Here is a 72089-nt window from a genome sequence, read left to right as displayed (position 1 = left end):
CACCTCAGAAGCTGAAACAAGACTGTCTTTGGTGATTTGTGTTGATAAATGGCTACACAGATTAATCAAAGACCAGAATTGATTATGTTTTAGCTCATTACAACAACCCATTAGAAAGCATCCTGCTTTGATTTATTTTCCTGCCAAATCAGGCAGTATATAAATAGAGCAAAGGTTATAAATTTTGGATATTTCCCTCCACTTAGATTCTCGGGTACTCGAGACACTCAGATGCACACAAACCCCATTCATAGCAGCGTCTGCATGGATGCTCACGCCAATATGGTTTGGGCACCCGGTTACACAGAGGGCTCTCAGTCTGATTGCTGATGGAGAGGCTGACACAGACCCCTCTGGAGATGGTCCACTCTGTCATGCAGGAGAGGTCAGCATCACACGGCTCCACTTATTTCCCAGCAATCCCCTAGCTCGCCTCCCATTCCTCGCATCACATCTATTAGATAGGAACTGGCAATTTATTGTCAAGTGGCCCCCATTTGAAATCAATTTGATGCACAGCTATAGGGATGGATTAGTTTGTATGAAAGTGGACATTTAAATGATCTGCTGCTTGTGAGTCAGGCAAGGCAGCAGATCCTGGACATCGACTCTATGCGGGACTACAGTGGTTATATAGTAACAAAAACAAAAGCTGAAGGCTAAAGCATGAGTTAAAAAGCTTCTGAGCGTCTGGAGTGGAAATTTGATCAAAGTTGCGTGTATCTATGTGTGTATGTCAACATGCCCACAGCGTCTTCACTGTTTGTCTTCGATCTCGCCCAAGCAGCATGTTTGTCTTTGTGTGTGAGACCATCAACCCTGGAAACAGGGAAGGCGAGCTTCACTTTTATACGAGCACGGACAGGATTGATGGGGTCAGATCATGTAGTGTAACAGCAGTCGGCATAGAGGGATCAGGACTGATCTAAATGCAAATGCTAAAGTGAATGTGAATATATTATATTATATATCTTCTTTCTGTTTGTCTTTGACTTGCTGAATTTGTTTTCAAGCTTACTTTTCGGCTCTTGTTACATATATTCACTCTCAGAAAAATTTATACATTTTTTGAAACTGATTAAGTCTATCACTTAATTCCATTGTGACTTTGTAAAACGTTGGGTTGCTGACGATGTGTTGCTTGCTGACCGACAGAATCTAACAGGTTTGGCATGGTATGTCTATGAACTATTACTCAGCTTTAACCAGTTACTTTTGTCAGGCTCCATAATGCTCAACGTTAGATATTTATATGGATATAGACAGAGCCTTTAATCTATACCATGGCTGTACTTTCATGTTGTGGAATAAAATAAATGATATTTGAGATTTACAGTATTTGTGACATTTTTTTGTGTAAACTGTCCAGCCTGCAGAAGTGGAGCCATCACATATCTCTTGGGGTGCTCAGGTGGACTGGATAAAGGCTTGGTTATTTTAATAATAATTGTATTAGTACAATTACAAGCAACAACGGGCTTAGAAACAACATATTTCTATCCTGTATTACTGACAATTTCGCCTTAATGCCCGAGTAGGCGTAGGTTATTTGCTGTTATGGAGTCTGCTAATATCAAGCAATGAGCAGTTGCCAGCGCAACTCAGACTCCAATAGAAACTCCACACCAGTCAAACTACAGTCTCACATATTCAGGCTTATCTCCACACTATTGTTTCAATGCATGTGCCAGACTGATGAGTTGAATAGCCTCTCGTCTCAGGTACAGATTAAAGTCAAGCTAATGTACTGTATATGTGTAAAAACAGTGTAATTTTAGTTACCTAATCCATCAACATGATGCAGGTCAATCTCATTTTGGCTGATGCACAGGATGCTTGCTTGCTCATATAGTGCAAGTAACACTATCACCAGGATGACTGGAGTTCAACTTACGTCCACCAGTGGCATTAAAGACAAGGTTTTTCTGTATTATATTTCCATTCTGTAGAACCGTTGAAACAAAGTTTCAACCATGAAACAGCCTTTTGAAGGTCCATTCCACAGTAAGGTTAAATACAAAAATTGCTCCACACTAAGATGGCCACACAAATACCAACCCAGTCTCATCAGAAAACGGGGATGCTCTGCTTTTCACTGTGTTTTTAAAGTTTCAGGACTTGACATGGATAACCTCACTTGCAACTCTTGCTGGTGGGTGGGTGGGTGGTGACATAGTGCCGAGCTGGGGGCATTTGATTAATGACCAACTGAATGGACTCTGATCAATGGCACTCCATCTTGGTGAACAGGCAGAAATCGTTCACATGTTCTTGCCTCCAGAGAGCAGAGGTGAGGTTGGTCAATACTGTCTTCTGTCAGTGGAGGCTGTCTGTTTGTTTAGACATGAAGGCCAGGGAGCACTCTGTCACATGGGAGTTTGCAGCCTTCCTTTCCTTTTAACCCGATGCAAGTAAAGCTCCACGGTCCACATTAACCCTTGTTTACTCAAGGGAGGTTGGAAGTGGAAGCTTTGCCATGGAGCTGGATGTGCTATGTGCCGGGCCGCCCTATCAGCTTGGATTAGGCAGAGTGGAAAGCGATGTCTTTTGAATCACGATTCACTTGTGAACGTGACTCGGATCATAAACACAATCCTCTCGCTGTGTTGAAAGGCGAGCTTTAGGTGCTCAATCAATGGCTTCAAACAGATTGAGATACAAAACTGAACAAGAACAGTCTTTGTTCTGCGTATGAGGCTATAAAGCAGCTTTGATATTGTCTGATGCCATTTAATGTCCAAGACTTTCTGAGCAAACCCTATTTTTTTATGTTTTCCAGGGGTTCCAAGCTTTGCATTAATATAGTACCTTACATAACGATCAAAAGCTCAGTTCTGTCTTTTGTTGTAAGTGGAACCCTAATACAGGCGTCGGATCAGGATGATCAAACATGCAAGGGAATGTTCAGAAGCATCTGTCTGCTGCTGACTTTACTGTTTTACTGATTCTTCTTGTCTTCAAAATAGAGCTGACTACATCCTCCACCATTGAGGTGTATTCTAAATCTACATAAAATACCGCTTACTCAGTACATCATAACATCAGACGTCCGTTCTGAATAAACATCCTTAACTCTGCTTAGAAATTGTAGAGAAATTATTCTCCAGAACTTTTCTGAGAATCATGAGACCATTGATGAGCAGTTAATATCCTGTTGGCTTAATTAGTTTTGTCATCATAGTGGCTCTAAAAATAAATATTAACCATTTAACCCAAGTTTTTGATGTGTTAAATCACATGTTAAAGGTAGGGGTGGTAAGTTGTTCCTGAAACGCATCTTATCTTACTTGTTGAAATCCTGTTTACATCCCAATGGCCATCAATAAATAAAGAGACTAATTATTCAACAGACACCCTACCCATGTTCCCACTGCAATGACCTGAGTGCTAAGCCGGAGAGACATACCCTTATAAAGAAGCGATGATAGAATCATTAAAGTAAATTAGCGTGCTCTTTTAAAATGCAGCCTACTTTTGATAGCTTTTCCAGGCTCATCAACTCTAGCTTTAAGAGGAAAAACAGGAAGGATGCCACAATAGTGTCATGAAGTGCTGAGTCAGTTTCCCTGAGAGACTACAGTGTGTGACACCATCAGTCCCTTGAAATGATTGTGTTTTCATGAAAAGCTTATGTTGAAATTGTGACACAGTGCAATGAAAACAGTTTCAGCAAAGAAATAATGGCCTACATAAAACATGTTGCTCCACTGACGAGATTTGTCCTATTATAACTGTTACAATTTGCATGGAGTGACAACAAGACTGTAACTCTTACTGGGAGGAATGAAGCTAACATAATTATCCCACTGAGGTCATGTCTTCACTCTGTTATGTTTGACTGATACCATCTCATTACACACTCACCAGTGATACCTAGTCTGATAATGCTGTATATTCAACATTTTCTTGAGCAGAATTTCTGTAAATCTTGTGAAATCAGTGACAGAGAGACACGTAAATACACCTGCCAAAGAACTCAAAAGTGCCTGTTGTTCTTGCTATGGTGTCTACACCTTCACATATAGCCATGATAAAACACATTGTGTGTCATGTCCCTATCTGTGCCTGTATTTCAGGGTGTTCATGAGAGCAAGCTACATGCATAATCTTTGACTGAGCCCCCTGACATATGTGACCCCTTCTTCCCATCCTCTAGCTGCCTGGTTCGATTGATCACTGTTGATGTGGTCGATCGTTGGGTAATTTATTATTATAAGTGTCTGAGTTTAACATACTGTGTTGACTCAACCGAAATACAGCAGATCTGGTCTCATTTTTACTGTGTGAAAGGATGAGTTAAATGATTACAAGTGACTCCGTGGAGTCTGCGTTTTCAGTGTTTGGTTAAAACTGAAGCCCCCTGCTTCCAAAAAATGCTGCCCCTTCCCATTACTATTACAACCTACGACCTCATCTCATTTCCTATAGAGCCCCCGTCTTTTTCTCTTTTTTCCATTAAAATGTCAGATGCATTAATAATTGTAGAATGTGCTGTCCTTTTTAATTCAACCCATTATCTATCATTGATTTACAATGTAGATGGAAATAATAAGTATTTGCAATTCTATATGGTATAATATACAGTGTGTATGATGCACTGTAAAATGCAGTGTACAATATATGGTATATTATAGCTTCTGGTCCCTCATGTTTGCCCTTTGTGCCTCTGGCGGTGTTCAGGGAATGTGAATTGGATTGGATTTGGATGTCCCAATTTATCCCCCAGAAAATCAGCTGAGATTTATATACTGGATAGAAAAAGCCGACATGGTTTTTGATGATGGATTCCAGATTGAAAATAAGCCTCACACTCCAGAGGAGAATTTCCTACCCCAAAAATAGATATATACCAAATAATACAGGTGTGCTGTGACCATAAGTTAATTCTCTTTCTTTCAATTTAAAAAAAAAATCTCTCAATTTCTCACACAAAAAAACAAATGCACTGCTGTCCCATAATGAATGCAACAATCCAGCACATACAATATATATGAATTTGATAGCAGTAGTATTTTCTTTTCACAGCTCTCTGGTTCTTTCCCTGTAAATAAGCTGCTTGCTCAGAGGCCAACCAATTGTAACCATTATCTCAAATCACTAATTTTCCAAAAATCTAAGCTGTGATGAATTAGCATATTACTGTGCATTCACAACTCTGCACTACACATTTATAGCACAAGGGACATAACTCTTCATCTTAGCCCTACTTTCAAATCCCCACATCCCATAACAGAGACTTTCATACCCAGCTGCTCTCATTACCACAGCTCCTTATTGTTAATGCTTTTTTCCTCTGCTCTGCGATCACAATTAGGTACACCAAGATGAAGACGGCCACAAACATCTACATCTTCAACCTGGCTCTCGCCGATGCCTTGGCCACCAGCACGCTGCCTTTCCAAAGTGCCAAATACCTCATGAACAATTGGCCGTTTGGGGAAGTCCTGTGCAAGGTTATAATTGCCATTGATTATTACAACATGTTCACAAGTATCTTCACCCTCACCATGATGAGCGTGGACCGCTACATTGCTGTGTGCCACCCCGTCAGGGCGCTGGAGTTTCGTACGGCAGTCAAGGCCAAGCTGATCAACGTGCTCATCTGGGTGCTGTCATCGGCGATTGGGGTTCCCATTATGATCATGGCTGTGACCAAAGTGGCAGACAATGGTGAGACTGTATTTTCTTAGACTGTCTTTTTAAAAATCTTGTATTTCTTTTATTCAGCCGTGAGTGAGAGCTGATTCTATATGGCTCAAACATGTGCTGGAAAAAGGATGTAATTAACAGTTGAGAAGATCCTTAAGACATCTATGAAACGGTATATGGCACACAAAGGAAAAGCAAGAACAACCATGATTATGAATCCACTCTCACTCATGGTCCCAAAATTATCTATTGTGGATAATTTGGTCCATAGCTCAGAATCAAAATCTGGATGTTAAACTAATACAAGTGTCCATCTGCCAGAGGCTGATCAACTGAAAAAACAAATTTAAATACTATTTTGTTCCTGCTCCTGAGATCCATCGTCCGTCCCTAATCAATGGTCCTTCACTAGACAAATACCATATAATTATATTATATGAATGAATTGAAGCTAGGTGCTTCCAGCAAGGAGGTTATGCTTTTGTCTGTGTTCCTTAGTTTGTCTGTAAGTTAGCAGGATTGTCAGTAATGCTTGGGTGACTGATATGTTTGAGTTTGTACAATGTCGTGCTGAACCAAATCAAAATCCAGTTCTAGTGAATTTAAGTGTTGTTTCCTGAGGCGACTGTTGGTCCTTGGCGGAGGTATTTACTGTCTCAATGCCCCTCTTGTAATTTTTCATTTCGCCGGTCTCCAGTGCTTTACTCAACAATGTAGCAACAGCCTGACTGCACTAGCGTAAATGTGACTCAGTTTAATGTAGCTTTTGTTGTTCGAAGTGTGTCTCAGCTGGTGTTAGAGATAAGTACCAACAAATCATGCTGCAGCCTTAAAGAAGTGGATTTATCTTTAGAGGTAGTCATGTGACTTTACTCAGCCGTAGATCAGTTTGTAGTATAATAGTTACAGATAAGGAAGACAGGTGGGATAAGAGCTACACAAATCCCAGACCTGAGAGAGCAAGATTGTCCCCAACCTAACTAAATGTCTTCTCAGGTTGGTCACCAATTCGTTGGATAAGATGATTGATTGGTCAGATGGATATTCAGAAATTATGACAATGTGCTACCACTTCTTCAGACTCTCTTAGGGGTTAATGCTTAATGCCAAATTCAGCTGGACAGTGTCCCTGGCACCAAAACCAGTATCATCACATCTCTTGTGTAGCGCTACAGTGTATGTAGTGGACGTTGAGAGAAAGTCAAAGAGTTGTGAAAAGTAGTAAATACATTCAACCAGGAGGTGTACTAGTGATGCAACGTGAGGAGAGGTAGACCTAATTCACCAATGTGTATGTTCAGTCACATTTGGCGAGTGCACTTACATGGGACTCTGTTTGTCACAAAATGAATCTTGAGAGGAGGGAAACCTTGTGCAAGGAACTGATCCAAAAGCCTGAACAATATTCCTGGATATTGTGTTCATATAGGATAAACTACACAATTTACATCCAGTGCCATTGTTCAGAGCCAGTAGAAGACAGTGTGCCGTTTATGGAGCAAAGTGATATATAACTCTTAGATCACACAAGTGGGCACTCCTGACCAAACAGAGAACTTGAGAAAAACCATTCCTTCCAAATGGCTTGATTAATGAAACTGACATCAGGCGGTGATTTGCCAGGCAAAATTAAAGTTAGGGACATTACTTGCTTTGGAGTTTTATCCCTTATACACTGCTTTTCCACTTAGTATATAATTATCTTAGTTACTTTGGCATACCATGAATACCTCCCATGCAGGAAAGACCATGGTTCCCTAAAAACATTATCTTGTCTCCAGTTATTGCCAACTTCTCAGTTGAAGATTTTCAAATTAGACAATGTAAAGAGTCATTCTTTTCTAGCATTCCACAACTATGCCTTTCCCATAGTTTCTTGGCATTAATAGTGTAACCCTACATCAACTAATTCTGCCATCTTTTCCAGGTAAAACCATGTGCATGCTGAAGTTCCCTGACCCGGATTGGTATTGGGACACAGTGACTAAGATCTGCGTCTTCATCTTTGCTTTTGTGGTACCTGTAATGGTCATCACCATATGCTATGGCCTGATGATCCTTCGTCTGAAGAGCGTTCGCCTGCTTTCAGGCTCAAAAGAGAAAGACCGCAGCATGCGCCGCATCACCCGCATGGTGCTGGTGATTGTGGCTGCTTTTATTATCTGCTGGACCCCCATACACATCTTCATCATCGTGAAGACCATGGTGGAGATAGAAACGAGGAACCCCCTTGTGATAGCCAGTTGGCACCTGTGCATCGCTTTGGGCTACACCAACAGCAGCCTCAACCCTGTCCTCTATGCATTTTTGGATGAAAATTTCAAGCGATGCTTCAGAGATTTCTGTCTCCCCTGTCGCACCCATGTGGAGCAGAACAGTGTGAATAGAGGCCGCAACACCACCAGGGAGCCTGTGTCTGTCTGTGCTCCAACAGAAGCAGTGAAAAAGCCAGCATGACTAGGCATGGACTGGGTCCCTCATGGCTCTCGCTCAAGGAGGATCCAACAAGATCTGCAATCGGAGGAAACTCAGATCTCCACCACAGAGTTTTGAAATATCTCCACAAGAATAATACAAAGCTGTAAAAATACAGTCAAACTACGTATCGTTTCCAGTTTGGCTGACACACTGGAGAGTCAGAGGAACAGCTAAAGTTATTGGAAAATTAGTTTCACTCTGATCTTACACCTGCAGGTTTCTGCCTTGTCAAGCAACAAATGCATCAGCAGACACCACCCATCAAAGAGCATTGTACTGAATCAGACAGGCTCTGTCAAGATGAATCTTGTGCAACAGTATAAAACATTGGCCTTTTGAAGTCAGACTTTGTTATTCCTTTTAAGAAACACTTGCCTGTACATTCAAAGAAACAAATGAGATAGTTGTGATGGAGTACTTTGAAGGAAACTACACATCAGAACAAAAATATTATAGAGGTTAGTATTACTTTAGTTTTTTCTCTTTAGCCAAGGGATGGGGAACCTTTCTGATCAAGAGCCATTTAACTTTTATAAAATTCCTAAGGCCATACTAAATTATTGAACACATATCACACTAACCTCTGTAATATAATGGCCGAAGCTGCTTCTCTTTGTCAATCATCTGATTTCAAATGGTATTGATGATGCTTTCGCCTGCTGGATTTAGGCAAAACAACTTGCTCAAAGGCCACAGAGAAAGACTGTCGTGTGCTGCCCTTCTGTTTCTTTCAATATCCTAGGCCATATCAGTAATTCACCCTTTAGAAAAATGTGACTTTGCCAGGTTGAGCAGTAACATTAGCTAAACTTGCCTGTGTAGCATTGTCTCTATCAAAATGTGGTCTTGTGAAAGCTGTTCTTCGGACACACAATCTTTGCTGAAGACCGTTATCTTCATCCAAGAGCAGCTGTCGTCAAAGATGAGCTACACATGTTACCAGCTGTAAAGTTGCTTGAGATTTGCCTTCTTCGCAAGTTTGCATCATCTTATCTCTTCTTGACATTTGCCATGCTGTTTGTCAGTGATGACACATACTAGAACATGTGTGTTTTGTTACTCTGACAGTGAGCTGACAGGCATACAGCCAGAAGGGACCACCCTGAAGGACATGAAGAAATTGCTGTCATGAATTGTTTTTGTATTTCGGAGTTCCTATTTCGTACTGATGAGATGCCTTGCTGGCCGGATCAAACTGTCTTGCAGACTGTATATAACCTGTTGGCTGAAGGTTCCCCATTCCTGCGTTAGACTGATGTAAATGTCTGCAACCATCAACTGTGTTGAAAGTGAGATTAGGAGCTTTCATGGAGGGTGTCGGTCCCAAAGAGAGCCTCCAAGCAGAATCACTGCAGAATGATAAAAACCTGCCACTGAAGAATCCTGTCGGCGCCAGCAACAGTTGACTTCTTATTGGATTCGGTGTTACATCAAATATAGTCATAGAGCCTCGACTGAGAGCAGCTCCATCAAAGTGCTGATAAAGATGACTGTCCTAATGTCAGCAAAAAAACTGTTTCAAGAAGATTATTGCTCTGCAATTTAAATGGATAAAAAGGGCAGTCATCTGTGTCACTGACAATCTTTAGCAGATTGAAGTGATACTGAGTGGCATTAATCAGAGGGGTAAATTATTCTGGGTAATGTATTTACTCCAATGGATCTTCACACCAATCCCTTTATAGGCATCAATCAATAGGTGCTGTGAAGTTAATGAACATTTCATCTTTGCATAACCGATGAGTCAGCAGTATTAGTGCAGAGTTGATTGCTGTTGCTCTCATGTGCAACTATTTTAAAGGCTTAATACAGTTGTGTTGACATGTTAACACATTATGTTAAATATATGTTGACTATAAAGTTGGCATTCTGAAGCATGCTGGAGCAGAAGAAGCACATTCAAACAGAAAATAATCCAAACCAAGGTAAATAATAAAGAAGAATGTGAATTTGTAGATAATATAAAGCTTTTACATTTTAACAATGTGTCTTCAGCCAAAAATAAGTAAAAGATCAACCTGTGATTTTGTGTGCTTTCTTCACACTAGTCTTCATTAATTCAGTGCAGTGCATTTAGCTTATGGAAAAAACAGAGATCTAAAAGGAGGAAGATACAGATTCAACAGTTGCTTGTGGGTTAACTCCAGAGTTACCAAGGACAGGAACACTAAACATTTGATTTTATGTGTACAGCAGGAGATTGGCAATTTTGTAGTGTGATAAATTCCTAAATATTTTTTTTACAATGAAAGTGGTTATTTTAAGAGAACTGTACTGTATATACCCGCTCTCTGCTTAGCTTTAAAAAAAGTGCTGCCTCTTTCAGGTGTAATATCTCTCATTATTTGAATGCTTTCAGAGTAGGATTAAAGGGCAGGAGTGAGTTAAATGGATTTTCTTTAAAATTATCACATGGGGAAGAACAATTTAAAATGTTTTCATCAAATTGTAGGAGCAAAATTAGCCTCGCTGTTGATAATTTGTCATTCTTAAATGTTCAAATTGTTACTGGATACTGAATTTGCTCTGTGTGGTCGATTTCAAAAGGAATATTCAGTAAAATGTCACCATCTTGTTGCATAAAGCGACAATAACTGCGTAGCGGAGGCATCCGAGTGTTACGATCAATGCCGGACGTCCAACTTTGGCTTAATGGCTGCGCAGATTTGCAATCACTCTCTTTCACACCTCATGCCATTCAGTAATGAAACTCTTCTCCTGCAGCTGCCATACCCTCTGACCTTCACTATCATGAAATATGGAGGAGAAAACAGCAGCCAATTAAAATGCAATGTCAAAACATTTCCCAAATTACCCCCTAAAACACATAAATTAGAGTCATTAAGCAGGCGGCAGCAGCACTCCATCAGAAATGATTACTAAAATATTCTGTATAATGAGATTTAATTCATTTAATCAGTCACCAGAACCTTCACCAGAGCTTATTTGTGTGCAGAATATTAATGAGAATTTGACAAGCATTGTACATTTTTAAAAACTGAAAATAACTGATCAAAGAAAAAAACCTGAATTACTTTCCAAGAGAGATATTTTTGTTTATTCTTTAAATTCTCACCTGGTCACTATAGGGTTAAGGTTGTGGCGACTCTAACAGAGGATCTGTCTTTACAAGGCAAACATTGATATGTGAATATGGATAATGTGTATTACATGTAAAACTTGGAAACAGGGTCTGGTTTTTGTCAATTACCCCATGAATGTTTGTGGACACCAGTGTGATTTTTCTGTAGTAACTCATTAAAGCCTTGTTTTATCATGTTCCCTTTAATTAACTTAGCTATTGATGAATGACACTGTGTGGATAAGGTGTGTGGGAGAGATGGGAGGAAAGCGCGTGGGAGGTGAGGTAGTGGAGCGGAGGCTGTTGCTCAGAAATGTTAGAGGAGCTATTGAAGTGTTAATGAAGACTTCATATTACTGATTGCACCTGTAATCTGTCTCCTCTGCTCTCCATATTTTCAGTACTTTGATATTTACCTTGTAATATTGTCATCAAATGTTTTGCCATTTGGTGTATTTGCTAAAAAACTGCTCTACATTGTAAACTCAATACCGAAATCTTGTGTGAATATAAAAATTCGACATTTGTGTAAGAAAAAACACTACAGTGCAGTGTGTAAGGCAATTGTCTGCTGAGGATACTTTACATTATAGTCTGTCTTTTGCTGTGTTAGCTTCTTCATGTGCATTTGTTGTAGAAAGCATTTTAATGTTTAAAGCCTAACTCGGATTGTTGGCAAAAATTCAATAAAATGAAGCAGATAGAAAAATTGCATGAGTTCTCTTTTTAAAAGCTTCTGGTTTGGTCTCCTGGAAACTAGTGCGATCAGGAAAGCATAACATTTTCTTGACAATGATTGGATCATAATGGAGTAATCTATCTTGCAACACCATGATTCAATTGAAAAGTACAGAGTGCTTCAGAGTCCGACGTCGTCGTTGTTCCATGGGATTGCTATGTAAGGGAGATAAACACACCGATGGACCAAGACTGCTTTGAGTGCCTGGGTGTGCTTTCCATCGCTCTCAGAAAATTAAGCATCCAACTCTGCATCTACTCTGCAAATTCAGACCACCATTGTCGCCATGGAGACAGGCAGCACTAGAGAGTGCTCTAGTTTGAAGAGATGAAGAATTTCGATTTTATTACGGAAGTTTACTTCACTACCAGCCACTTATAAATTACCCTGATGCTCTATCAACAACAGCAGAGAAGCCTCCCTGCAGACTAACTGTGACTGAACATTTTACCAACTGAGGGGAAGGCTCATATCCCCAGTGTGATATTCAACCGTTGTTTTATGTATGTATTATAATATGCAGGTTACTGGGCTGCTGCTAGAGTTATTTTATATTCCAAGATCTTGGTAAAAAACCTTGTCTCATTGAAGTCACATGTCATTTATCAGGTCACAAATGGTACATATAGAAAACACATGATAAGCATTCAAGTAACAAAGTCTATTTAAGTTGGCAAATAAAGCCTGATCAATGTCTTTTGTTGGTTTTATGCACACATAACTAGTATAATTGCTTTAGTTTCAGACCAATGAAGTTGTTTTTTTCCTGTCCATTGAACAGCAGTTTGCATCCACACTTGCATCCCCTGTGAGGCTTGTTGTGGCAATTTCTACAATCCCACTCTAACAACGAGGAACGAGACACAAATCTCTTACAGTCGCACATTAATGCTCATAGCATGGTGCATACGACAAAGGTTAGTTTTTAATATGCAAACCGATGGGAAACAGTTCTTTGTCTTTATACATCGGGCTCACCCCTCCCACTCTGGTTGGGGTTGTTACAAAGTCAAAGGTTGGGATCTTCTGATGACATGAAAACAACATACCTAGTTAAAGCAATCAGGCCAAAATTCATTCAGTAGTACAGGATACAGCATGATCAAGGTTACATTGTATGAGATTCAATCATGATCAATCAAAGGGGAAATAAACATGATTATATTGTGGTCAAATGTTACATTTCCCTTACAGGCTCCATGGGCGTTTTGGTCTCAAAATGAAGTGTTGTTAGGTGCACTGTCTTTACATTCCTTCATGATCTGCAGCAGATGGCGATTGCCTAGTTGACTTACGTTTACCTCGTCTGATTCAGTGGTTCTGTAATTCGCAGTATTTATGGAAATGTTACCAAAACAGTAATATACACCTAAAAAGAATAGCAGGAATGTTTCAAGGGACTTTTGGGGACCCATGTAAAAGGGAACTAGGGGGACCTACATTGAACCAAACCGAACCCCTCATTCTAGTCTTCAACCTAACCTCTAAATTAGATACTGTGGTTTAGTTGCAGACTCCTGTATATAAATGGTTTTGGTAAATGGTTTTGTATTTATATAGCGCTTTTCTAGTCTTGATGACCACTGAAAGCTTTTTACAGTACAGTTTTACATTCACCTGTTCACACACACATTTAATGTGTACACATATAGTGGATCTATAATCAACACTTTGTTGTTCTATGGGGGCAATTCAGAGTTCAGCATCAAGGACACTTCGGCATGCAGATGGAGAAGACTGGGGATTGAACCGCGACCTTCAGGTTGGAGGACGACCGCTCTACCTCTCAGCAACAGCCGCTCTCTATAGATGATTCTATAGATTATTATAGGATTTTAGGGTTGTTCTCACAGATTTGCTGTAGCTGTGGACAGCAGAACCCTTGTGCGATGACCCTGAAGACATGCACGAGTGCAAAACACTCGAGCTTGCTTCACATATAGTCTATAAATAACAATCTGCCAAGGATTTTAAAGGGGATGGAAGGCCAACCGCTGTGAACAATGCACCTAGCATAAGAGAACAAACACTTTTCATGCTGATAAATCAATAAGGGTGGATTTGGACACGTCTTAAATGGACCTCAAGTATTACATAGCCATGCAGTGGCTCTGAGGGGGTATTTAGGCACATCAGGGATTTGAGCTGAATTCAAAAGAATGTTAGCATGTTGACGTACAATGCTAACGTAATGTTTAGTGTATTCAGCATCTTAGGTTAGAATGTTGGCATATTAACATGCTTGCATCCATTTATCTGGACAAACTAAGAATAAGACCCAGTAATGGAGCTAAATGAAAATTCAGAGGATCACTAACATTATTACATCTGAACCTAATGTCATGGCAATCCATGTGACCAGTGTTGAGACATTTCAGTCAAAACCACAAATGTGGTGAAAAGCCAGGGGATTGCAAAACTTGAACTTGAGAAAACTAGTTGTATTTAAGTGCAATTTTTTGAAAAATAAATTTTGGTGATTATAAATCAGCCAGCTCAATATTTAATGCATAAATATGCACAGCCTTACATTTTTAAATGTAACATTTTCAAGTTAATTGCATTACTCTGCAGGCATAGTCTACTTCAGTACTAAAATCCATCTCCTCATCTGTTGGTTTGAGTCACCTATTCCCCAACAGCAATTGTGTTTTTTGGGCTGAGCTTGTGCTAGGACAGCACAGATGTTATCATTGAGAGCAGCTATTCAGTTCAAAGATGTGTAAGGCACGTTAATGGTTAATGGATAACGAGAGAGGGACCTTGAGTCTCATCCCCTTTCAGAGACATTTGTAAGCTACAGGTATGTGTGTGGGATCTTCAGAGAAAAATACTGCGGATCACAGCATGTGAACAAGCAATCGATAACATGCTGTCATGCTCTTTTTACCGTGGCGAGATTAAAAGACTGGTGGCGGAGAGAAGAACGAGAAACAGAGCAGTATTAACAATAGAAGAGTAGTGATTTAGGGTTAGAGACAGCAAGAGGTGATGAATAATGCATGTTGAATGTATGTGTGTGAAATGAAAGTACAGTCGAACACATACAAAGGGATTAAGGCAGCCTCTTCTCTTCACTCCGCTTCCTCCCAATGTATTTTAAAGCTTCTGCATGTGCATTTAACTGGATGTAAAAATTAGTAATTGCAACACAACAGCAACATAAAGTAATAAAGATGGTGAGGACGTTTACACTGGGATGAAGGAGTTGAGTGTGTGAGAATACATGTCGAGGTTAGTAAAGGTTGTCATTTATCACAAACATTGACATGGCCTATTAATCACAACTTCACTTCCAAGGTTACTGGCCCACTCACACATTTACTCTATAACTCCTGCTTCATCTCCTGGATATAGGGGGGGAAGTAACCATATACATGAAATATTGCCATTGTCTTTTTGGACTATTTATTAATAAAACAGTAATTTCACTGTAAGGCCTCTATGTAAGTATTTTAACTGTATTGCTTCGCTGCATTTAAAGCAGAAATTGTCAGTTAAACAAAGGATGATGAAATTATGATTTATTGGTGAAAAGAGCTAAATCAAACGCTGCAGCAGAGAGGAATCTGCAGCATCATGGAGGTCTGAGCTGTGTGTTCAGAGAGCAGACGCATATATAAAACAAATTCATGAATTAAAAGTTTACATTCACTGCAGGGTCAAGGTGTGTGAGGGGATCAGGTCTAATAAAAAATGATTAAAGATTTTATTAGAAAAGGTTACCATTGAGCTTAAAGCAACAATAGATAGATTTTAAACCTTAAAATTACAGCTTTAAAATCATTTTGATGGTATGCAAACTTATGATAGGGATAAAAGCATTTGTCATTGTCACCGCACCCCCTGGATAGATGGAACTGCACTATGCAACTCTAGTGTTCCGTGCTGGAACATTACCACCTGCTTTCCAGCATACGGCACACACCAACTACCAGAGCCAGAGCTAGCAGGTAGCTACAGGAGACAACTACCGTGCCATTCTCAGTGTCAACATCATGGCAGAGCCACCAAAGAAACTGAAGAGGACATTGTCCAAACAAAAGAAGAAGAGGAAAAGAAAAACTTGCAGAGTATGAAACCGAACAAGAGTGACTATCTGAGCATATTTCCCTCGTTGGCTCAGTGTTTAATGCAGTGAGACCAGGCAGGCTGAGATAACTGCTTAGGTTTTACAGTTAGATAAAAGGAGCAACATAGTGTTTGTCTGTTTGTTGCAGCTGCAGTTTATGTTGTTAATATACCACCCACCTTACATCAGTGAAGGTTGGTTGAACAACAGAGTCCCCTCTCTGTGTAATGCGATACAGCATCACACTCCACAGCCTCCAAAAAGTTCACACAGTTGAATCAATAGACGCTGATTATTATAACCTTCATGAGGAAAGATTTATTGCAGGACTGTGATATTGTATTACGCTGATGTAGGTGTACCAAATACATTTATAACTGGGTTTATATTGTATTTAACAGGCTGCAAAGTGCCTTACTGGAATTTGTTTGCTTTGTAAATGTAACGCTGAAACATTTATTCTTATTTCATTTGACCTGACCCACTATGTCATTTTACAACGCTGAGTCCATTACTCAGTGTAGTGGTCAAATGTTTAGGGTGACAGTTGAATGCCAATCGGTTTCACCACATATATCCAGAAACTAGGGACGGGAGGCTGATGATTCCAGAAATAGACAATTTATTCAAGTCGGACAAATGATTTACAAAGACTGATCAAACAGCACAGGATCATGTGCAAAGTATTGTTCACTGCACGGGATATAAATAACAGATTAAAAAGAGAGAAGTTAAAGGCTCCAGACACAATTTAACAAAGCTAAATTATCATGCATAAAACAAGCACAGCACACTTTAAGAATCCCAACACTGGTGTGATTGCACCAGTGGATTATCACTGCAAGCGATATTATACAATGAAATAACAGAAGAGGGCCACTAGTTTATGGAGCCAATAACTCACCAATATTCAAGCCACTACACCAGGACTGCACAGTACCCGTCAACCATATTATACATTGCCCATAGAACAAAGAACAAAATAAAATACAACAAAGAAACCAGAAATGAAACCAATTAATCAGAAATAAACTAATTCTAAACAAGGCCAAATAATCTAAATGAAATCTAAATGTGGGAAAAAGCAGTGACTGTAAATACCCTGCCTTTAGGCCGCCCTATGTAACAAACATGTCATATTAGTCAAGTTCCAAAGTTTTTCTTCAACTCTTGCCCAACTTGCAATGACCTGGTAAAAGAACCCCAAAGGACTAACGGGACATTCTGTATGTGATTGTGGTTTTGGTCTCAACTTAAGTGTTGACTGTATTGGAGCCTAGCTGTGTTTACTTCGGTGACAGTTTTGTGAGAGGGAGAGCAACAAAGGATTAATTAATTGTAATCCACAGGGAGCATTGTTCTTCACTATGATTATTTTAATCAGAAATGTATTATACTTTTAATATGAATGCTACTCTGGAGCACTGTGATGAGAAGATTCTCATTGATCTCACAAAGGAAGCGATTCCCTTTATTATTATTATTATTAAGATTCTTGACGCACACACCAGAAATGCTCCTTTAGTTGGCCGGTGCATGTATCTGATTGACAACTGATTTGATTGACATTCATTTTGATGTATTGAGCTATAGCTGCTGTCATAGACTGTAAATAAAGATGGACACACTAACAGCTCCTCCAAAGTAAAGCCAAGGCATCTTTGTCGCTTGGTGTCTGGCTTCAGTATAGGTCATCAACCCTGCTTGCTCCATGTTAGTGACTAGGAAATGGGCCAAAAAAAGGTGTAAGTAAATAACTAATACATGCTTCTGTAATTCCAGGTAGTTCTTTGGCTTTAATTCATGATTTGATGCAACAGGAATACAGTGAAATGTCATAACTTACTGACCCATAATTGGTTGAGCGCAGATATCGGTGGGGATTGTCTAAGACAATTGCTCCAACCTTATTCATGGAGTTTAACCAATGAACATCTAGGGCTCTTTTTTCTATTTGGGGGAATTCTGAAACATTAACTATTATTCAAAAATAACTACAGTAGTAATCTTAATTTATTATCAGAGCCACATGACATATTGTTGAGAGGGGCTCTGTCCCAATAAGGCTGCCTTCAACCTTAAATGGCCAATGGAATTTTGATTTAAATTTTACTTTACACCATAAAGACTGTAATATATAAAGATTTAGTTTGGTTTATGGAAATGTTGTCTCAGTTTAAACAGAAAAATCCACCTTTTTTGTCAGTACTCACAAAACTGAAACATACAAATACATTTCAATTTTCTGGTTGTTTTCTAAAACGAGGGCAAAGGAAATATAAATTGCATAGCAGATTTGTGTGCAGAGGTCTGAACACTGCAGCTGAAAAAAAAAGCATTCAATTCAATTTCAGTCGGATTGGATTAATCCAACACTTGTGGATTATGCAAAGATGTCCCAAATACTGTATGTATGTAAATCTACTCTGGATACTCATAGGCAGTGTAGGTTCAGGTTCGGAAAATGCTGTCAAGCACTTACACTTTATCTAAACTTTTAAATTGCTGCAAGTGATTATCCATGTTTCAGCCCTTTCATGGGCTCAATTTAAGTTGTCATGGCTACAGAAAGCTCTGCCGGTTCCTAACCAGCACTCGCTTCTGCCAGCACAACGTAACTGCTGGACTGAATATTGCTCTAATCCACGGAGCTCACCTCTGCAAGGGTTTGAAATCTAAAGCAGATAGGCCTCATCGTTTACAGTAGACTGCATATGGACAGAATGACGAGGCTTACCCCGCAGCTTACATTTAGCCGCCCACCTTATCAGAGCTGCACAGCGTTTGACTCTGGCCTGTGTGTTGCTGTTGGTGCTGCTGATAGCAGCGGCTTTGATGGACAGAATGAGTGGTCCTGTGGGTGCTGAGACAATAGAGGAGCTCACCACTGGCCTGCCTGTCAGCCATCCAGCCATCCAGCCCTCCAACCCTCCATTGTAAGAGACAAAACTGAAACTCATTTGACTACAGTAATGTGACTGTGCCTTAGCGCCCGTGGATGCAGGGCCACAGCTGTGGCCGCACCATGGATTATGATTGTGGATCGCGCGTCAGAGGTCGCAATGGTGGATTCTGTATCGTGCCAGCTGATCGTCGTTGTAATGGAGGATCCTTTGTCGCGTTGGCATCGGATGATGAGGGACCACGACCGAGGCGGCAGCTGATAATGGATTCTAACTGGCGGCGGTGGACAATGACTGTGGATTATAGTGGATCCCATCCTGATGCTGGATCGTGGTCTTGCTGGCTGCTGGCCAGAGACTGTGATTGCAGCGGGACTGCCTGACACATAGTATTGAAAAATGTTTACCCTCATCGATGCTGCTAATTCTGTCCGTCCTGAGAGAGGGATCCCTCACATGTGGCTCTCTCATGTACATGTATAAAAACATAACTATCCCACAGAGCTTGAATTGATCGCTAATCATAATTTCAGTTTATGCATTCATTGTTGCATGTAGACAGTGTCATTTTAAGATTATGAGTTATGTTCCATGTTTTGATTGTTGGCTTGCAAAGACTTTAGTCCAATTCTTCTCTGTAGAAGCTATGCCTTAGGCACGTTCATATAGTTCTGGTCCACGTATTTACAAATTCTCTGGCGTCTCCGTTTACTTCAGACAATGGTGAGTGTTACTAAGAGGATAGTGTCGGAGTTGGAGCTGGTAGATGTGGAGGAGCAATTACTTTTTCTCAAATAACTGCAATCAAGAAAAGAAAGAAGTCATCTGTGTTCATCATAAAATGGTGGCGAGACTGCCGGAAGTTCGTTTTTGGGGAGGTTCACGTCAAGGTACGGCTTAGGGCTCTGCGTAGGGTACATGTCAACCCCTAGGCTCCGGAGTAGCTTCGACGCAGAAGCATGAATTGGGCTCTACCAGTATTTTGGGCACTGTGATGATTGTTTTTTGGTAAATTTTGAGAAAATGAGCACTCATCAGATATATTCTATGAATGTTTCCAGCAGATAGATGATAATGTGACTTAAATCTGTTCCAGTGTTTACGGCTATTGGCAGTGATCAGGCAGATATAGAAGTACATTTCTTTTACTTTTCTGGAATGTTCTTTCCTAAAGCTTTTTTATCCTCTGTGGGTGTGTATGAGTTTATCTGTCCTTTTTTATGATCTCAACTGGATAACTGTCACACCATCTGCATGAGTAGTCCAAAGGAGACCTCAGAAACCTGACATACCAGATGTTTATTTATGTAGCATGAAGAGAGGGAGCACTGTTGAGGGAAACCACAGATGGTGTAAAGCGAAGATGATGCATAAAATCTGCTCTACCATGTCTCTAAAACCCACCGTCCTTCACATGTAGCAGTCTCTTGTGCAGGTTGCCGAGGTCTTAAAAAGCAGTGGTGATGACGTCAACCGATTCAGTTTTTTTTGTTAAGCGTCAAATGACGAGAAAATGATATCAAGACACCTCACATCATAAAGTTTGTTTTCTATGTGACTTTGGGGTTTCTAAGCTCTATACCTTAGAGAAATGCACCAAATAATAGCATACATTCTCTCAAGGCACTTCACACAGTAAAGTCGAGAACACAACAGTTCCCTCAATGAGTCAGTGAATGTGAAGAGAACAAACTCACTTTATACAGGAAGAACCAGACTCAATGTAGGCTGTGTAGGATGTGAAATGTATATAAGCTCTGTCAGACTGGTTGTTATAATGAAGATGATAAGAGTGATATTTATAGATGTAATGATGTTATTAATGATAACAGGAGCAGGTAATAATAATGATAATAATCATCATCATTATAATCTGGAACATGAAGAGAGAGAGAGAGAGAGAGAGAGAGAGAGAGAGAGAGAGAGAGAGAGAGAGAGAGAGAGAGAGAGAGAGAGAGAGAGAGAGAGAGAGAGAGAGAGAGAGAGAGAGAGAGAGAGAGAGAGAGAGAGAATCTGTACAGGAACAACAACAATTAGCTCTTAGCAGCAAAGGGGATTAGATAAAAGAGCAAAACATTATTGAGTTTATGGATTCAAAGTGTGTTTGAGTATGAAAACAAAAGGAGCTATAGATGGTGGAGCATGGGGATGCTCCATGTATGGAGAGTCTATTTTAGCTGGAAGGAGCAGACGAGACAGAATCAAGTGTGAAGTGAGCTGCTGTGTTTTGAGCAGTGGCATCTTTTTTAATGGATCAGAACTCAATGCATAAATGACTCCCTCCTACTCAGCCTGATTTATATTCAATTAACAAATTATACAGTACAAGCGCTACATTAAAGACTTAATACATGCTGGTTTACTTTAAAGCTGTGGAACTGAAAAGCTCCTCCTCTGCTGACATCGGTTCAGCATCACTCGCCTGCTGTGATTATTCAGTTATATTCCCCAAAAGACAACTTAATGGATCCCTTCAAAGATATGCACCAATCATACTAAAGACCCTGCTGAATTAAAGTCAGAATCAAATTTGCATTATTATGTTGCTGTTCCGAATAAATTATTTCTTCTTTTTTTTCCTGCAACTTTCATTACCTGAGAAATCAGTATTACTATACTACAGTGAAAGGCTGAATTCTATCCTGGCAGGCTGGCTTTATGTTGACTCATAAAGGAAAAAAGAAAGATATTCAGTAGAGCACCACACAGTCCTCAGGGAAAACTATCCATCATTTAACAGGTTACAAAAAGAATAGACCAGAATACAAAAATTTTTATAAAAGCTAGAAGAACAGTGTTGCTTATCACTTATTATTTAAACACATTTAACAAATTAGTTTCATGTGTAACTAAAGACTATTACAACTTTGTTTTTATTTAATTTTTTTTTAATGGTCTACGTAGAAAAGGATGTACTTTTTTTCTGGAATGTCCTTGTTTACCAATTTAAATTTAAATGGGATTCTTATTGTCTAAAGACAAGCTGCATCATTATCTATTCATGACAAAAACAATCAATGAAGAGAAATCCTAGGTGCGAGAAGAAAACAATATAATTGGGAAAACTAAAACTAAACAAGCAACAGTAATTTCAAGACCGTCAATAGTCATTTTAAAAATGTTTTTTAAGATGCTGCACTGGAATATTATTTGAGTGTCTCTTAATAACCACACCTGTTAGGCTTATAAAGGAATTATTCATTCATATCAATTTGATGGTATGTGCTCTCCGGATAAAATCTGGATCCTCTCCAGGGATTTCTTATGAACAGTTGTAGAATATAAATGAAAAACCGACCATCCCTCTGGCTCTGCAGTGCTCAGATGCAATGCATCAATGCATCTCCATGAGCAGAGTCTAAAACAAAATTACCTGAACACATAGGCGAGTGCTGCTGGTGCTCATGTGTCGACAAAGAGAAATCACAGAGCGCGTGCATCTGTAACTCAGCCACTGCTGCGGAGAAGTTGTGATTTGGTTCACATGCTTTTTTCGTTGGATTATTTATTTGCTTTTTGACAGTCATGACATTGAAGTAATGTTTTTTGCTGGAAAAAGCTCCTCAGAGAAAGGTGACTCTGTGAGGGTGGGGGGACGGAGAGCAGGGGCGAGGCCACATAGTGATAAATCCCAGTCACAAGATCAGATATGAAGATTGTATGTGGAGTAAAATGTTAAGGCCTTACAGACAAAGGAACGAAGACGAGTTTTAGAATGTGTCATAAGCTGCTGGAGAGGGGCCTAAGATATAAAAATTTCCAAATCTTATAAAAAGCAGAAAAGTTGAAACAGTTTGGTATCAATTAGCAATAAGCTAATAAGTAGCAAGCATGATGCACAGGTGAGAGGATAGGCACAAACACGTTCAAAATGATGTAGTGTCAAAATAATTATTCTTATTTCTAATTATATTCTTATTTTTATTATGGACGACCTATACAGCAGCCAGGCACTAGGTAGCGAGCAAGAGGCCATCGCTTCACTAGGACCTGTTCTGTCGTCCATCTTCCTGTACATCATGGTCTCAACCAACTAACTGCCAGACCATCATTATCATTTCATATAGAATATTGCAAATCAATGTTCTGTTGCCAGATTTGGCAAGTTTTTTTGCCATCTTCTTTACTTAATTGGAGTGTCAAAATTGTAATTTTAGTGTGGGCTTTATTCCAGAGCTTTCCAACTGTAAGAGATTATGCATAAACTATTTCTTGACAAACAACAGCAAGACTCTGCATGCTTGTTCCTTGCAAATGTATTTCTCAAGCTGAGTCTAAACCTTCCTCACCCACACATTGTCATGTTTCCTTTGCTCTTTGCATATGGATAAAACATACATTATACATCATGCTAATTAGAGAGCTTTAATGATCTTTGGTGCAGACTGGAAGTCGGTTCACTAATGAACCTACAGACTCAGGATATCCTGCCCCCCCCTTTCCACCCATACAAACACGTTATGTATGTACCCAGCCATTTTCAAACGCCTATGGGCATTACCCAGCATTACCCAGCAAGCAGTCGTATGCTGAAATTCAACCTGTCTCCATGTTTGTCCTCTGTCAAATTAGTTTGCAGCAATTTGATTAAAAGTAATTTAATTAGGAACAGAAGACCATGAGAGCCCAGAGCATGATGGGGGAAACCCACTCCCCTAAGCCCCAACAAATCACCACAAACCAGCTGATGATACAATTTGTGAGGTCTGAGACCGAGGAGCCTTACCCACTTTGTCCACTTAGGAATCCCACTCACATAGTTCTCACATAGACCAGATCCTCGGCTACTGCATCATGATTCAGTTGTTCACCACCTCCAAACTCTATCCAATCATATTACTATGCTGCTCATGGCAGCATGACTACCCCCATCAAAAATAACAGTTTACAGATGAGGCCATGTCTGAGGGCTCTTTCTATCTGTTCAGTGTTTCTAGTATTGTGCAGCCTCTATGCCAATTATATTCATTCCATGAATAACTCTCAAAGACTCTTTTTCAATTAGTTTGTCCTGATTGAAAAATGTAGTGTAAACCTTAAACTTCTGATGGCTGCTGCTTTGTGCAAACATGTAAATTGTCCTTTTTTCTTTTCTTCATTTTTCTTTGGATTTATTTCTTTATTTAATCATTGTTGTTAGTACTAAATCTACTAAAACTATGTAGAATTTATTCTGGCAATGAAGCTCAACCTGCTCGGCTTTAACCACAATGCAATGCAATACAATGGCAGATGATTTTTTAACATTGAGGGCATATTGTAACTCTTTACCGGGTGACAGGTCAAGGTTAAAATTATTGGTCCTCTGATATCTTTAAAGAATCTGTTCATAATAATAATAATAATGCTGTGTAGTGCTCGGGCATCTTATGAGCTTTCGATATTAGTCAAATTGAACCAAGGAAAGTACGTTCAACAACAATGTAGAACCACGTCTGTGTCCACCTGGAAAAACAGTGATATGATGTGTGAATCTTATTTGTACAGATTAAAATACCGCAAAATCTATAAAGGGAGTGCATTGCTTGCCACTTGCAGGTATGCGCACAACTACTGCGGCTGAATCGATGAGGTCTGACTGTCTGCATAGGAGGTAACAACTCAATACAACAATGGGGATAATTTCCAACATAATGTGTTGTATAAAGAAATGTATAAAAAAAATGTGATTCATTATTTAGTTACTGTAGCAGGACAATATTTTATATTGTTGGCCTCCACAGTCTAGATCATCATCAGAAGGGGAACACTGCTTTGACATGGAGAGATAGAGCTTTAGTCTTGCTGGAGGTGTTCTCAGAGTGAAGAGTTCATCTCATAGTGTTGGACATTAATGATCTACTGTCACCACCTGCACTCCATGACCCTCTATCAGGTGTTGGAAACTGGCTATTCACACACATGAGCACTAGACACTGTCTGACACTGAAGTTGGTTTATGAAGACTGACACACAGTGTGAGATCCAGTTCATCTCAAAGGTGATGGAAGTGGCCCTGTGCAGGTGAGACGAGTACTTTCTAACTAAATGGAAAAACCATTTCCCAGCAGCACTAACTGGAACTTTGAGGACTAATGGAGTCTGATTCAGTTTTAACATATAAAGGAACTTCTGGATAGTGAAACAGCCCGCAGCTATATAACTTTATGACAACATTAGATCCTGGTCGAAGTATAATGGTGTACTAATATACTCAAGTATTGAAATTGTTTCAACACAACACTTTAAAGTGCTTAATTACGAGTGTGTTCAACCTTCGGGATTAATGCAAAATCTTAATCTGAAAAGTCACAAAGTGATGAAGCTAAAGATATGGTAAAAGGAGTAAAAAGTACAATATGTTTTCCTCTGAAATGTATCCTTTGTATAATTTTGAGGTACGTGAGTAAGATGTTTTCCATCACTACACTAGAGAAGGTTTTTTCATAACTTGACCCTTAACTTCTTCCCAAGCTGCAATGGCTACACACCAGACCAACAAGGATGACATAGTTTAAAGCTCTTTCACTTTTGAATGTAAAAAACCTTTATTTATATTAAAGTAGTCCTTGATTATCAATTCATACGATAGATTTAAACTATGATTATTAATATTTAATGACTGTTGTTGAATTAAGAAGAATGCATAATAAGAACCGTTTAAGACCCTTCAAATGTCTCCACCTTAACTTATCTAAGTCCACACTCACTGAGAGAACGATAGAAAATAGACTAGACATAAAAAGGATTAACAAAGCAGCTTCAGTAGAGTTAAACAAAGACTATACAGTGAATGTGGATCTCTGAGGGTTTTCATATTTAGGAGCTCAGTAGAATTCCATTAATCACTGGATTGCAAGATGTCGGCATTTTTCTGGGGAGCTTTTCTAAAAGGTAATTGGTAAATCTGCAAGCCTCTCTCTCTTAATGCCTGAGTGCTCTTAAATTGTTATTTTTTTCTGTCTCTCTAGCCAGCATTTTACATATAACAAAATTTAGCTTTTATTATTATCATTATATTATGCAACCTAATTTAGTGAAATCTGCTACCTCACCCTTCCCTTCCAAACATGAAAGGGAACCTGTGGTAGCTTTCAGTTGTCATTAAAATTCAAAATGTATTTAGTTTGTCCAGTTTGGGCTACTGTAAATAATCATGGCAGCCTCCGTAGAGAGGACACATGTAAATATTAATTCAATATCTGGCAATAGATCCCTTTCATCTAAATCTTACACACTGAACCTTTAAAGCATTTACTTTAAGAGCTGTTATAATGAAATGTAAAACTCTTTCATCTAAAAGCATTGTAAAGTATAAATAAGATAAGTACGAAATTCCTGAAGCTTAACATTTGAAATGTCCCTCAAATCAGGGTTCAGCTTAAGTCTGAAGGAGTCGTTTTCTATATATAAAATACAAATATTACACAACTACTTAGCAAAGCAATTAAAAACGCAACAGCCGTGTTTTTTTGTACAGTAGCCCAGACTAGACAAACTAAATACATTTTGAGTTTGAGATATTAGAGATTTTAAAAAATGAAGTCATAATATCACGAGAAAAAAGTTACTGTTGGTTGCATCTGTGTAATATTCAAAGGGGTTTTGTAAATTCTCTAGAAACAATGAGTTTGGTTCAAGATTCTGAATCCTGAAGGAGTGGACCCCCAGCGAGCACAGGTTTACCTTAACGCTTATTTGCTAAACAATGATATATTTATATATGATATACAAATATGACTTATTTCTCATTAAGGTATGGCTTTAATCTTGTAATAAGACTTTTTTCTTGTTCAATTGCTATAAATTTCAACAATCTTGAAATGGCAATTTTTTGAGTATAGATTGTTTTGTAATTTTAGAAAAAACACTCCCCTGTAGGACAGGTAGTGGCACTAAGACGTTTTAAGTTTCAGGTAAATATCATCATATAACCAGTCAGGTTTTTTCAGGCTTTTTCTTTTTTTTCCCACACAAACTGAACGAACAAAAAAAACATTAGGCTGATATATTCCACCATGTCACAGCACATCCAGCGTTGTATTACGCTGCTGTGGTAGATTGAGCCTCACTTATATTGATTTATTTGACATAATGTCGCAGTATATATTTGCAGATACAGAGCTGAGCCTCTCCTGCTGTGCAGTGCAGTGTTACCTCAGACTCCAGGTCTCCAGAGTAAATCTTAAATCTCTGTCACACAACATGTGAATCAACAATATTTCTACATCTGTTTGCCCCTCGGTGAGTTCAGCATAATTTTTTTGTTAGCTTCACGTGGGTCCCCTGTGGGCTGAGAACTCAGTAAAGCTTCTCTAATTAGTCGAGATTACAAAGCATGCAGTAGCATCCTTCTAATTACGCCACAGTTACCATCACGCCTGCTGGAGTAGAGCTCAGATACTTGATGCAGCTCCCGGGCAATTTAAAGCAGCGACACTCGGGGGTGCAGAGAGGGGCATCAACAATTCTAAAATGCAGGTGGTTAACACACAGAAGAGTCCACGTAAAAACATTTTTAAAGAGACAAAGGTAATCAAAAAAATTAATGGAGCGGAGCAGGTGAAATTAATCGCTTTTTGCACGTCTGTGAAATGAACTCAATTTGTGCTGCAGGCCAACAAAGTGCTCCCTGCCTAATAGCAGAGCAGATAGGTTGTCACTGGACACAATGGCTTTGGATGTAACAGTCCAATGGAGAGAGGGTCTATATAAACATATAAGATTTCAGTGCCTCAGCACACATTTCATCACTTCATTTCTATTTCCCCTGCTGTACTGTGTATATCCCCTCTTGCTGACCCCCATTGCTTTTTCTGTCCTGCTGCAGCTTTCATTCCTCTAGTAAAACAGTCATTTTTCACCAGCGCTCTTGGTGCAAAGGGCTCTGATTCAGCCTGATGCGGAATGAACTTCATTTTCCAGCAGCCACGTAAAAGCTGAGGCTGAGGCTCCTCGAGCTGCTGCATAGGACACAATAATTATTGCTTCATGGTTGTATGTCTGAACCTGTCACATTCAAGTAAATATGGTCCCAGTCTCCCCCTCTGAGGTATGATCTTGAATAAAGCCAGAAAAGTGTTTTTCCATAACATTATGGTCTCATTGTGAAGTTGACCTTTGGCCTTTTCACTCAATATGCATGATCCACAATGTTACTTACGTCAAAGTTTAATTAATAATGATCGTATCGTGTCCAAATCGCACAAAATTTGACTCTGCTCTTTTTTTTAAATTAGTAGATAGACATTTGTTTGACACCTTTAGGATTTTGAGTTATGTTCAAAAACCTGTTTTGCTGTCACCGACACAGAGGCTTAATAAAAAGATCCAGCACTCACATGTCTAAGTGTCCCACCGGGCCCCATATTGTCACTGATGGTTGATCCATTCATGTGAGAAGGGGTGAGGGGCAGGTAACGTAAAGTCTTATAATACAGTCCAATCGAGCAAATTATATTTTTAGGGATTGGATGAGCCACAATTACTTTGGGTTGAATGTGTGATGCAAGCGTGAGTAGAACTAGACAATTCGTTATGACTGAGATAGACAAATTAGAGTGAATCATTTTTCACCACAGTTTAACTGATCTTAAATGTTCAGTATGTAAGATTTGGATTTGATATATTTGCAGAAGGTGATTATAAAATATTCCTAGTGATGTTTTCCCTAGTGTGTAATTATCTAAATTGTACAAATTGTTATTTTCTTTACCTTGAATGGGCCCTTTATATTTAAATACTTTATAATGACATAGGGAGCAGGTCCTTTCTACGGAGGCTGCAATGTTTTTTACAGTGGCCCAGACTGGACAAACTAAACACCTTTTGAGTTTTTATGACAACTGAAGGCTACCACAGGTTGTCTTTCATGTTTGGGAGGAGGGGTTGAGGTGAGGGGTATTCAGCTGCTACATGCAACTCCACCAGTAGATGTCACGAAATCTTACACACTGAACCTAAACTGGGTTAAGGAACCAGCTTAAGGATGACAGTGTCAGTCAGTCGGTTAGTCAGCCAACTACACGAACACTTCAAACTCTTGTCAGGTCCAGTCTGACCTCTTCTAAGCTTCTCTATCTCAGAGTACATTGAATATCATTTGTTAATCAATCAGCCTCAATCAACCAATATTTTGGGGCTTCGGATGTAGTCATTGGATATCCAGGCCAAGACTTCATTTTTCATTCAAGAACACAGTTTACAGTCATGACACGAGTCGAACAGTGATACAGTGATACCTTGGAAGGCATTTAAGGTTTCATTGGGGCTTTGGAACATTAATAATTGAAGTAAAATCCTAGTTGTGAGATCACACAGTTTTAAAGGTGCCATGAAGGATCCAGTGAGATTTTTTTCATCCCTCGCTTCCTAAAAATTATATTCCAGGCAGATCCACACTCTACCTGGGAAACACTGAAGCCCTGCCGGAAGAGAATTGATGTGTTTGAAGTTTCCCTCCCTATTTGTCCACTCCCCTGTTTTTACATCATCTACCTTTGTTATATTCACGAAATGTAATTACAGCCTTGCATCACTGACAAACGCCCCCATCCCCAAATGTCTTCCACTGAGGAGCCACCGTTTAGAGACTCCCAGGCTTCTCTATTGATTCAGTGCTGCTCCTACCCCCTCCAACCCCCCCCCGTCCCATGATGTTTTACGGTGTTGAGATTTTGAAATGTCACTAATAGAGGTATGCTATCTAATTGTGGCCACCTACCACAACAACTCAATGCATTGATTAGTCTCCAGGAAGACGAATTGGGCATACAGATTTCATCGCTTCATTGGAGTCATAAATATTAAATGCTCATATCCAGGATGAAGTCGGGTGCTGCTAATTTTTTTCTCAACAACAACATAATAACTCACCACCCTTTTTAACACAGTTGCTGTCAACGTTAGAGATTCATGGCTAATTATACATTCATGCCTTTCTAAGAGCAGAGGTTCTTGCTGATTGTGTGTTTCTCACTTTGTAATTTCTGTGGTTTCTATGGTAAAGATAGAAGTAAATTATTCTGTATTTCAGCACATAATCTTTATGTGCTTTTCTGAAAATAATGAACATTTAAATGTTGATTTGTCTTTCTGGAGGCAGGACTTCAATCAATTTCCACTAAAAAATATTGTAAATTTTAATTGATAATATTTATGATTCCTGTGTATTAGAGGGAAAAATGTTTCTCTGCATGCTGGTATAATCCCAATAGTTTGCTACACTGACAACAGACAGAATTTAATAAGATAAGAGATCAGAGTCTTGCTTGCTTATGTTTGTCAATTGGTACTAAACTGAAATTTCAGCAGAGCTGGGGTGTCATTAGTTTTACAAATATTTGTTCATGAATCAAAGCACCAGACAAATAACATTTTTGCCCCAATTACGGTGTTGGATGAAAAGATCAAACACCAAGGTCAGTAATGTTTATCATCAGGGAACCACGACTGTCTGTACAAAATACTTTGCCAATCTATGTCATAAGGGTTTGAGATATTAAAGTCAGGAACAAGCTTAAGCAGAATAATTCTAGCCACATATTAGTGCTTGTTTTGAGCCTGAATCCTTTCTCTGCACTGGTTTGTATAATACTAGCTATCCTGTTAGCATGCTAACAATTGCCACTGGAGAGGACAAAAATGGTGATTGATGAAAAGTAAAGGGGTCGATATGTTATAAATGTCATGGCATCAATCTGATATGAGATATTTCTGTGAAAAACACAAAAGTAAACTTCATGGTGGCGATGGAAGGAAAGTCAGAAGCTCATTAGGATATATCCTCCCGGGATCCTGAATATCTATGACAAACTTTCACAGTAATTCATCCGCTGGTTTGTTGAGGAATTCCAGTCTTAACTAAAGTCACGGCATCAACAAACCAGCTGACGTCACCAGCCCAAGCAGCTGACCAAAGACTTTAAATAAAGATGGATCACAAGGCTCCACTTCCTCTCAAGAAATGATGCCATCATATCCAGGATATGAGAGCTGATATCTTGCGCATCGAGGTCCTGCACTCGACCAATCACAATTTAGTCCCAGCTGTCTATCATGATCATGATTCTCCCCGTTTTTTAAGCTTCAAACAATAAAATAACCAAACTTAGGAGGGAAACTCATGGACATACATCGGTGTGATAAGAACTGACAGAAACAGTCTTTAAAAAAAATTGGTTTGAGGTGAACTGCACGTCCCATCCACTGCCATTGAGGTGTCAGGATTTATGACCTGTACTGCAGACTTCCACCAGGTGGCTGTCAAGACACTTTGGCATTAATTTTATTGGACAATCATGCCACCCATCTTTATGCATAGTCTATGCTAACATGCATAAAAACCAGAGAGAGAAATATAAAAGTGTCCTGCTGTTCTCCCTCTCCAGCTACATTTAGACTACTGGCCAAGATGTCAGCTACTCTTTTTAGTGTCACACATGTTCCTCTGTGCAAACAGCTCGACAATGTGTTAACTAGCTAACCAATTTAGGGAGGAAGTCTTCTGACAATCTGTTGATAAGGACCCACATGTTCAGAGTTAATGAAATTATAGGATTAATTTAAAGCAGCATATGAAGGGCCAGAGACCAAATCACAACCACAGGTTGATCTGCTGTGGCTCAAAATCAGGGGACTAGAGGATAATCCTCAATTTAGTCCAACAGTCTTCTTAGTTTCTTAGTTACTCGAGATATTAGCTGAATTTGCCTCATTCATCTTGTCCTTTGGTCTTAAATGTTTTCACTGATATCCTAAAGTGAACAAAATATTTTTTTGATGTTAGTTTGCTGTAACAGAGACATGATGATGCTAATGTAATGTGTATATTTTTCGATGCTTCTCTATCCATATTCTTGAATTAACTTCATGCAAAGTACAATCAAATTACAGACATTTTATTTATCAGTATTTTTTGTGTTATCCTGTCTCCTCACGTGATCAGAGACCGGCTCCTTCATGTTTAGATCAGAGCTCTGTGGGGTCCATACCATCTGCTGCCGGACATTTTAATCTTCTCGTCTCTGAACACAGTTCTGTTTGTTTTTTGTTTTGTTTTATGGCAACTCTGGCTGTGTTTGGCCTCGTTATCTTGTAGCTGAATGAACTGAGGAGCAATGTGACTCCTCCCTGATGTTACAAATGATGGATAACACTCTTAACATGTTTGGTGAATCAAGATAATATTTCTTCTTAATGTTGGGTGATATTGGAATTTTGGCATTAACACATAATTATCGATTACAGATTGATTAAACCCAACATGCTATGGTTAAGTGGGAAAAGGGATGCTGACAAAATGACAGCATTTAAATCATTCGATATTCAGTATCTATGTGCAGACTCAGAGGAGGAGAGCTCCATCTCTGTTGACTCTCTCCAATATGCAGCTAATTAGCAGCATGGGGGAGGTTAAAGGACAAACACCAGTGTGTTTGTTGAAAGAAATGTCAGGTGCACTTAACTGATGTAAATTACTCTCCAATAAGGACAGTGAATCACACAGGCCGAGAACTCAGAAAAGGAGGAAATTATACTAATCATGAGTTTCCCTGTCTTATTACCAAAGGTTTGGATTCAGGCTGCGATTCCGGTGACGGGTGTGTGGATTTATAGAACACTGCCCTCATCTGGTCATTTTAAGAGGCCATTCAAATTATCAGTCACTCCAAATCACCGTTCCAGTAGAGAGAAGTATTTAAAGTGGAATAATAATAATAATAATAATAATAATAATAATCACACCACATTGAAATGAAAATCACTGTTTTTTTAATTTGAGTGGATTTTTAATTTATACAGTGTGGTTGCAAAAAGTTTAAAGATCTCTGTATCAAAAAAAAGAAGTTTTGTACCATTACTACTTGGAAATAACATTTGAAAAATACTTTACAATTAAAACATGTCAGCATTAGTGTAGGTATACAGTATAAAGTTAATCAAATCTACATGTTTGAGCTATACAATTGCAGCCATCTATTGACTTAAATATATAAAGTACCATAAAACTAGGAAAATCAAAATATGTACATTTTCCTGCTTGAATAATTCAGTGATAAACAAAACAACTGAGGCGCAAAACTTTTAAATGCTCAATTAGGGAACTCAAGGTGCCTTAGATAAATTTGTTGATATGTGCTCTATTACAATCTTTAAAATGATCTACAGAATACAGTAAAATGTACACTTTAGGTCAGTAGGTTGGAATCACTGTTCTGAGGGTCTACACACAGAGAGCACAGCTGTCGGTTCAAAAGCGGGTATGACCAAGGTTTTAATTAAACACACTGTCAGACCAGCTTCTTTCACATTTTGTCTAAATTTTACATTACAAGAGTGCATTGGATCATGTGAGGATTAAGGCTGATGCCATGTGGCACCTCTGGGTGGACATTTGTAGAACAAACACGTATAGATATATACATTAACAGTGTTTGAACAGACACCAGATTCATTCAGTGGTAGCTACAGTCATCGCTGTATGTGCATGGTCCTCCTGTTCTGTAAGGAGATTGCATCATGACAGCCGGTAAAGGCATGGTGAGTGGTTTCCCCTGAGGAAGGCTGTGTGATAACCCTCCGTGAGTTGCCCTCTCACTTCAATTGCACCCTCTTGCTTCAATCGCACCCCCTCCAGCAGTAGGAATGGGGAGGGATTCCTCACTCTTTAGTGTTGGCACCGGACACCAAACAAACTCCTCTTGTCCTGAATTCCGCAGTCAAAGAATTTGAGAACCAGCCGTGGTCAAACTGATCGTTGCGTCTTTCGCTTTGGTTCCAGTTTATTAGCTGAAGCAGGTTAGCAGGCAGTCAGTTAAAAAAATGAACCAAGTGGGCCACAAGTTCTGTTCATTGTGTGGACAGGGGCTTGTTCCGCCTCTCTACTCCCAGTCTGAGTGTTTGACTATGGACAGCTAAGGCCGATGGAACCTGGGAGGAAAGGAAGGAAAAGGACAAGAGGTTATTCTAGATGCTAAAGCGCTGGAAATAAAAGCTAATCTTCAAAAGAGAAAAAAAAGCTAATAAAATATGGATGAGACTGCTGAATAAACTTAGAAAACAGTGGAGGTGAATTATTGATGTGGTGCTGTGTATGAGGCTGACCGCGTATAGATCTTGCTTTCTTCGTGAACCTCCATCTCCGAACTTTTGAATTCATTGAGCTCCTTGCGGATGGCAGCCTGAGAGGACACACAACAAAAACAGAACTTCAGCAGGATCGCGCTTTTTCCGTTTATAGCACAACACATAGTTAGATTTTTTTTTCACTCTTACTAAACAAGGCAAACTCAAACAGACTGTATTCTTTTTTCCTTTTAGAAGAAACTCAACATGCAACATACATGTGATTTATGTTTTACGAGCTTCACTGAACCAGGCAATTCATTTGATCAAATGCAATCCGGTCATTCAGCAGTGTCTGAATTGCATTCCTCGGATTCTTCCTGCTCGAAATGCTAGTGGCTGTCTTCACTGTGCCTTCACAATAAAGCCATAAAAATGCCCAAGAAAAAGATGTTGAGTTAATATCTGTGAGTAAATGAGAATGTGTTGAGTCTCACCTTGTCAGCAGGAGTGAGCTTGGTCCACGGTTTATCTGCTCGCCGGTCGTAGTCCTGGGCGTGGGTGCACTCAACATATTCGTGGAAACGCAGGATCTTCCTTTCCTGGAGTTCGGCCACTGTGGGTCTTTGGGACAGCTGGTGAAAGAAAGGACAATTATTGAAGACAAGTGGTCACAGCACTACTATGACAACCCAGATATATTGTCAAATGTACGATAATATCTCTTCCTGACCTTTCTGGTGAGCCGCCTTTTGATCTCGGATCGCTCTAATCGACGATCTGATTCATTCTTGGCTGTAAGGGGAAAACACATTCCGTGAGAGTGGGGCGAACACTGCAGCCAGTCAGGTACATTTCATCCAAGCTGCTGTCGGCATTCTGCGGTAACAGGAATCTTTAAATCACGGCCTCGCTCTGCACAAGGTGCTGCATTGTTTTAGTGCAAGTGCAAAGCGTCATCTTGGCCCAGTCATTTGAGGACAGGCGAGATACAGTGTGGTGGCATGAATCCTGGATCAGAACCTGTTGACTGATTCTGAGAAGTATTATGTTTATTCTTGGTTCTGGGATCCAAGTTTTACTGCACTTCACTACACTCTGCTCCACTGCTCAAAATGTTTAGATGTTCATATGTATATTGTTTCTGTTTGTTACAATATGGTATTTTTGGTATTATTAGGCACAATGCATTCACAACAACAAAATAATGCCTTTATGATACGGTATTGGTCTGAAATTCTGTCTACAGTACTGAAATAATACCAAAGCAAAAACCTAAAGGATAAGTAGAAGAAATGGAATAATACATCATAGAATATAGAAGAGAGAGAGAGAGCCTGCTTTAAAAAAAATATTTGATTTAACTAAGTAGAAAAACTAGGTAATGTGCTTAATAGAGCACAGACCTGTCAAGTCAAGGGAACCTCTGTGCATTGAGTACAGTGTACAAGCCAACAACCTGGGTTTGAGCTTTGTTATTTATTATATCACACTCAATAATATTGTGGTTCATGTGCTGTTAAGCATTTGGATACTATGTCTTTTTATGTGTTTTTGACAATACTTTTAAAACATTAACAGTTGGATTATTGTAATTATTTAGATAAATGGTGTTTGAAGCAAATATGACACTTATCAATCCTATTGACCAATGGATAATTGAATTTGTGCAGATTGTAACAATGGTATAAATTATGATTCTTTTCTTATATGAATATACAACGTGACATGGATAAGACTGCATGTCAGAGTTAATGACAATATAACTGAGATGTGTTATATTAAGAAGATGTCTCAAACAGCAGCATTATTGGACATATTACTTTTGGATATATATGTCACAATACATTGCCAACTACACAATGTGCTACACAAAACAGTGCTTCTGACTGTCTGATGAGGAAAAGCCATGCACTCGTGTCCTGATGTGCTGCCCTGTTACCATGGCTACCAAATGATTTGCTTAGGTTTCCTGAATAAGAATGGTGATGCCTTTACACAGCCGCCTGTACTTGGTCATTACAGACAGCTGCAAATACAGCCTCTTATGGTGTCAGCGTCTCATTGATCACAGATACGTATGATCATTGGCATTGATCCTTTATCTCAGTCACTGTCATTAATGTCAGAGACAAGGTTTATAGCGATAATATCAAACTCGACCAACTGCAATAGTTGTATTACTGTTGGTTTATACCTGCCCAGGGACAGCAGGTAGACGCTGCATCAGCTAAATCTGCTACAATGCAGCTTTTCTCTCTTGATAAGATCAATGTGTATCATATAACAACGATAAAAAGAAAAGATCAAGTTAGGAAACAAGTGAATACAACAAATGCATATCAACGAAAAAAATTATACATTTGCAAACGTGCATTTGATAACTGTTATTTGAACTATTCTAAAAGGGGGCTGAAAAAAAAGATCTAATTACCATATTGCATTAACTTCCTCTAAAAGGCATGAATGTCTGGTCTGGAGTAAGCACGGAGATCATCTTTATAAATACCATACACTGTGTGGGGGGTGAAATAGCACATGGTTTACACATCTGCTCACTGGAGCTTCACTGTTATTTAAATTAGATATTATCTCAATACTTTACTACCAACCAAGTAAAAACTGCTGCAAGGAAGATTTTGAAAGAAAAAATTAAGTTATCCACTGAACAAATTACTCATGCAGATGAGTTCAGCAAAGGATGTGAAAAATGAAAAACTTGCTTTTTCAACTTCTGGTGTGAAAGAATCGAATTGAAATAACCAAACCCGAATGAAAAGGTGAGGGATGGATGGAGTGAGACTCTCACCTGGAAGAATGTTCCTCTGCTCCAGCTCCTCTGCAGACGGTCTCTGACTCAGGCGCCTGAAGATGGAGAACACTGTTGATTAACCATTTTCAGAGATGGATGAAAGGGTGGATGGAGAGCCTCTCAAACATATGAATTACATTAGAAATAATGGACGTAATCCCTCCAGCTTTGTGACAGTTTTTTAATCAGACGGATGACACTGGCTTTCCACATCCAATCTTACGATACAGATCTACTGTGCGTCATTATCATGTTCATCAGTCAGATGACACGATGCGAGTCCGTTACCTTGTCAGCGTACTGCTGATCTTGTTCCTCATTGCCATCCACTGCTCCTTGTTTTGCCAAGTCCCGCTGTCATGGCTCTCCTGAGGGTCCCTCTCCTCTCGATCTCGTCTCTCCTGTCTCTCCAGCCTTAGGGCTAATGTGTCCTTCCTCTTCACACGACTCAGCAGCCCATCTGTTACACACGACACATACTTATACAGAGGGTACTTGAAATGCACAGAAAAAAATAAGCACAAAGGACTGTTTTTAACTCTGAGTAGTTAAGTTTGAAAACAAACTTTAATGTGAAGTAAAATCAACTTTTCACTAGGACACAGTTAAACAAAGCAAACTATTAGTAAGTACATTTTTAATAACTGCTTGAGGCAGGTGTCTTCAGCTCATATTAAAACTCAAACAGCCCATTCCAAACAGGCAGGTTTAGAAAAGACACTGCGCTAGTTTAAACTAAAATCAAGCAGCGACAGTTGTTATAGGTTTCACGAATAGGGATCTGATCTATTGTTCTTGTCAGTCTGTCGTCATTTCTGTGTTAGAGTGTGTTGCAACAAGCAGCAAACCAGTGTTTGAAGAAGAATATAAATCCCCCCCCTCCCCACCCTACAAATGGTGATTCATTTTAATAAATTCACAGCTACCCTGTGATTAATCTGATTAAAAATTGTAATCGTTTGACAGACCTGATATATATATATTTTTTCTACAATAGATAATGTCATTCACTTATTAAATTTGTTATGTTTCCTGTTGCCTTTTTTTTATTCATTTTTTCGTTTATTTTGTTTTGTTTTTCTTCAAAGTGCAAAGCTGTCAGGCCTCGGGAAAGTGTTCCTTATTAATCATTCATTTGTATTAGTGCTTTCAAATACAACAAACTCACACCTGAAGGATTGTAAAAATTGATTTTAGGATCATCTTAGCTTTGAGATGCTTTTCAGAGAGTCAAAGCTGGGGCTGCTACTAACAACTGTTATTTTCTGAAAATATACTGAAAAAATTCCCGGAGCCTAAGCCCTAATCGCTTGTTTTGTCTGATCAACATTTAAGGGTATTTTCAGGTAGTTTTCACAATCTGAATGTTGTATTCTTAACCACAGCACTTCCATCTCTCACACAGATCAAACGTAGTAGTACAAGACAGCCAAAACTTACTTGGAGGGCCCTCCTCATCATCGTCGTCATCATCATCATCATCATCATCATCATCATCATCGTCGTCATCTCGGTACAGGATGGGGCCATCAGAGTCAGACCCCTCGCTGTCCTCGTGACCTTGTACCTCAGGGATGATGCTGACTCTGGGGTCCCCAATCAAACCCCTCCGGCTTCGGGGCTCCATGTCAGGCTGGCGGGCAGGCCTCTGGGGCTGAAGCTTCCGCATCTCCTCCTCCATGTCAAAGTCATCGTCGTCGGGTCTAAACAGAAACACAGCAGCTATAACATGGCTGAAGGCTTATATTGGGTTGTTTTACTGTGAGATCTGAGGTTTGGTCACAGCTTTTGTAAAAACAACTCAAATCTAGGCTAGGGTATCTATGGGAACACTGACAAATTTACTAGGGACAATTGACACAGCTAGTCCAGACTCAAGCACAAATGGTAAAACTACTAACCCTAACCCAGCAATAACTGGTGTCAAAATATGGAGAACCCCAGGACTCTGATCTTGGTCTTTTGCTGTTAGTTTGACTCTAAGCCAAATAAAACACAGTCACAGAATTAATTTTCATTTGTTGCAGATGATTCTCTGAAGGCAACTATTCCCCCATCATCAAATTGGAGGCTGTGTAAGGCTGGATGAAATTCTTGCTCATTGCATTGACCTCAGTTTTAATTGGGTTTAAACCATCAAGTAATTAAAAATATGTGTGATTTCTTCTGGAGGATGAAGTTTGTGGTGCTCAAATGAAACAGTGAGAGACCCATTACTATTCCAGAGAACACAAGGGGAAATCTTTGACTGTCTTTAATATCTTTGTCTGTACTGCTTTTGGATACCTACAGTGTAAGTCCATGTAACTACAAGTGACAAGCCATGTGTTTACTCAGAGTAAGGCTACAGGAAGTAAACAAAATAATATAAAACACATCACAAACTTCTCGACTAGGGTAAGTATAAATAGGGCAAACTAAAGATCTGTTTCCCTTTATTCTAAACTTTCAGAGCAATCATGTTTTGTTATGTATTGTTGTACAGTAAATTGAACACTTACAGCCTGAGAGGTTCGATGGTGATGGGAAGTGAAAGCCTCGAGCTATCCCCCAGCTCGGCAAGGAACTCTGGAGGAGACTCAAACAGTAGTGAGTGGGCTCTCTGAGAACCGTCCGGGTTGGGCTGAGCTTGGCCAGGACTGGCCAGGGCTCTCTGGATGAGGATGTGCAGTGGAATGGCTGGAAGATGGCTGGGAGGCTCAGTGGTTGGGCTGGGTGGATCCGCTTGTATGATGGTCACAGGACCAGAGGAGGTGGTGTCGGGCGGCTGGAGCGACTGAACCCTGGGAGGTGATGGAGGTATGTGGGACGGCGGTGAAGGCAGAGTGTCAGTGGCAGTCTGAGGAGCTGCTGCACTTGTTTTCTCCTCACTGTTATATCCTTTGGGGAGAGTATGGTGCACCGGTCCAGAGGCAGCAGCCGGGTCAGTGGTTGCAGTCTCAGTAACCTGAGCAGGAGGGGAAGGATCCACAGAGTGGCGCTTGGTGACAGGGGTCATCCTCTTTGGTGGAGTTGGTGGAGAGCGCTTTGCATGTGCTGGAACACTGATGATGCCACTGCCAGGCTGAGAAAGCTCTGCTGTGAATAAACCAGCCAAGAACAATAATCAGTACTGGTAATATAAATTGATTATCACAAACATGAACTGCTGTCAGAATGGGAATATGCACATTCACTCTGTAAAAGGGTGAAGTTATGTTATTTAAAATAAGCACAAAAGCAAATTCGTTAAAAGTTTTAGTAGGGGAGGAAAAAATAACGGTCCTGTTGCAGCTGAGCTTTATGCTGAGTCAGTGGAGGATGACACACACAGATTAACAAACAACTGTATCAACATTCTTACATGAACATTCAAAGTGATCAGAAAAACGCATCCAATGCACTCCTGCACATTAAATATCCATCCAGTTTCCATGCAATGTTAAGTTAGATGAGCTGACAGCTTCAATGGATGCAACACGCATGCGATGAAGTGCTGGTGTTAAACTGGAGGTGGCGAATTGCATCTGCAGTGAAGCATGTGGACCTGTACCACTGCTCGACAGACTTCACTAAGATGGATTGAGATCGTGCGCCCTTGCTGGGTACCTGGGCAGTTCCCTGCAGCTCTTTGACGCATGTACAAAGGTAGAGAGAGGTAGAGGCCGAGCTCACTCTGACGTCTCCAGCTGGTCCAGTAACAAGGCTGCCTGGCCTTAGAGCCCCTGTTCAATGAGGAAGCTGGCAAAAATGAGTGGAGATGTCAGGGATGGGGCTGGGTTTACATTCCAAGCTGGGAGAGAATACGAGAGGGATAATGTTTATCTGGGTTTGACACTGTCCAGACACAGAGCGTACATCCATCCTTAGATGATACACAACCTCTGTAGAGTAATAACTCAAGTTTCTAAACACAAGATAAAAATGCTTTAGTCAATCCTCCTGTTAAAGTTGTACTTTTCACTGACAAATACTTTCATTATGATGGTTCTCTCAAATTCGAGCTTCTCCATGATTGTAAAACTGCTGAACTTGTTTCCTCTGATTCATCCCTATTAGAACTGCTGATGCTTACTGCAGATATATAGAGACCAGTGCATATATGTGGTGATAACAAGAAACTCGAAAACCAGAAATTCTAAACTGGGTTTGATTGAGCAAAGCCGTGAACTTTAAGAAGTTTTTCCATTGACAAGCTGACTTTGACATTGTAAAATTCTCCACTTAGTTAATTAAAAGGATCTTTAATAAAAATAACCTACGCTCACTTGACACGTTAACAATAAGCACCAACACTTATCACAAGTTACTAGATCATGAACAGTACTTTTAAACACAATGAAAAAATGTCCAACACTTGCCACACACAACACAAGACGTAACTTGACCGGATATCCAGATTAAAGCAACTGGAACTCGGATTCATGATCCAACATCATCGATAAATAACTTAGTACATGTGATTGTCAGTTTGTGTGAAGAGCAACAGAAACAAGCAAACCAAGACACTGAGCACACACACACAGACTCCTGCAGACAGGAGAAATGTTCTTCCCTGCTCATACAGGCAGTGTAAACACTTTTAAGTAGTCATGTCATAATCATGATGAAAATGTTGACCATAATAGTTTTCAGGTTTTTGCCATAATCAAGCACCCCTAATTTCACTAAATGTAAACTGTTTCCAAAGTTGCATACACTAAAACATACAGTACTATGAAATAACACATCTGTAGCAGTTAGAAATGAAATGTAGTCTCTAAAGAAATTTGTGTCACTCCCACAGACACTGTTTCAATCAGAAAAACCTGGGATGGGCTGTAAACAAGAGCAGCTGTGGCATGCGGGGACAAAGGATATGAAATAGGAAAAGTGCTGGTGTTGCACAAATGGTACAGAGATAAGCCGGTGCATGTCCCCTCCCCAGAGGCTGGTGGTTATGGACACCGAGCATGTACACTAGCAACATGTTGGAAAACACCTACAAAGCAAAGGGCGGCTGACTCACTGACAGACTCATCTCACAAATAGATTCAGGAGAGGACATTTACAAGCCTTGGAAATGTACTATGTGTTTAATTTTAAATATGTAAAGCTGATAGAAATGACAACAATCAGCAACACATTGACAACTTTAAGTCAAATGGAAAAATAATTCTAGAAGTTCTACTACACTAATATTTTATGAGCATCATGTACAAGATTTATTCTTTATGATGAATTTTCAAAGACATACCCTGCAATAAGAAATCCATTATACTATCTAAAAGGTAATCAGTCATCAGTGCAGGGAAAAAACTTACTTAACTAACTATGATGACAAACATCAAAACAAAACAGATAATATCTAGTCGTTGATTATTTTCTTTCACTTGTCAGTCACAAATCAATTATTGTTTTACACTTTCAAAGAAAATATTTCTCCACCATCAAGACTCTTCCTCACTTCCCTATTCCACACAGCAACCACACCATTAAGTCTGTCAAAAAAATCATGAAAAAACAATCACCACAGCCACACAACAAACACAAAGTAACATCATGACACCGTGTTGGGTATGCAAGGTTACTGCCCAAGGTTTTGAAATAGGTGTTGGCACTAACCTTGCACACCCAACATACCATGTAAATCCAAATCTCAACTGACATCTCACTTATTGTAACTCACTTGTTATTTTGTTTGAATTAGCTTCTGATTGACAAGAATATTTCAGGGCTGAAGCCATAGATACCCTGCTGCGTTTCACCGTTAGCCCTGGCTCGACATATCTTGTATAATGTAATGCAACTCTAAATTTCACACTTAATTAACAATGTCTGCAGTCTTGCAATCTCCTCATAAACTACATCCTAACCACGTTGACTACAATCAAAAACACTGTCTCCGAGAGTGATGGTTCATTAAGCACTACAGTTGTACAGCTCTGCCAATCAGTCTACATATTTCTACTTCCCAAGATTCATATAAGGTCACTGTGACCTTTGACCACAGCAATCTAATCACTTCATCTTTGAGTCCAGGATAAGTTGAAAACTGATCAAAAAAGGAAGAGGTTCCCTCAAGTCTTGAAATATCACGTTTTAAGATGACAAAAGCATGTTTAAGATCTAATCATTTACTCAGTCACTACGTTTACATGATGGCAGAAACCCGATTTCGGCCGAAATCGGGTTTCTCTATCCATGGGGGGTTAACTGCTCTATCTCAGGGTACATGGCACTGAGAAATCCGACTCCTGTCCGAAAGCATTTCATACCCCGCTACGATAGGTGGCGCTGTTTTCATTACAGCTAGTGGTGATCCTGCCATTTCCGCTTGACCTCGTCACCACTAGCAACACAAAAACAACAACAGCCTTCAACTCAGCATGCGAGAAAGATGACGAACGGAGAGCAAGGTGAAGCTACGTCCCTCTACAAGATGTTGTGCATGTTTACTCTAGGAGTACTGCGAATGCGAACGGCGCATTTGATTAGAATGGTTTGTTTGTTTGTTTTTGCCGGCCGGCACCGGGCAGCGACATTTTATCTACGTGTCGACTTCCGGGTCACGGCCAGGGAGGGAGGGAAGGATCTCAAGCATGCACAAAGACGTCTTCTCCAGTTGTTGTCTAGCTTCCAGAGTTACATGCGCGCGTTGTCCGATATACGGCCAGATCCGATCTACTTATCTGGGGGTGGTTATCCGACTTCAGTCGGACACAAGAAATCTAGATTTGTGGAGTTACATGACATGGATCTTCGATTGAAACCCGACAACGCCAGAAATCGGGTTTCAATCGGACACATGTAACCGCAGTGAGTGAGTCCAATTGAACATGTGTGCCAAAATTTAAAGAATTCCCTTGAGAATTTCCTGAGATATCACAAGGCCAAATATGAGTCTGAGAGGTCACGGTGACCTTTGACCTCAAAATTCTAATCAAGCCATCCATTCAAGTTAATTATGATATGCAGTGAAACTCTTACTGGCAGTCCTGAAATATCACTTTCACAGAAACGTGAGGGCACTGTGACCTGAACCTTTGACCTCCAGTCACCACAATCTAATAAGCTCATATTTTTGTCCAAGGGAAAGTATACTTTGTAAGGCCACTGTGACCTTGACCTTTCGCTACCAAATTGAAATCCAAGTTCAAGTGAATGTTTGTGCCAAATGTGAAAAGTATTCACTTCCATGTGTTCTGGGATGCTTGGATACATTTTAAGTTACATCTTTACTCTATGGTATATACTAATTTGTGGGGTGGAACCTGTTTTTACTTAGTTATGTTACTTCTCCACTATGTTCACAATAAAACATTTATAATGTATTATAAAGTATTTAGTAAAGTATTTATAGTGCGTTTGAACTAATACACAGTTGTGCTGTCCAGTGTCAGTCAGAGTATTCAATACACTTTTACAGTTCTGGGAAACACTGCAACAGCAACGTTGAGTACTGTCTCCTCCCTTATTAAATTCCTGCAGAGCTTCTTTGACTAATAGCACAAAGAAAAGTACACAAAGACTAAACCGGCACATTTTATGTGTGCAATAAAACTGCAGAAGCAGACACTAACAAACTCACCGAGCAGTGCAGGGTTGCTGTTTCGGTTGGTGGGTTTGGGTGGCGGGACGGGAGGCTGCTTGGCATGGGGAGGGACAGGGGGCGGTATGTGAGAGTCAACTGAGGAGGGAGCAGCGAGGGAGGGTCGAGATGGGTCATCCACTATTAGGGAGACAGTCCTTGGCGGTTTAGCCACAGCTATGGGAGCAGAGGAGGAGGTGGACGAAGAGGAGGAGGAGGAGGATGAAGAGAAGGAGGGGGTCTGACTCCTACCGGACTCAGTGGAGGGAGCGGTGAGGGTTTTTGGGGGAAGCAGAGCGTGCCGGGCAGGGGCAGGTTCCTGCTGTGAGTCTTGTACAAAATGAGGGACAGGGCTGGAGCGGACAACGGCAGACTCTACAGAGGGATACAAACACACAAAAATAAACACACAAACATAAACACAAATACACAAACAGACATTAACAGAGGTAACAACAAGGGTTCTAAAGTTCCTCGTAGAATGGGTAATCACATACAGTAAAACACAGATAACAGGCTGGAAAACCTTGAAATGAAACAAAAAGGTCTTTCAGAGACTTTATGGTAGAGAGGTTTAGAGAGGTAACAAGAATCAGATATGGAGACGGATGAAAGAAGCACAGAGGAGTCCTAATGATTTCTTCTTCCCTCTTTTCATGCTCACCTAAATCCATGTTTGAAAGCCTGATATGTACTGTTCCAGCTGGATAACTCTTGTCAGACTAACAGTTTAATCATTTACTCTATATGCCTTGACAGCACCATCAGGAGACTTTGGTTTACACACCTGCTGTTGGCATTTCAACATAGCAAAACTCTCACTCACTGACTGTTCACTCAGGAAAAGGTTTTGCTGAACCCGAGTGACAGAACGTCTCTGTGTTAGCAACCTAACATTCACCAACACTAGTGAATAATGAATGCAGTATTTAATTAACTACATCATATCTCAGCATCAACAAGACAGACAGCAGCATGTTTTTGGATAATCATATGAACAAGAATTGTAGATTTAATAAAGTGGCCCTATAATTAGCTTCAGACAAAAATCTGCTGTACTCTATTGACTTTTTATCACTGCTTATCATCTCAACATCTGCTCTTGCTGAGGGTTAAGGACCGAGGATGTCACACCATGTTAAAGCCCTATGAGACAAATTGTGATTTGTGAATATGGGCTATACAAATAAAATTTGATTGATTGATTGAACATTAACACACTTAGCCATCACTTTTAACATCTGAGTCACTGCCATAGTGAGACAAACTCAGCATGCACTGAGGGAACAGCTTTATATTTATGTATTTTATGTTGAAAAGTTACCTTGCTTATTTATTATAAACATTTCAGCTGAGCTTCCATACATTCACTTTCACAGTGTTTCCCATGTTTTGATTTATGGCGAGTAGTCTTTTATATTTATTTGCTCGGCATCTGCTCTCCTATTGATTATGGATCGTCTATGAACAGCCCCTCATCTATATATGAATCAAAACGTGATCATGCATAAGAATATGGATAGCTGTTGGCTTTTCCCTGCAGAGAAGAGTCATGTCCTCCAACAAGTAAAACAGAAAGCGCCAAAACTTAAAAAACAAGAAAGAAAGCAGAAACATTCTGACCAGAGGGACTAGTAATCCTATTGATTAGTTTGGATTATTTCCAGGCTTTGACCAGTGATTATGTGGCAGCAGAAGCAGCAACAGAGGGACACGAAGAGAGAGATGTGAGAGGAAGAGGAGGACAGCATCGCATTTGCTGTTGTGGCAAAGGTAGCAGGAGAGACAGAGCAAACAGAGATAGAGCTATATACTGTTCAGCTGCTTGACATAAACTACTTGACAAGCAAAAGCTTTTTCCGACGAACACCTTGTATACTGCATTACATTATATAAGAGAGGCCACCTACCACCACAAATACAACATCATTCTGTTTGAAACATGGAGTCTATGTGAGGATTACTCTGTCAATGTAAAAGTACAAATGCATTGTAGGGAAACAAGTGCTAAATTAATCCTGTTTGCATTATCACACAAAGGAGAAGAGTGTTTACAGTCGGAGAAAAGAAACTCAAAGAGCCTTTATTTATTCGGTTTTTTTTCAAAAAGCTCAACATTAACATAATCCACATAGTTTCTATGTTATTTATGAAAACAACAGAAGATCTTTGATGAAAGAGCTTCAAGCTGTTTTAAATTTGAGTTTCAGAAGTAACAGTATCAGAAATGTCCAGGACAAACTGGTAAAACCGATAAACACAAGTGCCCGAGGAAATTAATTGTTTTCTACCAAGTTCTCTCTGCATGACAAGAGCTGGACAAAAGACTCTTCCTGATTTTTGTGCCTTATCCACTTTTCATCCTGTTGTGAAACATCAGAATCAATTGCGTCACACAGCGTGCCAACACAACGTGATGGCTGCTGGGTTTTTTATGATTTCCTTCGAAAAGGCTCAGGCTCAGACAAGTCATCTACTTTCTCACTAACTTTCTGAATAAAAGCTGCAGTGCTGAATGAAGTTATAGAGGAGACTTTACCTGAGCGCTCTCTGAACTCTGTGGATGGGCTGGATCTGGGCAGGGTGGTCCTCCGGTCAGACTCGGAGGCAGGACGAGGTTTCTTCTTGTCCTCCGACGAGCTCTTCTGTAGAGTAGGCCGAAGGTTCATCTCAGAGACTGGCCTAACTAAAGATCGCAGGTCATCCAGTTTGTCTCTCCTCTCCTCCTCCCTCTTTTCCCGATCATCTCGTCGCTCTCTTTCATTTCTTTTGGCCCAGTCATCCCGTCTGTCCCTGTCATCTTTTCGGTCTTTGTCTTCCCGCCGGTCTCTGTCATCTTTTCTGTCTCGGTCGTCTCTTTCTCCCCGCACATCTTTCCTACCCTTGTCTTCTCTCTCATCTTTTCTTTCGCCTCGGTTCTCTCTCTTTTCCCTCTCAGGCCGCCGATCCCTATCTTCTCTCTTGTCTCTGTGATCCCTCTTTTCTTTCTCATCACGGTCTGTCCGTTCCCTCTCGTCCCGATCTCTCCTTTCCCTCTCCTCACGGTCCCTCCGTTCCCACTCATCCCTATCTCTCCGTTCCTTCTCGTCCTGGTCTCTCCGTTCCTTTTCATCGCGATCCTTCCTTTCCCTTTCATCCCGATCCTTCCTTTCCCTTTCATCCCGATCCTTCCTTTCCCTCTCATCTCGATCCTTCCTTTCCCTCTCATCTCGATCCCTCCTTTCCCTCTCATCGCGATCTCTCTTTTCATCTCTCCTCTCACGGTCATCCCTCCATTCTTGCTTATCTCTGTCCTTTCTCTCAATGTCTTCCCTATCCTTTCTCCCCCTTTCTTCTCTATCATCTTTTCCATCTCTTCTCTCTTCTCTGCGGTATCTATCATCTTGAGGAGCTCCTCTGGCTAAAGATCCTCCTTTCTTATCAACATCTGATGGCAGACGGCTTCGTCGGTCTGCGTCCACAGTCATCCGTGCGTGAGTGTCCACATCCAGAGGTGCCCTGTTACTCCGGGAGGCATCAGACGGGAGTCTGCTACGACGATCATCTCCCTGGAGCACCCAGAGGGGATTCACTTTCTGGTCAGACTCCCCTCGAGACACTCGAGCACCAGCTTCCGATACCCTGTCCACGTCCTTTGACACAGGGTGCCCATTTTTCACTGTCGGTGCTTTGGAGTGATTTACATTGTTGCTCACTGTATATAAAGACACAAACAGTGAAATAACTGTCATTAAAGGAGGAGCCACTTCACTCAGAGAATATTTTTTAAGAAAATATATTACACCCTGCATACCATTTTCTGGGATGTCCTTTAGAAGCCCTCTTGAAATCAGCTCTTGACGACTTTTTCTAACAGAAATCTTTCTTTCCAAAGCTGTTAAAAAAGGAAAAATAATAAATAAGCATAATGTATAGTGTAATGAACACAACAGGTGAAAATAGTCTACTCTCTCATACCTATAGATGTTTCAGTGAACTTATCACTTGGCTTCTTCTTCCTCCATTTCCAGGGCTTGAAGATTCTTCCCATCTTAGAGAACTTTCCTTTGCGTTTGGTTGGAGGTGATCCCCCACCAGAGTTCGCTTCTTCGCCCCCTGTTGTGCTGTGTTGCAGGTCTACCTCATCGTCTGCATGAATATGGTATGGTGACAAACAAGATCACAGATGAACAAAATTTTCTATCACTGCAAAATATGACTTAAAAGAAAGCTAAAATGACTTTGTCTACTTCATTTGATCTGTGAGTACCCTGAAGCCCAAAGCAATAACCAGACACTCTTTCAGTACAATCAGATACATGTGCTTAAAAACCTGTGACAGAAATGATGCATGTCAGCATTTATTCCACTGCTCATACATTCATACACAATTTTCTACAACACAGTGCTGCTGCTTTATTAAACTGTCACACCAAACCTCAAAACGTTGGTCCAAATTCCATTCTGAGTGTCCGCTACGCTATGTCAGCTGTCACATGACACAGACTGTGAAATATAGTCAGTCTCTTCTGGTATTATTCACAAAGTAGTGTGAATTAATGTGATTTTTGACATGGTGGTGATACTAATAGGATCACGTAAAGTCTACTTTTTTTATATTGGAAATGAAAATGTAACGATTTTAGTATTCTTTCTTATAAACACAGTTATGCATCCAGAGTCGTAAAAAAAATAATACAGAAACCATGAGTCAAAATTCCAAAGTTATTATTATACTACTGAAAATGCAATGACAGCAATAACAGGGTATGTAAACACCATTATAATTCTTAGGCAGTGAGTCGTATGGCAGCAGTTACACAACATTGTGCAACATACTTGTGAGTGTAGCATTCAGGTTTAGCAAAAACCATAAGCACTGCAGCTTCTCATTTTTATGTCATACTGAACATTTGTCATTGGTTTGTTGTATTGGCTCTAATTAACTGGATGGCAAGTGCAAATTAAACTTGGGGTAGGTATTAGGTTCTGCAGGTTTGTCACAAACACATATTACACCGAAGGATTAGAAAGGGGTAACGATCCCTTTTAAATCAAGCAGATATCCTTAAGGATTAGTTTCTCAAGGTCACAGATAAATATAGCCGATATTTAGAGTAATTTAAAAGCTCAGGACATCAGACTCCTCTGGTAAAAAAAACAACTTTTTTCTGTATTGAATGGTGGTATTAATGATTAATGCATGACCTATTCATCTAGTAATCCCCTACTAGAATTTGATCAATCAGGATTATAGGAGCTGACAACGTTATTCTGCAGACATTGGTTCTGTCACTGTCAATTTTTTGTGGCTTCTGTCCAATTTCCATACAGTTGAGATAAATATATGTTTTGTGTGGACAGTGGAGAATGAAAATCAGACCACTTTCTGTAAGTGCACGAGTAGTTTTCCATATTTCAGATTGGATAGACTTTATGTTGATGGCAGTAAGCCTCTCCCACTGCACTAATATAAAGATATATATCACAATAATATTTGTTTCTGAATAGAGGTTGTGGTTTTAAACTCTTCCTTATGTGCAGAGAAAAACAAACGTTTGATTAACAGCAGTATTAATATTAACAACATTAATGTCATGGTCACTATGAACACTATGTTCAATTCATCTGGTCATCACTAAACAGCACAACAAAGAGAAATAGTGAATGTATGACAAAGTAATATTCCGACTGAATTTTTTTAACTAAAAATGTTACAGTTTTCTAAGATATAAAATAAAAGATATTTATCATGAAACAAATGTTACTAAGCACTGACAATTTACCAAAACATGAATGTAAAAGTACAGATTCATTGGCATCTACCCTGTGTTGACGACCACTGCATCACATTCCTTCCATGAAATGTTTACATTACTTTGTCGACACACTGTGTGAAGAGAAGCAGGCTTTTGAAGGTGTCTGTGAAACGAACTCTGTGCAGTACACTGGCCCTCGCAGCTATTCCTGACACATAACACGGACACCAGCGGGTGTAAAACTGGGCGGGTTGGAATGGCAGTGAACTGGGGTAATACTGATGTGGTTTAGCTGCAACATAATCATAGTGTGATGTGGGGAGTGACATTGTGTTAGAGTGGAACACAAAATCGAAGCTTTTCACAGAACAACTGTAGAGTTAAAGACAGTTGAGAGGAAAAATACTTAACCCTAACACAAAGACTACAGATCTGCATTTATAGACTGACTAAACAATGTGGACTCCTGTAAATGTTTAGCCATTCAAACTCAAGGGCCTAATAAAAGCATGAAAGCTGCACTACCCAGCTGACACTAATGCAATAACCCTGCACTCCTCTGGTCAAGCTGTCCAATACAGCATGACTCATGCCAGTCACATGATATGTTGCCAGCAGCTACAAAGAACCTCACACCAGGGGTTAAAAATACATCTTGCACAGAGAGCAAATATGTAACAAAGAGGATGTACTCATACTGATCGCCTCATGTAGGAAAGCGTTTGAATAGATCCCTGACAGTAGAAAAAATAAAGCAAATATTGATCCAACAAATAGCAAATTAAGTCATAGGTTCTAATTAACAAAATGAAGGCTGCCACCAAATTACAGTCTATGATATTAAGCAGGAAAGAGCTGCCAGACAAACGGGTGGCCTGTATTACACAGATGCTGGATTCCAAGAGCTTCGAGCTGTGTTATTAAACTTGCAAATGCAACATGGGACAGGATCCTGCTTTTGACAGCAAAAACAGGTTCTGATGTGTTTGAACTGTTACTACTACAGTCGTTTAACCAGATAGTAAGGGGGTTCATGACTCATTGTGTACCTATGGAACTAATATCACTTGAGAAGTGACTGAAGTTAAAAATGTAGATCCACAAGCGGAGGTCTGGTGTTAGTTTGTGTCTTGTAGCCTTTTACAGGGAGATGGGGCCCAGCATGCAGACAGAGAGGAGTTTGTGGTTTGTAGATTTCACAATCACCACATTCCATCTACACACATTCTTCTACACTTGTCTATACCTGCTGCCATCCAGTTTCTCTCTGGTTTAGGAAACACCTGTACATAAATATGTATACACTATCCTGATGTGGGATTTCCATTCTAAATAAATGCAAACATGCTCGCCAGATTGCTTCCACATCTAAAATCTGTCAAAGTTATCTTTATGGGTACCATGTAGTGCTGAGCCTTGCCTCTGACTCACCCGTGTTGTTCTGGGCTGGTTGCTGTGCCACTGTCTCACTGGTAGCACTCTGTCCCATGCTACAGCTTCTGTCCCAACTGGCCTGCCGAGCCCTGCCTCTCCGGAGGCCAGCGGCAGGAGAGGAAAACTTAAAGCCCCCTCGCTCTTCTCCAACTAAACATGGAGCTCCTCTAACTCAAGACTGACTGCTCACTTGTGTCGTCTTAGCCTCTCTTCCCTCCCCCTCCCTGCCGGTTATGTTATTTGGTCTCTCCCTCCCGTCCTCCCTCCTTCTTTCGCTTTAAAACACAGGCACACTCACTTACTCAGTGCTTGGTCCCTCCCTTCTTGGAGCTCTGACTTCATAAATAAGGTACGCCAAAAAGGTAATCCGACAATCTCGAATGCCTTTCATTCCTGAGAGTAGATTTTTCAGGGGCAAAGTTCACAGCAGGCAAGCTTTGAGCTTCAGCAGGTCCAGCCATCAAGCCCCGAGGGATTTGGGATGCACTGGGGCCCCCCACTAGCAACATTTCCCAGACTGACACAACAGTGCTCCCTGAAGGGCAAGGGGCGGGCTCTGCAGGGTGAGGTAACTTGAGAAGTGGAAGGTGAGCCAGGGCCAAGGTGGAGCTCAGTGCCAAAGCAGAGGAAGTGACACGGTGGGGGTGTCCAGTGACTCTCTTAGGATTGTCCCTTTAAACTATGAAATGCACGTGGACACTGATGAGACTATATCGAGTCCAGAGTCCCCCAAAAGTTTCAATTAGATCTTATTCTCTAATCTCTAGTTATTATTATTAATTAACAACAGCATGATATTGCTATCAGGGTTTAATAGATTTGGCCTTTATGTTATGTTTTAAAAAAGTTAAAAACAAGAAGAGTGTGTGTTAACAAAAGAGGGACCTGACTATCCCTGTGTTTCCTGACATATAATACATCAAAAAGGAGCCCACATCACGTATGTGTTGCTCCCTCTACAGTCCAATTAAAGCTACAGCACAGAAGTGCAACTGACACAGGAATGTGTGGAATGCTAGACCACACATTGGCTTTTGGGTACAAGGTCAATAATCAGGAAAATGATACTTGAAAATCACTGTTTAATAAAAAGGGTTGACAACTTCAAACTCATTGTGGCATTGCAACCTCTTTTCATTATTTCTAAAGATAAGCAGCAGATGGAGACAAACACATATGTCAGGCTTTGAAACAAACCTGAGAACACGAGGCCTCACAGAAACCAGAACAACAACTTGATGACTCAGAAAAGTGCTGTTACATTATGTCATCATGACAATCCCAAAAACATACAGCTCACTTCATGTTAGCCAACACGCTGGATGACTTCATCCTTTATGATTAAAATACATGAAAATGTGAGGCTTCATGAGAGAAACATCACTTGTAGAAAATCGCTGAGGAGGAAGTCCTGCTTTACTGCTTGGCCGACCAGGGATGAGCAGATCAAGCTTACTTAATTTGTTCCTGCCATGGCCTAATTGTAAGTAAAGTACTCGTGGAGCTTTGCCCCCTTCTGCCTTGGCATTGAATAAAGTATAAGTGTATAAATAATAACTATAAAATAATGATAATCATTTGCTTTCACTGCTGTATCACATGTCAACAAAAGGACAAATGAACTACAGTTTAGCTCACATTCCAAAGTAAATTAACACATCTGAGACTTAACCTTAAAATGTTAACATCCAACAACAAAAGGAAAGCAGGTTTACTCACAGAGATATTCAGACTGCACAGCCATTCCAAGCGTTTCCCACAGATGCCACAAATACACAACAACACCTCAGTTCAGGAACAAAGGTCCTCCTGAGCAATGTGAGTGTATACGTGATACGCTGAGGTCTTCAAATGATCAAGGTCAGTGGTGAAACCCACACAAGGCCATGCGTGGCACTGACAAAAACCGGCAGCTCTGCTTACCTACAGGTGTGTCTGCTGGGTGAGAACCAATCAGATAGCTGCAGCGTCAGCAGCACAAAGCGTCACACAGGGCCAACCCTTTAACGGACAGCTTTGTAATAACACAGCACTGTGTTTCTGACTCACCACTTTCTGTCATCACGATACTACAGTTAGAGTTATATATAGCATTAGTCTCACTACAGTTACTGTACTCCTAGGTACAATATTTAAAATCTGTTAGACTGGGTTTTCTGCAAAAAAATGACGTATTTTGTAGGATTCTTTGTTTGCCAACACATTTTAAACTGCAGTATTAAAAAAACGAAACATTTTTATTACCAGGATTTTCCATCACGGTGTCCAAAACTCAGCAGTCAGCAGCTCCTGAAACAGATAAACAAAAGGAAACATTTATTATATGGTAGATATTCAATAATACAGCAGAACACAACACATTACTTCATTATAATTTGTTTCATAATAAGAGACTCCGGGATAAACTATTATTTATTTTTAAAATAATTAAATAATCTCACTTGTTGTCACGGACGAAATATAGCGTAATTTGCAGTGAATTCAAAAGAATTCAGTGAAAGGAGGAAGAAGGAAGTAGCAAATATTTAAGTTAATCTAACAAAATGTTTTCCAATTACTTAAGACTCTGGTTGTCCGTTATTACTCAGTAAATCAATGAATGGCTCTTAGAGCACTCAACAGATTGGATGTTCTCTGCAGCTAATAGGGGGGGAGGACTTTGATGCCTAACGAGAGCTCTGATGTGTTAGTGAAGAGAAAACAGTGCGTTCATTAGCAACTAAAGGCAACTAAAAATCCATTCTAAATCCTGCCAGATCAACATGTCTAATTCTTAAGATGTTATCTCGCAACGGCAGTGAGCTAGGGAATACATTATTTCCCCAAATGCACAGTGATCTAATTTTGAAAATACACTCTACATATAGTAGATTGGCTTATGCATGCTGTGTGCAATTTTGTTTAATTAATCTCTTCAATGAGATGTGTAAAGCTCACAGGTGACACAAAAATGTTAACTGAGTGTTACCTGAGCAAGTTAAAGACAAAATACTGTAGTTTTACAAAGAAAAATATACATACATTAAAGTGATAATAAACAAAATAGTAGACATGTCTGTCGGTAATGCACTGCTAATCCTATAATATACCTAATAAACTGAGATGATGGTTTGGGTGTCTTTTTAAAGCACTTTCTAGAACAGCAGATGTCTAGTACAGAATTCCCCAAAAAGTTCACACATTGTTAACTAATATCACATCCGAAATGCATAAACTTGCAGCTCCATAGTTTTCTCATATGACCAAGTCAGTATGCCAAATTTTATTTAGATATGTGATGGTGCATCCCAAAAGAGGGATGATTTGACACAGAATGAGGCATACCTGTCATGATCTGTGTGAGACACTGCTAAAATACATTTTACTTCTGAATAACTAAAATCAGACATTTATTGAAGTCCAAACACCATGGTGGATGGCAGTTTTTATTATATGCAATTAAACAGGAGGTCCATGAAAATAATTCAGTCTAAATCAGATTAGGTCTAAATCAGATTAGTGAAACGGTTCTATACTAGTTGAATTTGCTAATTCAAGTCCGCCTTTTCTCTGCGGCTCTGGGTCACCTTTATTCAACATTCCTCGAGTACAAAGCTCCACAAAGTACCGACAATGGAGAAACCACTTCCACTAAATTCTATGAGGTCTGTTATTCAGTCCAGACTGAAATAAACAATGCATTTACATCCACCTACATTTATTTCGGTTATTTTTCCTCTAAAATGCATTGTATTGTAACTTTAAATATTACTTTCTATAATCTAATGTCAATAAAGCCATCATTACTTAGTTAGGAATTCAAAAATTGTGATTGTGCTGTGGCTTCGAGACAGACCTGAGGGTGGAAGGGGGTGAGCAGCAGAGAGTTAACTTCAGGATGATAAGCAGCTCAAATTAATAATCATACAGACAATCAGTGATCATTCTCTCTCCCACTGAACTTCACAGCAAGCAACTATTCAAATGACGGCCCATCCTGTAATTGGTTTACAACCGTAGGTGCAGCATCAGAAAGGGGAGATTGCACACAGCAGTATCAGTCTGTACTTTGGAATGTCAAGAGTCCCTGGACAACAATCTGGCAGAACCCAACCCATGTGACTAACTACCCTGCAAAATACAAACTGCAGAATAAAAGGGAGACTGTAACATGGGAAGAAAGTACTTGACCTTCATATCATAGTGCTGCGATGATATGCTTATCTACAGTTGAAATTCAGACTGAACATGCTTAAAATGACATTCCATACAAGCTGTTAGTACACTAGACCAGTGGAATAAAAAAAATCAATCCGGAACGAGTGTGACAATAAAAAAAGATTTTTGATAGATGTGTGATACTAAGGAGAATCTAATTTGAATCAAAACAAAAACTTTGGTCATTGCCATGACTAATTTAGTTGGATTTTATTATCGCATAAATTATATTATTGTGATTATTGTAAGTAGGAGCTGAGCTGTCTTACAACTGATACAATTATTTTTTCTGTCTCGGATTATATTATTTATCATATGGGACTGACCTGCATGCTAAGAAAGTATAACGTTGTCTGATTCTTCCAACCAGCCCCTCCCTTAAAGCTTGTAATATTTGTGATTAAGTCTTCCTTGAAGCTTTGAAGCCACAAAGAACAGTATTCAGGAAATCCGCTATATGTAACTCCATGAACACCTATGCAAACAAAAGTTCTAACCCTGCTTTGAACTTAAAGTAATTGCTTCTTTATGGCCAAACCTCTGTCTGGTCATCTTTGGTTCAGGCCAACTGGTTTGACAAGTGTCTGTGTATAATGTAAACACAACACATGCTCAACAGCTGCAGGCAGGATCACATGTATGGACTGTACACCACCTCAAATGATTCACTGAAGATGCCAATGCGCATTCCTCTAGTCTGTATGCTACTGCTCCATATCTTCCTCAGGTTTTCAATGTCCTCGGCAATCGTCAACAGTGCAGATGATTCAGAGGAGCAAAAGTAAAAAATAAATAATAATAATAAATCAAAAGACCATGAACACTCTGATTGGCCCATTGCCATTTTAGTAATGGATTCATCTGGAAATACTTAGGTAAATAAGATGACTCTCATCTATTTACCTTTGTAAAATAACGATCTATTTCTAACAGATAAAAACACCTTTTGTCAATAGTAACAGGGCATATCTAAAAGAAAAACCAGCGACCTTTATTTGCTCATCTCACTGCGATCTCTGCTGTTTCAATGCCCAGACGTTGTCCGGAGTACATACAGGTACATGGAGACCATTCCGACTACTAAGTCAAATAATGAGTTGCCGTGATGAAATTAATGCAAGTTGGATCCGCCTGTGTTTTAAATACTTGAATTTGATTTCCGGTGTGGTCTTGAATCCAGCCCTCAATGGGTTGACGATTTTGGTTTAGATTGAATGTTGTTACATCACTTTGTTATCAACAAATCATGAAATGTACATCAGGAAAGACTTTCAACTTGAATAACTTGTTTATCAAGACCTAATTTGTGATTTAAGTGTTCCTTCATTTTTTTAAGCAGTGTATTTAAAACCCAAAGATGGACTGACATGAAACGCAAACAGCTGAAATGCTGGACAAAATATATTTTTGTAGATATCTGGAAACATTATTATATTGTCAGGGGTGCAGAGAATAATTGTAGGGGTGCTCGATCAACGCTAAAAAGAGGCTAAGCTCGTCTATAACAGGCACTAAAGGTTATAGCGTCTCACATCTGAGAGACACTTTATCGTTGTATGGCTGTTAAAAGGAAAAGTCTACCATACGTCTGTGTCCCTTTTTGATGAGCTGCTGCGTCACATGGAACCATTTCTACAGCATGGAAGGACCCACAACAGCTCAGTCAGATAGCATGAAAGAGCGTGTCTTGAAAGTGTGAAACCATGACCCCGATCATGATGCTGAAATAATATTTTGTTCCCCCCCAAATACACAAAATATCTATAAAATCTCAGCTGACTACAGATGGCAGACCAATTTGATAGATTTTTTTTGCCAAGAAAAAATTTAAATATAATACTTTATCGACTTCTTATACATCTTTTCCAACATGCCCATAAACAGAGAGTAGTTGATACACACTTGAACTCACAAATAATTCAGTAGATAAAGTTCAGCACCACTGCAACCCAATTCTGTTCTCAAATATCCTCCCGGTGTGTAGCAGTTAGCTGGTGCAGGCTGGCAGCAAAGCAAACAGAGGTGAGTTAACGTGCACCGCTTTGTGAGCATATAACAGAGGAAACTACAGCAGCTGTGCCATCCCCCATATTGTAATGCTGAAGCCTTCAGGACACCACATGAACATGTACAAACACACAGGTTCACACTCAGCCCTGTACCTACCTCACTGAGCATCCAAAAGCTCAAGAGGAAACGTCCTTCTCTTAGTAAGTGTGTGTCTGGCTTCAAGTTATTACTTCTATGCAGTTCTTTGTGTATCGGGCCCACAATGACTATGTCAGCATTATAAAGAGAACAACTCAGAGAACAGTAGGAAAAATGGCAGGCGGATTTTCAGGTTTAGAAACAGGATCCAACAGTGGTATTTCAGCACTTACACGCAAGTGCATGTGTACACCTTTTTTGTACTTCTTATGGAGGTGAGGCTTCAGTCCTGTTTACACAATAAGGTTGCAAATCCCTGACTAATGTGTACACTATTTAGGACACATTATTACCGACACCTCGTCCGGTTTAATTCAGCAAAAATGTCAATACATTGTCATAAGTCTAATATACATGTTTATGGCAGAACAATAAACCGAGGTGACTCAGTGCATTATATGATCATTCAACAACTTATACAATCAGAGCACCTGGTGTGCCATCGACATTTTATGTATCAGTTTCTTCTTGAAAATAACTGTTGTCTGTGGTTTCAATATCTCAGCATCATCTTAATAAAATGAGTTTTGTTAACAATCATTTCTCGACCATTCCTTCCCCTGATAACCAACCAAGCTTTTCAAAGAGTGCATATTTTTTCACGTGATTGACTGCACCAATCATATCGTGAGTAAGTGACTCATGGTAAGCAAGATGTATATCACTCTCATAAATCAAAGCCACAGAAAAGATTACAAACCAACTCTTTCATCTGCTGTCATGCTAACTGGGTAAGTTCAGTTCCTGGTTTGCTGCTTGTCATTCAAATAAAACCCAAACTCCTTCTAACAGCCATAGACTACAAATTGATTGTTTATTCGAACAAATGTGAAATATAGAAAATAAGACAATATCCTTGCTGCTAACGTAGCAATCCAGACTAAACAAACCTTAATTATGTACTTTTTCATACCGTTCAAAAGGGAACCAACAGATAGATTATACTGCCTTGGCAAAGCAAAATCATCTCCTGAGATTGCCAGCTCGATGAATGATACACTTTGCGACGTGTCAGAGGTACTTCATACTCTCACTGGCATTCTTAACTGTTACGATTCCTCTGGGAAGTCTATGTTTAAAATCAGCAGCATTTGGTTCACACTGCACGGTGGTACAATACATTTTACACAACGCTGTTTGTTCACAGGAAGCTCCCAGTTAGCTCATTAAGAACTCCCAGTTCATCGGATAAAGGGGCCGACCTCTGCAAAGCGGAGAGGAGTACAATCAGCCATTGTGCCAAGTTTCATTCTGCAGACTTAGCAATCACTAAATAAAGAGCCAAAGTGGAGTTTGTTAGTGAGCGAGCTGCATGGACCTAAAAGAGACACTGTCAATGGGTCGCTGTTAATGGTTCACACATTTGATTATATAAGCCGCACACATATGGACCCACAATTTTCAGATAATCAAACACATCTCAGTGTTCTATCCACTTCTATTCTAACAACCGTGGAAGCTCGTTTAAATTAAGTCTGCCACTTAAAATCAAAATTGACTGAAAACGACCTGAGCTAAAGCTGCAGACTGCAGGTTTAGAAGTATGTAATATATGTAAATCTAGATAGTAAATGCATAACTTCCCACCAAATTGAATTAAACCACGTGTAAGGACCACAAACATTCCCTCCACACAAACAGACGTTTATCTGCCGAAGAAAGCACCATCGTAAACATGAGCTACATGCCGTGGTGGGTTTCTATTTGGTTCTCAGGGTCAACCTCACTCCCTGCTGCCACCCACCTTCTAGATGAAATTCAACCTTTCTGCTCAGTAATCTTTGTGAGATGCAACAACTTACAGTTCTCTGTATTCAAACTCAACAACATGTAGGGCCTGAGAACAACACACTAAGCTGCAGCTCCTTTTTGTCCTCTCTCTCCTCTCCTATGGGGCGTATTACTGCTTCCAGTCACTGCGTAGAGCTTGTGGGTTCTTGTTGGAACAAGCTGACGGGCCTGTGAAAGGAATGCAGTGGAGTGCCTCAAGTAATTCACACCTGAAGCCTCCCTCCCTGTAGAAAACACAGGGTTTTTTTGCATTGTCCCATGGAGAACAGGTAGTTCAAACAACTGATTATAAGAAAGGTTTGTTCAGTTCTATAGCCTTGTTCAAACAATACGTGGACTCTTACATCAGGTACAGGTACAGGCAGCGGACACCTGAGGCTAACTCTGCACGGTTAGCCTCAGGTGTCCGTAAACAGTCCGAGTCCCGTCCTTTCTACTTTTGCATTGTCTTTGTGCATTTCCCTCCTTTTCCTACTTTCCCTAACAGAGAGAAGGGCTGTGAGCTAAAGATAAACACGCATTACAAAACACCGCGGGCATAATGCTAATCCGTGTCTGCTGCTGCTAGCCTGAGCGGAGCCAGCAACAGGTGGCTACAGCCCTTACACTGTAGCATTAGCTTCGTTAGCTTGCATAAATTAGCTGTGGCTCTTAAGGACGTGTGTGTGGTGGTAAACAATGGCCGCTCACCTTCTCCAGTGGCCGCCTCGCTCGTGTGGAGATGTGTCCGCCACACAGGAGACGTGTTTCCCCCCCCGGTGTCTCGTCGTCCCCCCCGGTTACTTTTGACACTTGTCGCCGCTGTCCATCACAGGGGAGAGAGCCAAGGCGGAACTAGCTTCACTTAGAAAACCTCTGCACCCGTACCAGGTCATTAAAGTGACTTTGTGAAGTGGGCGGCGGGAGTAGAGCGACCAGACATCACCCGAGTTCCACCACAAACACCGGGAGACGAGTTTAACTCTGTGATCGAAACTTCTTTCTTAATATTCCGCTGTCAGAAGGTGTTGTACACGTAACTCGGTGGGAGGATTAAATGCGGCCGCGCATGCGCACTGACACACCGGGACGTCACACCGCCCCTCCTCTCCTCTCCACCCCACTCCACTCCAGTGTGAAAACAATTCAGAATGAACCCGAGGAACCACGTGACCACACGGGCTTTCAATGACGTGGAGACGAATCCTGTCTTCTCTCAAGTGGTATAAAGATTGTTGCCATGACAGAAAAAAAATATATTTAGGTAAAGTGCTGATATGTTTAAGGAACCGAAACACTTGTAATGATAATAATTACTTAATTATAGAGGACTTTTCACCCCAAAGTACAAAGTGATGCACAACAGAGAGGAAATGGTTAAATACAGAAGGAGGTGGAATAATAATAATCATCATCATCATCATCATCATCATCATCATCATCATCATCATCATCATCATCATCTTCATCAAAATAGAGATAAAAGACCAGAATAGTCCTGCACCTCAAGTAAATTCAGGAATATGCCTTCCAAAAATAGTGTGTATTTCACCGAGATTCAAAAGAGCAGACACCATCTCAGACAGCCATATTTCAACACCTGACTCATTCCTGAGCCTCAAGGCCCTCCCCCCCTAGTTTTCTGTCTATGAGTGACCAAAGATCCTCACCAAGATCGAAAGCTGCACAGAGGTAAGTATGGAATTCATATGGATGGATCAGAGGCAGAGCCTTGGGCCAGGCCATTAAGAGTCTTCAGAGTAACCGAGAACATTTTAAAACCAATCCTAAAATAAACTGCAAGTCAATGTAAAAACAGAAAAAACATGCTGTGGTGTGAACATATCTCTTATAGTTCTAGTTAATATCCTTGCTTCTGAATTTTGTTCAGAGGATATGTATACTATCGCCACGGTTGTCATATCTCCTGTCAATTTGAAACCAACCATTTATTACAACCTTTTTATGTTATATAATTTTAATGCATTTTTTGAAGTTAGTTGTTATTTATGTCATAGATAGTTAAGAATATAAAGTAAATAGAATATAAAAATATGAATAAAAAATGTGAAAATATTCAATACTGATGTGCTTATATCAGCAGCAGCAACCCACTAGAAAAGTGTATTAACTAATGCATGGTAAACAATACATCTTTACTGGCCTTTATGGAAAACCTTCTGCGTGTTCAGCCTTGTTAAAAATAATTCTCTGGAATTTTGTTCTTGTCTGTACACTTCTCCATTTCATATGAAAAGGGAGAATATTTATATCAAAAGGCAGACTAGACTTTGTCCTGAATGTGCACTGTAAATTGATGGTGAAATGCTGCAGTTCACTGTATTTTACCAAAATCTGCACTGCAGGATTACACATGGATGTTCAGCAAAAAGAAATGTGCTTTTAATGTTTGTATGGGCCATTATAGAAGACTGATTTCCACAGTGTTTACTTGCAGACAGTACAAGAAAGATTGTGTGATGTGTGATTGAGTGATGAACAGATGTGGTGGATAATGTGAAAATCCAAATGTAAAGGGTGACTGTGGCTCCGGGGAGAGACTCGTCCACTGTATCGAATGTGCTGGCACTGTGTGAGTAGTCTGTGAAAGACAATTTGGAGCCTAGCAACGCTCTATGAATGTTCAGGTGACTGGGTGAATGTGGTTTGTATTAGAAAAGCGCTTTGGGCAGTCGATAAAACTGTTAAGCACTATATAAATACAGATCTTCTAAAGCTCAGTTATTTATTTATTTATTTTGAGGGAGAAAATGGTCTTTGTATTGTACAGTGCACCGACATATTTATAAAAATGTATATTCGTTTTTTCTTATTTTTCACATATATATGGTATTGCACATGGCACACTCCATTTCATTATTGATACTGCTTGAATATGCAAAAGATAAAACCCTTTCACTTCAGTAATGCAGTAGGAAAGATGAAGAGTGTGTTTGTTTTTGAGCTTTTGAGTAAAGATAGTTGTCATAGATTAACATATGTTTCTTTGTTATGTTTGATGTGCCAGATTCCCTAGGGTGTAATACAGTTCTAGAAAATGGTTTAAACTTTTGTTTCCAATTCTTCTTGATTTGACTGAAGTGAATCAGGTGCAATGTATATATATTTATGGGAAATACCTATTTTTTATATATTTCATAATTGGAGATTTTGACTGAAAGTGAGAAAGTATTGTTATTCATTCTAAACTTTATGCTTAAAAGATCCAGCTTTTGCTTCACCTCACATACGTAGAAGTATTTTTGATTCACGTCCCACAGTTTTTGTGAGGGGCAAGATCTGCTGTCTTTGGAAATGAGCTCACCCTGCATCTTTTTTCTGCAGTAGAGCCCATATTTTAAAAAGTTTGGAGACTGTGACCTCTTCTGGTCATTTGCAGAACTACATGCCATGAGTGCACTAAATGTTGGACTGTTCACCATGGACGAGTGGCATTGATTAGTCCGCCCTCTACTGGGCCGCTAACAACTGTGTCACTTAGTGCTTGTGTTAAGTTAATGGATGATTCTGAAAATAAAAATTCCATCCAAAATTATTAAATAAATCTTTTCATTTAATCACAGAAGTAATTGCATCAATAAGTATTATTTATTTCAAAGAATGTAGACGTATATTTCATGTAGTATTAATAATGTATGATTACCTAATACTAATAATCATTATGTTCACATTACCTCAGCCTGACCCTTTATATCTACATTGGCAGTGAGTCCTCTACCACGGAGTCAGCCATGTTGGACTGCCATGTTTCTACAGTAGCCCAGAATGGACAAATCAAACATCTAAAGATCTAAAGAGGACCTATCACACATTTACATTAACTGCAGCCTCCTGTCGATTCTCCTTCACACTTGAAATAGGAGGGTGAGGTGAGAGTATTTAGTTTGTTGCAGTATGCGATTTCAACACTAGATGCCAGTAAATTCTACCCAGTGAACCTTTAAACATTAATCTCTTGTACAAATTTAAACAAACAGGAAAGAAATACAGACAAAAACAGTTTTCAGATCTTTTATTCACCACAGTAATGTTTGCAGTATCCCAGAGCAACGCATTGATGCCAGAACTGATAGTGGTGCCGTCCAGTTCATGCAACTCTGATAAAAAGTATGCGCCCTTTGTTTGCCTGGTATTAGGAAGTAAACACACCATGCCGTGCTGCCTGCTGTGAGAATAGCAGCCAGAGCAATTCCCAGTCTGCAGTTCTGTTTTCTCTGCTCGTGACCTTTAGGTGGACCCAGTCTCGTCTTGCTGTGCCAGACATGGCATCCCACCCTCTTACTGTATTTATTTATAGTGCCCTTTTATGATTTCGGTCTTAGGCATATTTTCCGGGCCACTGCTCAACCCCTTTGGAGTTTTATGAGATTGCGATGGAGCCCTCTTTGTCAACGTGCTGGAACATTGAGGAAACAGATGGTGATTTAGTTCTAGATGATGACAGCAACACACTAAAGGACATGCAACGTGCATAAGTCAGTATATCTATATTGTTCAACTTTAACATGAGCCCCTAACATGCATCTTCAAGCATAACGGCTATTATTATATGGCCCATAAGTGCTTGATGTACATTATGTAGCCTATATTCCACTATACTTATCAACTTAACATGTCCACTTGCTGGTAAAAAAAATACTATACCAAAAAATCCCACATAAACAGCAGCACACATGTCTACAAGCTGAAATGCCTCTGTGGTCTGGTTTATGTTGAACTAAATTAAAGAGCTTTAAACTTGCATTTTTTGTACATTTTGCACAGGCTTACTATTTGGCTTTGCAGAATAGACACAATTCTAAATGTAAAAATGGTCAAAATGTACAACCAGCTTTCTCCCGTTTGACTCTGACAAGGACACAGTTATCAAACCATTGGACTGTCTGCTCTCATAAAGGCTGCTCATCTACCAGTGTGCTTCATCCCTTTTGTTTCCTTCAGAGCTCATCAATCCTCAATCCTCTTTCTATTCAAAATTGTATTTGATTACAATTTAAAAGATATCACATAGACCTTTACCCCAACTGATAGTATTACAGTTTGTTAAAGTAACAATAACCATGGCTAACCAAAGTCTGAAATATCTGATAATGGAATAGTCATTGTGTTTTCACTTCATTAATTATCATGACATATCAATAAATTGAAAAATAAAATCTGGAACAATGAGGCTGAGACCTTTCTTGCAAACTTTAATAATCAAGATCTCAGGCCCATTCTTCCTTCTTCCAACCTAAACCCCCACCAAAATGTTGTTCTTGAACATGATCTACATGTCCTTTCTTTCTGGTAATTTTCCACATTTCCTCTTGTAAAAATAATTTGACAGCATTGTGATCTTCCATGGCATTTGGAAACAGTGAACAAACAGAGGAAACCTGCGTCTCTGAACCCCAAAAAAGGCTATCTATAAATATGCTAGATACTCTGACCATTTCATAGTGAATAGAGACAGCACAATACATGGTGCGGTTTTATTAGCTACACCCACATCTTCAATTCTATAATTAGTCAGTAGGATTATGTCTCAGCCTTTGTTGCGTCTCTTTTTCAGACGTTCATTTCCTGTGACAAATGTGGACGATCTGACCATAAATTCCATGGATGAATGAGAGGGGAAAGGCGCTGATTCATATCAATTCAACTCAATACATTTTCTGTCAGACTGTCAGAACATTATATATTAATAGATAGCGGATGGCTCACAGAGTTTCTGCTGTTCTCTCCTCAAAGTCAGGTATCAGATGGAGTATTCCTGTGAATAGACATTGATGCCAGGAGAAATGATTTTTCCACATAAAAAACACATTTTATTTTGATGATAAGTGTGAAATTTATAATATGAAAACAAAGCAGCATGTTAGGTCCCTAAGATGTCTAGGGTATGAGGGACAAACAATTAAAACTAAATCGGGCAAAAAACAGGTAACCAGCAGGATGCGTTCAAGTCAAATCAAGTATCTAACTGAAAACAATATGCAAAGAAATGAAGATGAAACATGACAACAAAAGAACACTGACAGAAGTTATCCACAGAGTTCAACAATACACAAATAAACACCAACCAACTAATGCAAACTAGTATACAGTATAATGGTATGTAGTAAAACACAGAGCTTAATATTGAGATTTCAAGGGCCATTACACATTTATGACATTCACTGCAGCATGTTGCAGATGCAATAAATTGCATAGTAGTTACTAGCTACAGTATTAGCTGTCCCAAATAGCTAGTCAAATTGTTATTGCAAAAAAAAAATGCAGCTAGACTAGACTTGGAGAGATTCTGTTTTTTGTCAAATCTTAACTCTTTTACCACAAAAATCATTAGCCTTATCACATACTTTACTACAGTATCACCAATGGATAAAGTACATCTCTTACATAGTCAAACAATGTTTATGTAAGTAAGGAGCCCGAATTATTACCAGTAAAATTTGCATATTAAACATAGACAAATGCAAAATGGATGAATGTATGTATAGTATTTTTCACAAGTCTCTTTCACAGCATTTATTTTGAGTTGTTGCAGTAGGAGAGGCCCAAGTGTTACTGATATCCTTAGCAATTTTTTATTCAAGGGTCCCAGTAATTAATTTCATTATTTATGCCTGTGACTTCTCTACTGTGTCAAAATATCTGCAGTGTAATTAGCCTATTATTGAGTTAATATAAGGCTGAATAAACATGATGTAGAGGTGGAGCTCATTTGAAATTATCACTAATATCCATTTAAACAGTTTAATCTAAACCAAACTATACTACTTAATGGAGTAAAAAGTATATTTCACTGTAATATGTAGAGACGTAATAAGCAGAACATTTTAAATCTTAAGTACAACTGCAGCAATGTAGTCTCTAACAAATAATTTAACAATTATATTTTTTCAGCAAAGTTAAAGTAAATAGAAATAAAACTGAATATAATCTTAACAAGAGGCCATCTAACACAAGTGCATTAATGTAAGTTCACTTAACCTGAACTCCACCTGAACGCCTCATTGCTCATGTTAATTGGAAGTGAACAGGTGGCAAAGGTTACGCTACTGAAACACTTGAACATGTTTGATTGGGCCAGAACTCAGCGCTTTTCATTGTCAGCATCTTCTGTTGCTCACTTCCACTGTGGAGTACACTATAATAAATCTGGGAGAAATTTATTACAGCCAAATGTTTTATTGTTGCTGCCACATTGCAGAAAATAAAAATAATAATAAAATTGTGTGGTGTGTAATTTACACTCTTGCATGCAACGACATCTGAACATACTTTGTGTGCAAATGAGTCTATATGCATGACCATAATATACAAGTGGAAAACGTGAAACAGCAAAAACACAAATGTGGGTTATATTTGGGTGCACGGGTGAAACCACTGACCTGATAATAGAGCTGCATACACTTCCCTCGTGTCAGCGTGCAGGAAACAGACAGGAAAACAATTAGATAAGCCAATGCCGAGCCGTCCTGAAAAACAGATTATGGTGGACTTGTGATTGCAACCCTCATTATTGACTTTGCTTTATAAATCAGTCAATGACAGAGAGCAGTGACACTGAACACTTTCCCTTTCTGTCAGCATCGCAATCTGCCATAGCAAGCTGCCCCATGCAACATCAAAATACTATGTAAATATAAATAATGCTGTCAGCAAGTCAAGTGTCTACTATTTAGATTAGACAGGCTTTAACAGTCCATGCAGGATAACTGGGTTATTAAAAACACATGGATGCATTGGTCAAATGCAAGTAAGTACATTATTTAAAGGGGAGAAACGACCAACTTTGCATAATACGATTTTCAATGCAAACATATGATCAGAACATAATTCTCCAACTCGCACTCATTTCACTCAGGGATTTTCATCTCTTCATTCTTTACAGGCTGTAAGGTTTTCCATGTCACTTGTTATGGAAATAGTTTTTCTTGTATAGGCCTTGCTAGGCATAAGCGTAGGCCTTTATTCACTGCACAGAATTGTTTTAGCTGCTTTTGATACTTTAAGTTTAATATGTTAATCATGATAAACCTGCATTAACTCATCTTTTGACCACTTGGCTGCAGTGACATAGTTGTCGAATCGTCCAAGAGCTTAATTGACATTCTTGGAGTTGGGTTTTTGGCCACACTTTTATTCACTCTATTTTCAGATTCATTGCTTTCCCCCCTGAACTCCTGAGGGAAATATCCGGCTTTTTAGCAACTATGGTAAAAGTGTCACTTAAGCCCATTTTCCACAGTTCCAAAAACCTACAAACACCAGTTTTCGCAGAACAGAAGGCTTCTGTGCTTTTGTGGCCTTGAACATGATGCACCATAGAAAAAACAATGACGAGACGAGCTGTCCATTCTAAAATATAAGCAATAAAAAAGACACAGTAAGAATGTGTGAGATCCAGCAAGTACGTTGTTATTTAGTCATAATAGACTCCAAATCTTTTAGCGTCACAAAAATGTCTGATGACAGAACACAAACAAGGTATTATTGCTGGTTTTACCACTTAATTTGCAGCTACTTCTCACGTTCCCTTGTTGGAGGAGTAAGCCCCTTATCACAGAATGAAGTCCAAAGGTGTGGCATCTGAGTCTGAGCACCATGGTGTCTGAAGGAAAAAAACACTATGATCATGTTGTATCGAGATAATGAAGTTTTTCTAGCATCATCAAACATTTCTTGTTCTATAAATGTCACATTATTATTCCTTGATAGTTTAAAATCAGATTTTTGCTTCTGATTGAAGGTTGTGGTTTTATACTTTATACTTTTACTCTTTATGAGCATAGAAGTGCGATGGATAACACTTACAAATCTGAGGTAGATCAATTATTCCATACCTCCTCACTATGTTTTGACAATAAACATTACATCCATATATTTTAAAATAGCTATTTATAGAAATGGTTAGCCTGCCCTATTCTTCTCGTTTTAGATTTTCATCCAAGTCACTCAAAAAGAAACAGGCACCTCACAGCTGACCCGGCTGACAATGTAATCCACCTTGAGAAAGTGAAAATTGAGCTTGGTTTAGATGTGGCTCACAGAGATACAAGAAACTGAAATGTGAACTGACAGATAGATTGAAATACGTTGATAGTGTGAGCCTGAAGGCTGACATCGCAATCTTTGAGGATCAGAGAAATGATACAAATCACACATGACGCAAATCTCACCCCAACTGTGACTTCTCACACAGTTTTCTTGTCAGTTCTATCTATGTCCGGATGTTTGCTGTGAAAAGATAGGCACAGATGCGTTCAATTGTTGTTATAAAGTGTCCGATAGTCCGATGGCTGACAGGATAATATGGAAACAAAAGGAACGTCTGATGGAGCACTCAGATAGGAGCACAGAGCATCAACATTAGAAGTTAAGCTCCGGAAATTGCAGTTGCAAATGCAACACTAATGTTAAAAACAATAATATTACAGCAATACCACACACTAGACAACACAATAAGAGAACAGGTTTTCAGCCTTTTTATTGCCTGACAGATAAAACAGGAGAGTCTACGTAGTCAGTCAAAGTCAATAGTATCGTTTACAAATGTTTCCATAACTTGTAAAGGGCTTCAGGAAAAGTACAGGAGGCCTATTTCTGCAAATGTAACACAAATTTCAATGTTATCAGGTTAGGTTTTCTGGAAGGATGTCTGTGAAGGATGACACATCGTCTGTACCTGGACTCAGACATTAGAAACAGTATGTGACTGCAAAGAACAAACACAGTTTTATGATGGGCAGACACGGGGACAGAAGATTTATGAGTTACAGCATCAGTTACTGGAAGCCTTACAGTGTCACAGTCTCAAATTGTAACATTTAGTGTTTGCTTTATTACGTGATGGAAAGACTCAAAGACCTTTTGTAATCGACCCATCATAGTCAGAGATGTGGTGTATAAGGGGATTTAACATTAAGCTAGTTAGTATACTTTCTCCTTTAAAAGGACCAGAATGCAATTTAAAGCAGATTAATGAACATGATCACTACTTGGAGTTGTGTGTCCGCCTGATTAATTTAGTCCATTTAGCTTTGATTTGGTCTCCACCTACTCCACAAACAATAATGTGTCTCTTTATCAACCAAGTGCTTTACCTTTTTTGTGCTATAACTGTTTTTCTGGGTGTTCATCACTACAAGCAGCTCCTGTCATTTTCAAATGGTTGAACAGTTATTTTCAATATAAAAATAGCGATTATAGTGCTCCTAGCACCTTCTGCATGTATCACAATCACATGGACTAGAGTGGAATTGTAAAGTGACCCTCTAGAGCTTCTTTGATGTTTACTCATAAGATGTTTTTGTTTTGGGCCAAATTTAAACCCATTGAAACCCTCAGCTTTTAGCCATGTTGATAACCAGAAGACCGACCGATCACCTGGTCCAAGATAAACAGGGTTTTGTCATGAGCTGCATTAGCCATATTATTACAGCTACTGACTGCAGCTGATATCATCCTCTTTAATACACTGGCTTCCCCCTGCCAACAGCCCTGGAAAGGCAAGATAGAATATCTCATTGTGATAATGAAACTTTTAAGACATCCTCTGTAAATAAAACCAAGTCAGATAACAAACTTAAGATTTTTTGATTGAAAACGCGCCTGACATTATCAGCATCATAATCAGCATCCAGTTCTGGAAAAGGGTAAACATCAGATTCCAAGGTTTGAGAGTTGGCAGAGGTAACTCTATAAGGTTAAGCATCATAAAACACAACTGGTTTGGGACAAGGCTGGGTTCAGATTCAAGCAAGGAAAGGAGAAACAGAGTTTCATCTAGAATCTACCCACTTTGGGATCTTAAATGATGACACTGGCTGGTACTTGAGTCATCGTGTTTTAGTTAATTTCTACCCACAAATTTGGGTCATTAATGACTATGCCAGACTTAAGCCTAGATAACTGTGTCTTTGTTGGTTGAATTATTATTGAACAAAAAAATTCCATTTGTGTGTAGTTTACACAGCGAGTGAACTTTTGAACAAAGAGAAAACAGTAAGTTGCTCTGGGAGCTCCTTTTGAGAAGCAAACAAGTTAGCCTTTAGCTTGCTAGTTACAGCATTTTATCAATTGAACCTATAGCTTCTTCATCAGGATTTGGAGGAGTTAAAAGCAGCATGTGGAAGCTGCATTTAAAGACTGATTACATCACAGTGGCATGACTACAGCGTCCAATTTTGAAGGCGCACTCAAATGCAGCCAACAATTGTGTCCTTACATCCCAAAGCATCAGAGATCAAAATGGGTGGAATCCTTCTCAGGATAACCTATCCCAGGATTCAATGCCTTCAGTGAATAACATTATTGAGGCAGCAGTGAATAACATTATTGAGGCAGCAAGCAATGACTCATGCAATGTTTACATGTATAAATCTTAGTATCAGGCTTCAACTCAAACGAAGAGCTATTAGTACATATGTTAAAAAAAAATCAAGGAGCAATAAAAGTTTCTCGTCTTGTCCAACTGCCGTGCTTTTGCTCAGGGACATTGGTACAGACGGAACAAGCTGGTGACACCGATCACAGGAATCCTCCATAGACCAGACGGTCTCCAAACCAATATTATTCCAAAGATGTGCAGATTGATGTGGTGCCGTGATCAGGCCTATCCCAGTTGGATCCACCCTTCCTCCTGCCACCCCCTCTCCTGTCATCATGAATAAAGGTCATCCTCCTGGGCTGACCCGCTCGATAAAGCTAAGAATGGGAGCATGTGCAGAAAACAAGGAGCATCATGGAAACTTGATTAAACTGTTGTCTGTCGCAAGAGTTTTTGTTTTAAGAGGAGATTCCTGAGACTATAATTAGTTACCCGAAGATCTGCAGAGTGTCAGATATATTTAGGCTCGGAAATAAAACAAAGCTGTCTGAAGTTATGGAATTTGTGAGAGTGTACATTGATGAGGTTGAGGTGTGGGCTAGTGTCTGTAATGTTTCTAAGGGGATAAACATTCTCCGAGGAGCATTAGCTCAGTTTTCCTCCACATTTATAATGATGACATGTTAGTGTCTAGAACTAAGATGGAATTTACCCGTTGGAATTTACATTCCTTTGTGAACAAAGTGCCCCAAATGTCTTTACCTCCGACAGTTTTTGATGAACAACTTGTTAAAAGTGCAAAAATCCAAAATCCAAGTCAAACAAGGACGAGCCCTGGTCACTCATGCCGAGTCATGTACTACCTGAAGGCAGTGTTCATGTTTGGTGATTAGCTGCTTAATTGTGTTTACTGTGGTTTGAGTAGGCGGCACAAATGAAGGGTGTGATTGCAATGCAAATCGCTCTCATTCTCTGATCTTCCATGAACCATAGCATGTTGGCTTGGATAAGATGAGTTGAGATGTGGGTCAAGGTGTCCTGGTTTGCAGAAAAACAAAGATGGTGATACTTA

General features: G+C 39.6%; 2 protein-coding genes across 4 annotated transcripts in view; one reads left to right on the top strand and one right to left on the bottom strand.

Annotated features, from left to right (window-relative positions):
• The window catches only part of oprd1a (opioid receptor, delta 1a), an 11735-nt gene extending 3629 nt beyond the window's left edge, over positions 1–8106 (top strand). Inside the window, exons 2-3 of the mRNA XM_061093088.1 lie at positions 5315–5670; positions 7577–8106. Coding sequence (XP_060949071.1) covers positions 5315–5670; positions 7577–8106 — 886 coding nt within the window. The remainder of the gene's footprint in view (positions 1–5314; positions 5671–7576) is intronic.
• Positions 8107–32652: 24546 nt separating this feature from the next.
• Positions 32653–60711, bottom strand: phactr4a (phosphatase and actin regulator 4a). 3 transcript variants are annotated; one of them, XM_061092587.1, is made up of 14 exons: positions 60388–60711; positions 53746–53790; positions 48287–48457; positions 48123–48203; positions 46869–48023; positions 44330–44704; positions 39282–39858; positions 38221–38483; positions 37069–37240; positions 36778–36833; positions 34702–34763; positions 34466–34603; positions 34008–34084; positions 32653–33833 (listed from the first exon to the last, which is right to left on the bottom strand). In XM_061092587.1, the coding sequence occupies exons 2-14, from the start codon at positions 53756–53758 to the stop codon at positions 33818–33820; spliced, it is 3156 nt and encodes a 1051-aa protein (XP_060948570.1). In that variant the 5' UTR covers positions 53759–53790; positions 60388–60711; the 3' UTR covers positions 32653–33817. The 3 variants fall into 3 exon arrangements, with proteins under 3 accessions (XP_060948570.1, XP_060948568.1, XP_060948569.1); XM_061092585.1 differs by lacking the exons at positions 53746–53790; positions 60388–60711 and adding an exon at positions 53221–53344; XM_061092586.1 differs by lacking the exons at positions 53746–53790; positions 60388–60711 and adding an exon at positions 53221–53344 and having other exon boundaries at positions 39282–39855.
• Between the last annotated feature and the right edge of the window lie 11378 nt (positions 60712–72089).

Source organism: Limanda limanda, chromosome 19, assembly GCF_963576545.1.
Source record: "Limanda limanda chromosome 19, fLimLim1.1, whole genome shotgun sequence".
NCBI classification, from domain to species: domain Eukaryota; kingdom Metazoa; phylum Chordata; class Actinopteri; order Pleuronectiformes; family Pleuronectidae; genus Limanda; species Limanda limanda.
Note: the sequence above shows the minus strand (reverse complement) of the source record. Positions and strands in the feature narration are given on the sequence as shown.

What these genes read in the sequence shown, in the direction of transcription:
- phactr4a (XM_061092585.1), bottom strand. Translation starts at nt 53,245, where the DNA reads ATGGCTGTGCAGTCTGAATATCTCT. An exon ending in ATCAGCAGTACGCTGACAAG is followed by an intron (nt 36,834 to 37,068) that starts GTAACGGACTCG and finishes CTCCATCTTCAG; the next exon opens with GCGCCTGAGTCAGAGACCGT. An exon ending in AGCTCACTCCTGCTGACAAG is followed by an intron (nt 34,085 to 34,465) that starts GTGAGACTCAAC and finishes GTGTCCTCTCAG; the next exon opens with GCTGCCATCCGCAAGGAGCT.